The following is a 67376-nucleotide window of genomic DNA, read 5'->3' as shown; positions in this document are numbered from 1 at the left end:
GTTGGTGAGGATGTGAAGAAAAGGGAACATTTACACACTTTTGGTGGGAACGTAAATTAGTACATCCATTATGGAAAACAGTAGAGAAGTTCCTCAAAAAAACTGAAACTAGAACTACCATATAATCCAGCAACCCCCAGTATGGGTATTTATCCAAAGAAAATGAAATCAGTATATCAAAGAGGTATTTGCACTCCCATGTTTACTGCAGCACTATTCACAATAGCCAAGGTACAGAATCAACCCATGTGTTCAACAACAAATGAATGGATAAAGAAATTGTGGTGCATACACAGTGGAATACTATTGAGCCATAAAAAAGAATGAAATCCTATCATTTGCAACAACATGTACGAGCCCGGAGGACATTATGTCAAGTGAAATAAGTCAGACACAGAAAGACAAATACCAAATGATCTTACTCATATGCAGAATCTTTTAAAAAGGTGATACAGAAGTAGAACAGTAGTTACCAGAAACCAGGGAGGGAATGGGAGAAGGAAGAATGGGGAGAAGTTGGTGAATGGGTACAAAGTGATAATTAAAAAAGATTAATAAATTCTGGTGTTCTATTGCACAGTAGGGTAACTAGAGCTAACAGTAAGGTATTGTATACTACAAAATAGCTGAAGCAGAGGTTTTTAATGTTCTCAACACAAATAAATGATAAACGTATAAGATAATAGGTATCCTAACTATCCAGATTTGATCATTGTACAGCACATGCATAAACCAAAACATCAAATTGTGTTCCATAAATATGTAGAATTACAATGTGTCAATTAAATTTTTATTTTAAAGGATAAATAAAATGAGGGTCAATCTGAAGAGCGACATACACCTACGTGCTGCATCTAGAACAGAGTTATCTATATTCCTCCCTCCATTCTCCAACATGTGCCACTGATTGTCTGCCGGCAGGGGCGGGGTGGCGTCTCCCTCATCCTTCTGCTTTCTTTGGTCCTAACATGATCACTCTGTAGTAGTAAGTTAAACCTATGACAGTAGTTTTCACTGATTGGTGTCACTTTATTGTGTCCCTATGTCCCAGGCACTCTGCTATTTTATATTACCTAACTCAACCTTTACTAGAATCTTATAAGGTAGGTTGCATCAGCCCTTTTTTAAAATGAGGAACTGAAGCCAGGCGAGGTGTAATGATTTACCCAGGAGGAAGCAAGAGTGGGAGTCAGGTTCCCCTTCACGTCCCCTTCCTCTGTCCCAGTCCTTGGCTCAGTCAGGTGGCTTCTTGGAGCTCCAGAGTTTCCTGGCTTTCCAGGCTGTGGCCAACTCACCTCTGTCCTCAGAGACCAGTCCAGTGCCTGGCAAAGAGGCTCAGGGAATGGTGATTAATTCCATGGGACTCTCTGCCAGGGAACTGAGGCCCAGAGAGCAGAGAGCAGAAGCATCAGCTGCCCAGGACTTTTGAGGTCCCTCACTGTGCTCATCGAGCAGGGCGCTGACCACCTTGTGGGTACAGAAGAAACGGTTCCCACTTCTCAGTGCAGAGTGGGTTAAGGAAGGAGGAAGGGGTGTGTGCAGAGTGCGTGTGAGTGTGCATCCACGTGATGCCTTCTGCAATGCAGCCATGTGTGCTTTGGGATGTCTGATCCTGCACCAGCCCTGCCCTGCCTTTGTGAATCCCATGGATCCCCTAGTTCATTCCCCAGAATCCTGCCTTGGAGGTCTGAGGTAGATGTAGAGGTGCTGAGGCTGGCTTGTGCCAAATTGGAAGAACCAATTGTCATGCTCTAAGGAATTCTGCAAGCCAGTTGTGAAGCACCACCATTGTTTTTAAAAATTAAATTATATAAACCTATAATTAAATAAGTTATATTAAAAACAAAGAAAAAAAAAGACTCAAAACTCATCTCTTCAAGCTGGGCACAGTGATGGGCACCGATAGTCCCAGATACTCGGGAGGCTGAGGCAGGACGATTTCTTGAGCCCAGGAGTTTGACACCAGCCTGGGCAACACAGGGAGACCCTGTCTCTAAACAGCAAAACTCATCACTTCCCTATTGTTTTGCTACCTTTTACTATCATCTATGTTCTTGGGATTATTTACATCTATTGCATCTGTATAATGTAAACACTGTTATGATGTGCTGTTGTGCATCGCTTTCCAACTCCATATTCAGTGACATCACCTCGCTTGACATCAGCCATGGGGGGAGTGTTTATATCATGGCAATAGGCAAACACTACAAATCAGGGCTTGATTTATTGTTTTGTAGATTGCCTGTAAAGTGACAGAGAAAATGTTAATAATGCAGATTTAAAAACATGTTTGTAACTATTACAGAGTGCATAGCAGAAATAATTGAGAAAATATTCTTCCAGAATTCAAAAACGTTTACCCCACTCAGCAAAGTAGCTCCTGACAATCAACAAACAAGTCCTGACTTACATCTAGTCTCTGTTTTTTCCCATTTGTCTTGCTCATTATTATAAATAAAAATATCAACCAATAATCATGTTGAAACTATGTTCACTCATCAATTGCAATCATAGCTTGGCTACAGATGAATTCAGCAGAAATTAAGGAAAGCATTCTATGAGAATTAATTGGCTGAATGGAATTTGCAATAAAGATATTGTATATTTTTTGTCAATTATGTAAAATGTATTATATCAGTATAATTTATAATAAGCTTATATATACATATGCATACTTTTTCAAGAGCCAGTTATGATACATTTCCCAGCATACCACTAGGCACAAGTGACCCTGGCTCTGGCATTTCCTAAAATAATGAAGATGTCAGAGTTTCTAGGACCAAGGTCAACATTAACTATGCTTTAGAGGAAAGACAACAAGGTTAAATAAAAGAACTCAAGAGAAAGCCAGCACTCCACCCTATGCTCTTCTCTCTATGCTCTGCATTGCACAAATCCTTTTTCCCTACTTTGTAAAATGAGGACATTGGACCAGACAAAATTTTTTAACTACAAGTCACAATTGTATGTGTTACATATGTAACACACGACTCATAGTTACAACTATGACCCAGTTGAGATGTGTGTGTGTGCACACATGCATGTTTAACAAATTTCTGTGCATGCATGTTTAATGAATTTTCACAAAACAATACCCTTACCATGCTCAGTGCCCTTTGGTAGTCCCAATTTGGTTCAAGTCATTTGTACTCTGTCCCATTCATTTTGTACAATGCTGGTCATAAACACTAAATTGATTTTACAACCCACTAATGGGTTTCAACCAAGTGTTTGGAAAAAGAAAACACAAACAAACTTGACTATTAGATGATGCTAGGGGGCCATCTGTCCATGAAGGCCTCTGACGCATTCTGCAAAAATGTGTCTTCACACTGCAGGATCCTAAACACTCGCGACCCGCTCAGATGTGTAAACAGCAAGTGAGGTCAGGTGGAAACTTTAGCTCAGACCTTATCGCCTCTCTGGGCCCTCCTGCTCGCTCCTCCCTGACCCAAAGTCATTCCCTCCTCCCTCCCACTTCTCCTCTCCCAGCCCCACTGAACTTGGCTGAGCGTCCTCTCTAGCACTCATCACATCTTCTTCATGCTATAGGGACACTTTTCACATCTCATCTCTCACTTTACAGTTGTGAGGTTTTCAAAAGCTAGAAACACGTTTTATTCAACTGTGAATTCCAACCGTCCCTTACCCAACCCTTACCCTGAACTTCTGGACTTCAGGCAAGGTACATAATAAATCCAAGTAAATGCTTGCTGAATGAATGAGTGAGTGAAGGAAGGAAGGAAGGAGAGAATGCAGGAAGGGCAGGTGCCAGGGAGACACACACTCTGCACTGTGTGTACTTGGCCTGCATACAGCTGAGCTGTCTCCTGGCCCCTCATCCACTCGAAGCAGTGGCATCACAGGCTAGCATCCACCCATGGGAAGTGTGAATGCCTCCGCACTTTCTGTCACTCTCCCTCCCCACAGGGCAGCCCTGAAGCTCCATTTGGGCACTTTCAGGGGTAGGAACTCTGTACCTCCCAGGTCGACCCGGCCATCTTGCTGAGCGAGCCAGGCTCAGTGGAAAAGCGTGGGCTTTGGAGCCAGGAGGACCATGAGAGTGAGTCCCAGCTCCACCACGCGCCAGCTGTGTGACTGTGGGCAAGCCGTGCCCCTCTCTGGGTTTTACTCTTCTCATCCTGAAAATGGATCCAGTGTCCCCCTTCCAGGGCTCTGTGTGGATGAGATACAATGAGAGTTGAGTGCCCGGCCTCGTGCCCAAAGAGTAGTGCTTCTTTTCTCAATCTTTTCCCCGCTTTTGGACAGCTCTGACAAAAGAAAGGTGTTTTTCCTTTCACAGAACTGACAGGGGACTGTCAGTGGTTGCATTTCTACCCCCTCGGAGCCTGGACCCTGTCTACTCCTCTGTCCCCAGAGCATCTGGTAAGCAGTGGCAACCTCGCCCATTCCCCACAGGCTCTGCCTTCCACCCCCCAGCCCCAGTCCAGTGCCACGAATGGCTGTGCTCAGCCGGGCTGGCATCCCTGGCCTTCTGCTAGGGCTGAAAGTGCCAAGGACTCCACTACCTTTGGGCCCCTGACCGTGCAGTGAATTGCAGTCCCCACCTGGTTAACCAGTAGCCAGAGCGGCTGCCCACGCCTGGCCCCATGACCAATCTTACCTTTCCCTACTGCAGGAAGACTGACCCAAAGCCCAGAACCTTTGCCCAGCATGGGCCAGGTGCCCTCCTGAGCCACCGGCCTCCTTTGAAGCCCTCATGTGAAGAGGCCCAGTAAGGAAAATCCACTTTGAGTCCATCCCAGCTCTGCTGCTAAGCACTGTGGCTCCTTAGGCTCAGGGGCCCCATAGGTCTTTGTTTGCTCACTTCTGAATTGAGGGGATGGGATGGACTGCTTGGGACACGGCCCAGTTTCACAGCCACCAGTCCACTGTTTGGAGCTAACTTTTCATAGGCCTGTGTCCCCCACTGGATGGGGAGCTCTTCGAGGGCAGAGGCCCTTCTCATTTAGCTCCCTGTGCCCAGCTCCTGCCCATATCTCTGGCAACAGTAGGCACTCACTCATGCTTCCTAAACGGGTGGATGGAAAGCTAACATCCCTCAAGGGTCTACTATGTGCCAAGCTTTGTTTTAAACATTTAGTATGTTTACCACCTCGTTTCATCCTCACAACAGCCCTATGGGAAAGGTACATTATCACCCCATTTCACATATGAGGAAACTGAGGCACTGAACGATCTAGAATGTTGTCCAAACTTACGCAGCTAGCAAGCTGGGGAGCCAGGCATTGAATGCTAACAATCTGGATGATCGTAAAAGAACTCTCTGACTGTCAAGTTTTGATTTCAATATAATTTTCAGCTCCTATGGTCAGGGCAGTCTGGGCTCTCTCAGAATCAAGATGAGAGAATGGCAGGGGCTTGTGTAGGTTTGAGAACAAACTTCTGTATCAGATCACTTGTACACCACTTTAAGAATTCCCTGGAGAAAGCAGAATTCTTTTCAAAAATGAAATCCAGGCAGGCCATGGTGGCTCAAGTCTATAATCGCAGCACTTTGGGAGGCTGACGGGGGAGGATCGCTTGAGCCTAGGAGTTCGAGACCAACCAAGGAAACACAAGGAGACCCCCATCTCTACAAAAAATAAAAGGCTTAGCTGGGCTTAGAGGTGCATGTCTATGGTCCCAGCTATTCAGGAGGCCGAGGTGGGGGGATCACCTGGGCCAGGGAGACCAAGGCTGCAGAGAGCTGTGATTGCACCACTGCACTCCAGCCTGGGTGACAGAGTGAGACTCTGTCTCAAACAAAAACACAAAAATGAAATCCATGATGAAATAATAGGCTGCCTAGGAGAGGAGGAGGGGATGGGGGAGTATCAATGAAACAAGACTGGCCACGTGTTGACAATTGTTGAAGCTGGCGGTTCATGATACTGTTCTCTTTTTCTTTTGCATGGGTTTGCGTATTTCCATAATAAAAAGCTTACATTTTTAAAATAAAATAAGAGGAAGTCCATGACTACCATAAACCCACATAAGTTTGCTGACTGTCTTTCTGGTTGTTTCCCAGTTTCTCCTTTTCCCCTGCAGGCTTGCCTCTGACAGCCCCTCAGAGCATCACATGTGGCCCCCCTGCCTTTCTCTCTTTGTGTGTTGGCTTGTCTCTATGTCTGCCACTTTCTGTGACCTTCTGAGAACCAGGGAAAAGTTCTGCAATCAAGCCCACACATAAACAGCCCGTTTTTATTTCATTTTCTCCCAGAGCCTCTCTCTTTCTTCTCTGTATGTCCAAATCTCTGTTCTCTTTGTCTTTGCCTTGACTTCTCCATTCATTTTGACCTTGCTGTACGGCTGGCTAGGAATGGTCAGCTCCGGCTGGCACCCTGCTTTAGAAAATGTGCATGGAGGGTGTTTTCATGCATGTCTGAAAAGTTCAGAGAGTGCTACCACGAAAAAAACTGGTTGTTGCAGAAGACAAAAACTTTTCTTTTCTACCTCCTTTCTTTCTTGTCTAATAAAGCCATACTCTTTTTCATTTCTTTTCACTTAATAGAAATAACAATAATAATAGCCATTGTTTATTGAATGTGTGCTGTGTGCTGGGCATTTGGATGAGGTTCTTATAGTTATTGTCTCACTTAACCCTTCACGACCTGTGTAACATGTATTCCCACTTCACGGATGAGAAAACTGAGGCTTTAGAGAGGTTAAGTAAAAGCCCAAAGTCACTTAGCTAGAGGCTGGCAGAGCTGGAGTTTGAACTCTTCTTATATTTTCCAAAGAGGAAACATATTCAGGCACTACAATGACATTAAGACGTTGATAAAGGTTTCATGTCTGGGATCCTTAGTGGGGACAGTGACACCCCTCCCCCACCCCTCACTGGTAGACAAACCTGAACTACATGCTCAGGCTGGGCCTCGCCCTGTGAGAAGGACCCTGACCAGCTGAACCATACCCAGGAAGAGGACCGTGATGGAGAGGGGGCCCTGAGAGGGATGGGTAGAAGCTCTCAGGGGCATGGTGCTGACTTCAAAGGAAAGTCAAGGGTCCAAGGGGCACAACTGGCACCAAAAGGTAAGCCACATTCTCTGGGTCCATCCTGGACTTTCCCTCTAATTCCAGACCACAGGGCCAATTGTCAGCCTCCTGGTTATCTGTCTCTGGATGTCCCATGGGCACCCCAGTCCAACATGCCCCATCTGAACACCCCAACTTCCTGCTCCTCCCCTGGCATCCTCATCTCAGGAGTGGCACCACCCCCGACCCATTCATCCAAGTCAGGGACCCAAAGTCATCCTCCACTCCTTCCTCTCCAATCCCTGCCAAATCCAGACACATCTCTCCACCCTGACAGCCACCACCTTCGTCTAGGCCACTGTCCCCTTTGTCTGGACTATCTCAGTAGCCTCCGGCTCCGGCTCCTACCTCCTAACCATTTTCCATCCTATGACCAGAGGGATCTTCCTAAACATCCTCCTCTTAGCCTTTCCCTTCTCCCAGCCCAAGGGGCCAGCTGGAGAGAGAGAGGAAAGGAATAATGCTCTCAGACCTTCCAGTTCCAGTCTTTGCCCACCTCTGGCTGCCTCCTGTGCTCCCTGTCCACTGGTCCTGCAAGCCGTCCCTCTGGTCTGTTTCCGGCCTCAGGTCTTTTCCATCCACTGTGCTCAGGCTCCCTCCCTCTTCCCGTGGGTGGGATTCTGGGAATCTCCTTTCCCAAGTGACTCTGATTATTCCTGTTGGTGTTTTCTTTTTTTTTTTAATTTTATTATTATTATTCTACTTTAAGTTTTAGGGTACATGTGCACAACGTGCAGGTTTGTTACATATGTATACATGTGCCATGTTGGTGTGCTGCACCCATTAACTCATCATTTAGCATTAGGTATCTCCTAATGCTATCCCTCCCCACTCCCCCCACCCCACAACAGTCCCCAGAGTGTGATGTTCCCCTTCCTGTGTCCATGTGTTCTCATTGTTCAATTCCCACCTATGAGTGAGAACATGCGGTGTTTGGTTTTTTGTCCTTGCGATAGTTTGCTGAGAATGATGGTTTCCAGTTTCATCCATGTCCCTACAAAGGACATGAACTCATCATTTTTTATGGCTGCACATATTCCATGGTGTATATGTGCCACATTTTCTTAATCCAGTTTATCATTGTTGGACATTTAGGTTGGTTCCAAGTCTTTGCTATTGTGAATAGTGCCACTATAAACATACGTGTGCATGTGTCTTTATAGCAGCATGATTTATAATCCTTTGGGTATATACCCAGTAATGGGATGGCTGGGTCAAATGGTATTTCTAGTTCTAGATCCCTGAGGAATCGCCACACTGACTTTCACAATGGTTGAACTAGTTTACAGTCCCACCCCTGTTGGTGTTTTCTTGGCTCATTTCCCTCTTTGATCCTCCACAGTTCTAAACAGATATTGTGACACCAGAAGGTGACGGTTGGATTTTTTGTTATATTTTGGAGTAGGCTTTCAGTTCTTGGATCTAACACATTTGAAGTTTAGAATAAGAATTCTTAATTCCTGCCATCGGGGAAAGACTTTACAGATCTCGAATCCTTTCACATTCTTGTTCTCATACGATCTTCGCAAAGCTGTGGTTTAGGTAAGGCAGGAGGTATCACACCTGATTCAGAGATGAGGAAACTCCAGGATTTGAACCCAGGCCCCCTAACAACACATCTGGGCTCTGCCCACTCCACTCTGTCTCTGAACTGAAGATGAAAGGAAATCTATTCACTGACCAAGTAGCCTATCTATGTTATTTCCTCCATGCCAGCCTGTCTACAAATTAGCTGAAACATGCCTTTCTCCTGGTTTTCATTAATCACCAGCATCAAAGAAGACAGTTGCTAGGAATATGCCGCTATCCAGCGTGACTTGTCTCAGATCTGCCTCTTAAAGCTTACCTGGTGTTTTTGGGAAGCATCTTGGAGCAGGGGTACCACGTGCAGCCCTGGTGGGCAACACGTTGGCAAAGGAGGCTTCTCTCAATTGTTCTTCAGGTTCCTCCGGGCTCTTGGATGTCACTGCTTCTGATGAGCTGATGTTCTGCCCAGTTCTCGTCACAGCACCAAAAAACTCAGAGAAAAGGCAAATTTCCAGCAAATATTTACCTAAGAAATGAAAGCAAGCAGGCAGCCCACTTCCTCATTCCAGAACACTGCTGACTATTCAGCTCTTCCTCCCCTTCTCCTGCTGCAAATGTAGGACTTACACTCCTATTTCCTCTCTCCTGGGCTCTTGCTGGCCCTTTCAAGCTCCTGCTGTGGGCACCATCCCCCTGAGCTGTCGGAGCTTTGCCCAGCAGCCATGGCCCCTTTGGTTAGCTGTAAAAATTATTACAGGCAATAAACCAGGACTCTGCCTTAAGGCAATACACTAGGACCATGGGCTTCCAGATTCTCTTGGAAACAAGGCAGCCCATTTGCGGGGAGAAGAGGCTGGAGACAAGTTCAGAACTGAATTCCAACCACATGGCAGGACACACTAGCTGTCCACCAGGTGTTCCTGCTCCCTTTCTATAAAGTAAGGATTTTTTCATCCCAGGCCATACTTCCCAGCCACCCCAGCATCTAGAGACAGACATGGACTAGGTCTCACCCATGGAGTGTGAGCCAAAGTGATGTGTGTCACTTCTAGGCCAAGATGGCCAGGGAACAAGCGTGTCTTTCCCACCTTCTTCTTCCCCATCTGTTGGTTGGACTCTAAGGCTCTGAAGGATATAGAATCACAGGATGGAAGGCATCTGGGTCCATGAATCACCATGCAGAAAAAACTGTCCTCTACACAGGCTGTCCTCTCACAGACTAGTGCGTGAGCAAGAAGCAAGTTTCTATTGTAATAAGCGGGTGAAGAGTGGGGCTTATTTGTTCTAGCAGCTGGTGTTACCATAGCAAACACAGCACAGAATGTAGAGGACTTGCAAGCACCATGTGGTCCATCCTTTATTTTAAGGATAAAGCTTCATTTTGATGTAATTACCTCTTTAAACGTCCTATCTCCAAATACAGTTACATTCTAAGGTACTGGGAGTTAGGGCTTCAACATGGGAATTCGGGAGGGAGATACAGTTCAGTCCACAACACCCCTGATCGAATCGGCCATGGTGGAGTGGGAGAGACTCATCAAGGCAGTGAACAGGCACCATAACTGACAAACCCAGGCCATTTGTGTTTGCCAACCCTGACCTCTTCGCTCCTGCCTGGAGTGGCTCCTCCCACCTCTACTGATGGGCATCACTCTTGTTCATTAAATCCTGCCTCAAGCAGAATCTGCATGAAGTATCTTCTGATCGCCGTGATGCAATATTCTGTCTGGGCTTGGCCTACATCCTTTTATGTCATACGTCTATTTGTTCATTTAACACATACTTATGGAGAAATAGTCAGGTGCAGTGGTTCCAAGTGTGGACTTGAGGGCCAACTCCATCATTTACCAGCTGTGTAACTTCAGGCAAGTTTCACTGTTAACCTCCCTGAGCCTCAGTTTTATCTAAGATAAGCTATGACCACCTTATGGACAGTGGGGCTGAAATCAGCTAGTAGACATAAAATACTTAGCAGGGTACCTGACAGACAGTAAGCAGTCAGTGAACATCGGCTATCATTGGGAGCCGACTATGTGCCAGGTACTGAGCACACAGTCACAAAGTCACAGCCCCCTTCTAGGCCAGAGTGGCTTGGAAGCCACAGCTAGATCTGATTCAGCATGATATCTGGGATACAGGAGAGGCCCCATACATACTTATTCTCAAAATGAAAATGATGAAAGAAAAAAGAAGATGAGAAATACAAAGATTGAGTACAACATACCTCTTTTGCTGGATGTCTAAAAGCAAAGAAACACTGTAAATGCATTTCCTCTGAAACCAGGCTGTCTCCTTCACTGATAGAAGCAGTTCTTGGTACATCTTTGTCACATGGTTCATAGAAAAGAATTGCAAAGCTCTTCTCCTTCTAGGCACACGGAGATGCTATCTCTTCCAGGAGTGCCCATCCACAACGTGCTTCCTGGCTCCGTTTCCCAGACTTCAAATGGATATTTTAAATTCTTGGATGATTGTGGCAAGTTTCCTCATAATTTTACAATTCCTCTCTTCATACCATTAAGGAAGAGTCATTATTGAGTTGTCACCAACCACTCTGGGGACATTGAGAAGGCAGCCATCTTAAAGTGGGGGAAAAAAAAAGCTAAGACATTGGTTTTAAAATGCTTAAATTCTGGACATTGGTTTTAAAATGCTTAAATTCTGGAAAATTTGGTTCATAGTAGTAAAGATTCACTTCTGAGGGGCTGCCATGCTCCAGACTTGGACCCTTTTGAAATCAGCATGATAGATTTCATTTCCCTTCTCTTGGGCTTTCTCATTTTTGTGTTGAACTCAAACATAGAACTTGACATGTATCTCCGGAACATTTCAACATTTGATTTCTCTTCACCATGCTAAGCTATGCAAGCCTTTTTGAATATTGCTTTTCCTATCCAATGTATATTAATTTATTTGGGGGCATTTGAATACTCTGAGTTCATCTAGGTTACCGATAAAAACATTGACCAGAACAGAGCCCTATAGCACTCCACTACAGACTTTTTTCCAGGAGTTAATGCAATGGTGCTGCAGTTGGCAGAGAGTGAGGAAAGAGATTACTGACTGCACCAGACCCAGGTTAGGAAGAGTTACTGTACTGGGGCCCTGTATGTAGCAGGGTTCACAGCCTGGGTGATGTCGCAGAAGGAAATTCAACAGTGTATCACAAAGGTTGTGCTTGTTTCCTGAGTGTTGTAAGCTTATCACAGGCCAGCTTCTAGTTATTCTCTAGAGATATGGTTTAATTACTAAATTTAGAAACAAAAATCTCAGATATCTAGGAGACCCAGTGCAATTTCTTCATTAAGTTGTGAAAGGAAAATCTATCTCGGACCCTCACTAAGCTAAAGGGAAAAGTCAAGCTCGGAACTAAGTCAGGCAAATCTACTTCCCATTTTATTTCTAAATAAGATAGCTACAAAGCTTCAATTTAAAAAAAAAGCTACATACCTTTCTCATAATTTACCCACAAGGAAATTCTCTGTGGGCCTCAGGGTCTTTACCCTAAAACAGTTCTGTTGAATTTCACCTTGGCTATGTAAATTGATGGCTTATCTTCACACGTCCAGTACAAAGGACAGACAGAACTCAAAGTTATCCCTTTGTTCACCCCAGACAAATGCATATCTGATTGCTTCCTCTGCCCTATTGTTTATGTAAAAGTGCAGATTCACTGAGCCAGACTAAGGGATAAGTGACTATTCCTCTACCCTTCTCTCACATGTAAACTGTGTATTCGGGGAAAGGCTAATCAGACACTCAAAAGAATGCAACCATTTGTCTCTTATCTACCTATGACCGAGAAGCCCCCACTTTGGCTTGTCCCACCACACCAGACAGAACCAATGTACTTCTTACACTATTGACTGATGTCTCATCTCTCCCTAAAATGTATAAAACCAAGCTGTGCCCCGACCACGTTGGGCACATGTCGTCAGCACCTCCTCAGGCTGTACCACGGGTGTGTCCTTAACCCTGGCAAAATAAACTTTCTAAATTGATTGAAACCTGTCTCCGATATTTTTGGGTTCAAAAAGTAATATCAATGTCTTTCTGGGGAAGATAGAGTTTTGACTTGGGACTATTCTTCTCTCTTTGACAAGGAATGAAACCAACCTATATTCTGATCCTGCTCCTTCCCTGTTCTCTAACAGGTTTGCTTCCCCTCTGCTAGTAGAAGAAAGACAATCTTTTTAGCTGGGCATTCAGCGACCTTTGCAATCTATCCCCAACTAATCTTTCCAGACTATTCTAGAGAAGACTCAACTCTGGATAAGCCCACAGGAGAGCTGGGACTAACCTCTGAGGCCTATCCACCTCCCCTGTCTTCACTCATTCATTCACATCACAAATATTTATAAAGTACCTATGTACCAAGGACTATGCTAGTCCCTGAGGATAAATGCTCTTGGGACACATCTTGTTTCTTCTTCCCAGGGAGGACAAGATCCTGGCTTCAGCACAGTATTCACCCTAGGGAGAGTTTTAGTGTTTTGCAATTTCACACAGACAGAATTCAGATCACAAAGGAAGACATTACTGCATCAGAAAGCTGGCTGTGACCAATTACCATGATGGGGCCTGGGAACAGGCAGGAGCAGAAGACCAGATTCTGCAAAGGCCATTTCTAGAGCACCAGGAGTGGGACCCATTTAAACTGAAGGCCAACCACGTATAAGAAAGAGCTCTGGGCTGACACACCCAGAAACTTGGGTGCTTGCCCCAGCTCTGCCCTGAAGAGCTGTGTGACCTTGAGTGAGTCCTTTCCTATTCTGCGCTGCAGGATGGAAAGTGAATATGGCCCCCAAAGACCCCTTTTTACCTGACTCAGTGCAGGTGTCATCTCTGAAGCTTTCCATGACCTCCTTCACCAACCTATTGCTTCAGGCATACCTCTGAACATTCACTGACTTCTGTATGCATTTCTGTTCTCTCCACCTGACAGACGGCTCCTTATTCCAGCACTGTGGCTTGTAATTATTAGGAAATACATATTGAATTCAGAAATAAGGAACATCATCATTTCTAGATCTGTAATTCCAGCATTACCCACAAGGTGGCAATTTCCTACACGTGGTCCCTGCACAAACCTTACATTTGGATAGAAGCCCCCGGAAGGGCCAGGTGCAGTGGCTCATGCCTGTAATCCCAACACTTTGGGAGGCCAAGGCAGGAGGACTGCTTGAGTCCAGAAGTTCAAGGCTCCAGTGAGCTATGATTGCACCACTGCCCTCCAGCCTGTGAGACAGAGGAAAGGAGAACCAGAAGGACTTTCCAAAAGGCTCATCCTCTGGCCCCTGGTGGGTACGTGCTGTCCCCTTCCCCTCCACTTGTGAAGTGTCCGTCTGTCAGAAAGCAATACAGGCCTGCTTTACTGTGGCCAAGCCTAGGTTGCACTATTTCCAAGCTTCTCAGCTGGCCAGGAAAGACTGGTGGTCTGGCTCTTACTGACCTCTCAGGCTTCCCCTCCTATGTCTCCACACCCCACACAGCACTGCAGCTGTGCTGAGCTTGCTCCTGCTCTTGACTGTGCTGTCCTCTCTCTGGTCCTCATGCCTTCCCATACACTGTTTCCTCCATGTGGATTCCCCTTCTCTATCATCCTTCCAGGCCAACACCTACTGGCTCTCTGAGATTTAATTTAGGAAGTGCTCTGTCCAGGAGCTTTCCTTGACTCTCTTTTCCCCGAATACTCTTCAATAGTAACATTCATTGCACTGAAATTGCTTCCCTATCCACCCTACCTGGGCCACCTTCTTGAGCACACAGAGCATGGCTTCCTCAGCTACTCCCCAGGGTCCAGCACAGGCCAGGTGTACAGCGAGCCTTCTGAGAACTTGCTGGATGAAGAACAAATGAGTCAAGGCATCAGTGAATCTACAGATTAGGGATGTGATGTGGCAAGATGAACTGAGACCTGTACCCCTCCCCAGTATGGGAGAAATTTGAGAATAAGTGGGGGAAAAAGCTACAGCAGGTCCTTAAATAAAATCGTCACATTCAACATGATTTTTTTACAACATTGACGAGAGAAAAGGAAACCACCTCCAGCCAGGACCACTGTCTGTGTGGAGTTTGCACATTATCCTGATGTCTGTGTGGGTTTTCTCCAGGAGATGCCTGAAGATGTGCACCAGTGAGGGGAACTGGCGTGTCTGCATGGTCCCAGTGTGAGTGACTGTGGGTGTGTGTGAGCGCGCCCTGCGATGGCCAGGGTCAGTTCCTGCCTTGTGCTCTGAGCTGCTCAGATAGGGTTCAGCTCTCGCAACCCTGAGTAATAATTATCCTGTTCTTATTAATTTTTCTTAAATGTACCTATAGTTCACATTCATTTTAATGTTTATGATTAGAAGTATTTGGGGTTTTTATTTAGAAGTTTGGTAATGTTTTTATAACCAGAAAGATGCCATAGGAACTTAACCTCTTGTCTGTATCAATGAGCCTACGTAAAATTGGTTTTGTTATACGTTGTCTCACTTAAAGTCAGTTTCCAAGAACCTATCCACGGTGTTAAATAACAACTTGCTGTGTAACTTTTTGCTGATCTGGATCAGAAAGCAATCAAGTGCTCTTAGCACAATAACAGTACATTATTATTTTGAAAGGAAAAAGGCCAAAGGCATGAAAAAGGGGGCAAGTGCTTTCCTCCTATGAGACTAGGCTGTGCTGCCTTCTAAGAAAGTGAATTCTCCCATTGGCAAGGTGAATTCTCTTTCAATTATTTGTGAGGAAACTGGCAGCAGATATTTTACCCTCCAGGTCAGAAAGGAAGTTCCAGGGGCTTCCACTTTGTGTCACAGAGCTGATGCTGGGATTTTGCTGGTTACCAAGTGCATCTATTCTATTTAGGAAGTGGGGAAGTAACCACAGGATGTGTGCTCTGTGATCTGAACTTGGGCCCTGAGTGCTGTATTCCCCGACTTTGACTGTGGGCTATGGTGGTTCACTCTCGTAAACGGTCAGAGGTCCCTCTGGGGAGGGCTTACAGGATGGTTTATAGGATACATTTGTAAAGAGTCCTTCTTTAAGGGGACCCAGCCGTCCTTTCAAGGAAGAGGCTCTGGGTTAATATTAGGTCTGAAAATGGACAAGAAATTCTGGCTGTCCACTGTGGTAACTGAAATCAGCTTCTAGACACCAGATACAGAGTTTTTCCTGTTACATAGAGCACACAGCATTTTAATAAGATGCCCATCTCTTTCAGTCCTAGGGACACTGTGACAACTAGCCAATGACAAGATTCCTGTGAGTCAAAACACAGTGGTGTCCACCATTTTATTGCCCATTACAGTGTATGTGCCCTGCTCTGCCCTTGGCAGTTGGATGCTACCACTTGGCCTCTGCTATTCTGGGATCCCATGATTCCCAGTGGATTAAGGAGCCCATCACAGTGGTGTCATCTCTTATCTTCATATGTGGCCAATAGAGGAGAGCCACCACCAAGTCTTCAAGGATAGTAGTGGTCCCCTCGCTAATGAATTTCCCAATGTCATAGTGAAGGGAATGTCCTCTGGGCCCCCTTGGAGAATGTAGTGGTTGGTTGGTTGGGTGGGTGGGTATGTGAGTTGTCTATAACAAATCTATTCCAACATCTCCCTAAGCCTTTTTATCCCATCCCCTACAACACACCAAGGATGTTCTGGCATCTCAATATCTTTAAATACAGGTCACCATTGAGTCTCAGTTCCACTCAAACAGCTAAGTAAACTATAGAGCCCCTTCCCCCTGCACAAATCAACACACTGAATCCAGAATCTCTGATCAGTGCACCTGTATCAATAAATTTGACTTGATGCTAAGTTCTATTCTGCCTTCCTTGGTCTAACACCCTAAGAATCTATTCATGCACATATTCTCCAGGTTTCTACAATGTAATGTATCAAAATCTTGCCATTTTTTTGGTGTAGAAGCTAAATCTTCCCAGGGTAAACCTTGTATGTGCCCTACTCAAGTACACAGAGTTCTGATGTCAGTTGAGAGTCTAGTAGCCACAAGCCCTAGGTTTTGAGGAGAAAAGGTATCCCTTGCAAGGCAACTGCCTTGGGTGATCTTAACACACGGTCCTTAAGCAAGGGAAAGAGAGTCTTCTCAGACATGACAGGCAAGCTGCTTCCATTGGCAAAGGAAGCTCAGAATGACTCAAGGGTTCAGGATTCTCAGCTTCATCTGAGTCCACCCAGATTTCTCCATTCCATGTCTCAGGTTCTCATTCCCTAACTTTCACATAAGAGACTGGAAAGCCTGTGAATTCAACTTATAATTATGCGACACACACAATCACATTTTTTGTGTCATTTTCAGCAATACTGACCCTGTAGCTGCAAGAAATGTATTCTTATTTATCATTTAAATAAATAATTTGTATGATTATTGAAGCATATTTATAGTTAAGCTTTCTAGTTCTCTGATTGTGACCCATCTTTGACAGTTGTTTCCTGGGACCACTCCTGGTTCTATTAGCTAGATCACTCAAGCCTAGTCAGATGACAAATAGAATTCATTTCTCTTTTTTTCTTTTTCAGGCATGCAACAGCTCTGTTCCCCAGGCTGGAGTGCAGCGGCCTGATCACAGCTCACTGCAGTCTTGAACTTCAAGTCTCAAGTGATCCCCCCACCTCAGCCTCCCGAGTAGCTGGAGGCGTGTATCACTATGTCCAGCAAACTTTACATGTTTTTGCTAGTAGAAAAGAGGTCTCACTATGTTGCCCAGGCTGTTGAACTCCTGGCACAATCCTTCCCACAAACCTTGGGAGGTACAGGGATTACAGCATGAGCCACTGTGCCAAGCCTACAAATGGAATGTAATATAAAGAATTATTGGGCCAGGCATGGTGGCTCACGCCTCTAATCCCAGCACTTTGGGAGGCCGAGGCGCATGGATCACCTGAGGTCAGGAGTTTGAGACTAGCCTGACCAACATGGTAAAACCCTGTCTCTACTAAAAATACAAAAATTAGCCGGGCATGATGGCACGCACCTGTAGTCTCAGCTACTCGAGAGGCTGAGGCAGGAGAATCACTTGAACTCAGGAGGTGGAGGTTGCAGTGAGCCAAGATAGTGCCACTGCACTCAATCCTAGGTGACAGAGCGAGACTCCATCTCAAAAAATAATAATTAAAAAAAAAAGAATTATTGGCTGGGCACAGTGGCTCATGCCTGTAATCTGAGCACTTTGGGAGGCTAAGGTGGGCGGATCACTTGAGTTCAGGAGTTCAAGACCGGGCTTGACAACATGGCAAAACCCTGTCTCTACAAAAAAATACAAAAATTAGCCAGGCATAGTGGCAAATACCTGTAGTCCCCAGCTACTCAGGAGGCTGAGGCAGGAGGATAGTTTGAGCACAGGAGGCAGAAGTTGCAGTAAACCAAGATCATGCTACTGCATTCCAGCCTGGGCGACAGAGCCAGACCCTGTCTCAAAAAAAAAAAAAAAAAAAAAAAAGAAGAAGAGGAATTATTAACTAGGCAACTTGGAGGTAGCAACTGTGAAGCAGCTACCACCAGTAGGGCTAGGAGAACAATGGAAATGGTTGGAATGACTAAAACTTAGATGCATATAAGAGGGGTCCTTGGAGCTCAAACTCAGACCTCTGCAGGGTGTGCCACTAGGCTGATGCTAGTGTCACTGAGCCTGAAGAAAGAACCCCAGGGGGGCTGGGGCAGTTCATTCTGGGTGGGCCTGAACTCTAAAATCTTATCAGCACTGTGTGAGCCCCAAATCTCTGCTCAGCTCTCACCTCCCAGCAGCCTCCCTCAAGTCTTGCCCTGTACTTGTGCAGTACAGGGTCAGCCAAAGGTCTAAGACTTGTGGGATTCCCTCTCTGTGGTTCCTCATTTTCTGTCCTAGATCCCCAAATCTCTGCCTTAGTCCTGAATTCTGATGTCTACCTCTTCTGTCCAGTGAGACCACTTGACCTCCACCTCCCTGCAGAGTGGCCTGGAAAGTGTCCCCAGGGAGAAAGCTTGGGTAGATGTGGGGCTCACATTGTGTACCCCCTGACGCTCTCAAGGATCACAGCCCTGTATTAGAACACTGTCCAGTGCCTGTCCATAGCTGTTTTCTTTAAATTTGTCCAAGTTATATAGTGGTTTACAGCAGAACAGCAAATCCTCTATCATTCTTTTTTGTCTGCTCAGTATCTGAATTCCCATCTTTGCAGAGTTCTACATCTTGCTACATCCCCTTGCATGCAATACTGAAGTGAAATCTGCCTCCCTAAAAATCCCATCTGTCATTTATGGAACTTCCCTCTAGAAACTCACCTTGCCTTCTGCTCTGTAATGGCCCACCAGAGGTCTGGAGAAAGGGCTTTCACCTTCCCTTAGCTTGGAGAAGACTATCTATGATTGCCCTGACTGTTAAAGCTCGAGGTTCAAATCCATGGCCTATTTATGGAGTGGCCTTTGCTCAACTGAGCTTCTGTTCTCTTCCTCTGTGCTGGAAGCTCCCCAAGGACAGAGAACATCTGCCATTTATCTCTACGTTCAAGGGAGGAATTAACGGATGGGACATTCATACCCACTTCAGCAGCTGCTGGGTGGGTACACATCTGCTCTGAATGGGGGATTGGCTAGTCTCCCCTGTGTTGTGTTTGTGTTCAGGCTGGAAGCTGAAGAGGAAGAAAATCACACCTATTCTTGTTGCCTAATTACTTACCCGGGTGCATGGGATCTCTCCACCTGCCAGACAACAGAGGCACCTGAACCCCCCTTCCTGACTGGGAGAATTTGTCCCTACTTTCTCCTATCATCTTAAGGGGCCCACAGGTGTGGCCCACAGTATTAACTGGTACTCTGGGAACCAGAGAGATGAAAGAGCACAAATGCCTCTGCTGGGCTATGGGCTTGCAGGCAATTTTAAAAGGAAATAGACATGACTGATCACCTTCAAAGCTTGGGAATGTTTTCTCCACCCAGATACAGGGGCTTTGATGCCACAGGCTCAGTGTTGGAAAATGAGTCTTCTGATTTAATTCTCAAAGAGTCATTATGCATACATAATACCCTCCCTACCATTTAAAAGGAATGTAGATCATATGTAAATGTGCCTCTGTGAGATTGTGTATCCTAACCTGCATTAAGCACACATTAATTTCATTATGACACCGTTCACTTACTCCTCCTTTAATGTCTGCATAAAAAGCAGGCAAATCATTTCTCTACACATTTATTTCTCAATCATGACCATGTTTTGTCCAGTCCAGGTCTCAGGGTCGGGCACTGTACTACAGGAATGGTGGCTCAGTTTGAGGTAATCAAACATCAACTCCCCTAACCCCTAATTCTGACCCCCTCCATACTCCTTGCCAAGACTCATTCTTAAACTCCTTCTTTGACAAGGACCTCACTATCTCTGGAGTAGCCTGATTTCTCTTTGGACAACTATGAACCATTAGAAAGTTTGAACTTACCAGCAAAGTTGTCCCTGAAAAGCAGCATGGAGTTCGCTTATCTCTTTTGTTTGCAAATCCTGCTTTGTTCATTTAACATTATAAGTGTTTCCTTCTCATAGTGAGACCCCATCTCTGAAACAAAAAAATTATTTAAATTAGCCAGGCGTGGTGGTGCTCACCTGTAGTCCTAGCTACTCAGGAGGCTGAGCGGGGGAGGATGGCTTGAGGCTCAGGAGTTCGAGGCTGCAGTGAGCTATGATCATGGCATTGCACTCCAGCCTGGGCAGCAGAATGAGGTACCATCTCTTTTTAAAAAAAAAAAAAAAAGGGTTTCCTTCACATCATTAAAACAATCTTAAATTTTTGCATGTTTACACATTCACATATTTACAAATATGCCATTACATTAGATGTGTACTTTTTAACTGCTATTTTACTAAACAATGTATTATAAACATGTTTTCATTTCTATTAACCCATATCTTCTTTCTAATTTTTAATGCCTGCATAATCCTCCATTGTTAGATGTACCATAATTTATTTAATGATTGCCTCTCAGTGGGCATTTATAGTAACCAACTCCAGGATGAAATCTTCACACATAGTAATCATTTTTTTAGGAGAGATTCCTAGAAGAGCACAGAGGGGTCAAGGGGTGAGAGCACTTTAAAAGGCCACTCCTGGTAAAGACAGCAGCCTCCAAGTTGAAGGTCACTATTGATACGTTCCGAGAGCTGCGCTGACTGCATTACCAACATTGTTATATTTATTCCTTACCACCACCCCTTCACGGTGCCTGACCACCCCTGCTCTGTGTGGCTGATTGTAAGGTAAGGCCCGGCGTGGACCAGGTAGGTGGCCCTCCTCTGGCCACCACATAAAGTGGCCTCAGAAGAGGCTCCTTTCTGGGGATAAGAAGACTGCAAACTGGAAAGGAACTGGGCTTGAAAAGCAAAAAGAACCCCACCCAAGAATGGTGTAGCTGGTCTTCCCAGGCTGCAAGAGGCTTTCTCCATCTCCAGGAGTTCAGCAAAGAAAAAACAATAGAGCACAAGACAAATGAGGGGTGGCCAGTAAAGGCAGGAAAAGTCTCCTATAAAACCTGCTCAGCGAGTCCCTCCCTCCATCCAATGCCTTTACCCGGCAACACATCAAATCCCAGCAGCCAAGACTCTCTTAGGTTTCTCGTCTGGGTGCCCTGCCAGAACTTAGGCAGGATGGTGTGCACAGAGCCTGGCCCAGAGAAGGCGCAACGGCGGCACGAATAACTGACTACAAGAAACTGCATCTTTCCAACATGCATTCCCCACTAAGCCACAGGTACACTGACGCTTGTGCACCAAGACTTCATCAAAGCATTATTCGTATTAACCAAAGCATGGAAAACAAGTGGTTAAATAACTGCAACTAAACCCTGTGGAAAGGCCACTCTGTATGAACTCCAAAATATATCACCATATCTCATCACAACAAAGTCACTGTGGACGGAGATGCACCATGACTTTATGCAGCATTAAGAAACACACTCACAGAGCCAATGAACTATGCTCCCATTGATTGTATAAGAAACCCAGTTTCACAGATGACAAGAGGTGGGGAAACTGTGAAACACTGTAAGTGCAAAAACCAAGTGCAGACTAATGTGTATGGCACGCTACTCTGTGTGTGTGAGAGAGAAACAGAGTGTGTGTGTTTTAAAGGAAGGGGCTTTTTTAGGCACATGTACTTTTATAGGCATAGAGAAAATTTCAGAAAAGATATACAAAAACCCGATAGCAAGAGTGGCCTCTGGAAGTCGAGTTGGAGGATGGGGATACAAGGTGGTAGGGTAACCCTCTTTTCATCCTTAGATGTATATGTAAAATCTACATTTTAAACCATATATTCTCTTTATAAAATAAAACTTTGAAAACTACTGAATGCAAAATAAAATTAAATAAAATAGCGCATCCTTCTGGGAGGATTTACGGGCATACTATCTGGAGCCAGCCTTGGATCCGGAGGCCTTACGGTTATCCAATCCTGACTCTGCCATAGCGACCTCGGGCAAGTTCTCGCCCCGACTGGGTCTCGGATCCCTCAAGAGTCCAATCGGAGGTCGGAGAGCTGCTCTTGGGGCGTCCCTCCAGCTCGGAGCCCCAGGCCGCGGGCACCGCGCGGGTCCCGGGCTGGAGCAGCGGTCTGCTGGCGCCCCGCGGTGCAGGCCCGGCCAATCAGCGGCCGCGGGGCGGGAGCGGTGACTGCTCGGCAGGCGCGGAGCGGAGCGCGAAGCAGAGGCGCCGCCGCTGTCCCGGAGCAAGCCATGCCGCGCTTGTCTCTGCTCTTGCCGCTGCTGCTTCTGCTGCTGCTGCCGCTGCTGCCACCGCTGTCCCCGAGCCTCGGGATCCGCGACGTGGGCGGCCGGCGCCCGGAGTGTGGTCCGTGCCGGCTAGAGGGCTGCCCGGCGCCTGCGCCCTGCCCGGCGCCCGGGATCTCGGCGCTCGACGAGTGCGGCTGCTGCGCTCGCTGCCTGGGAGCCGAGGGCGCGAGCTGCGGGGGCCGCGCCGGCGCGCGCTGTGGCCCGGGCCTGGTGTGCGCGAGCCGGGCCGCGGGGGCGGCGCCCGAGGGCACCGGGCTCTGCGTGTGCGCGCAGCGCGGTACCGTCTGCGGCTCCGACGGTCGCTCGTACCCCAGCGTCTGCGCGCTGCGCCTGCGCGCCCGGCACACGCCCCGCGCGCACCCCGGTCACCTGCACAAGGCGCGCGACGGCCCTTGCGAGTTCGGTGAGTCGGGGTCGGGGATTGGGTGGGTAGAGAAGGAGGGATTCCAACCCTCTGGAGTGTGGAGCGAAGGGGTGTGTCCACCCCTGCCCAGTGGTGGACGGCGCTGCCTGGCACTCAGTTTCCCCTTAGGGAGCAGTATTTCTTATCTCTCCTCGTGCTCAGAGAGACTGGGGCGAGAATCCTTGGAGACGCCACTCACTGTGCTAGTCGAATTTTTGGTGAGCCTGCTACGCCTTTTGATACTTAAGTACCTGCTGATGCAGTCACTTATTTGTAGGCGTGGTATGTTTGCCCCGCAGGAGACTGGGAGTTAAGGAGGGGGATCCCAGTTCCCAGGTATCCAGCGCTAGGTGGATTGTTTGAAGGGGGAGGAAGGGAAGTTGAGGATGCGGAAGGAGGATGAGTTCCAGACCGGGGAATCAGGAGTCACCAGGCCATAGCACCAGAGCACCAGGGCCCCAGGTGTGGGATGGGGCTGAGCTGGGGTGCTGAGGGAGCTCCATCCAGGAAAAGTAAGACATTTGGAGACGTAAGATCTGAAAAGATTGTGGTGCTATTAGGGGCAGACCCAGGTTTCGTGGGTCTAAGACATATATAATTCGGAGAGTCCTGCCTTAAGTAAAGGAATAGAACTGCTAGGGACTTAGAAACTTATTATGAAATGCTAGGGACTTAGAAACTTAAGCTTCATTAACATCACAGTAAAATAATCTCTGAGTGCTATAGTTGCCCACCCTCTTTATGTACCTTTTGAAAACCAAACAAAAAGAAACCAAAACGTTAGCACTGCTTTACCGGCTTCCTAAGCATGAGTGTATCCCACCCACTAGGTTTTGAAGTGCCCCTGTGTACTCTGCCTGGAGTGGGCAGTGCAGAGTTTAGGGTGAGTGAGAAGGTGGCCAGTGAGTCCCAAGGAGCCTGGGTTTCGGCCTGGGGTTCAGGCTTCTGGGAAATAATTCTGGCCTGAGCCCAGAGACCGAGTCCAGACTTTAGTGCCTAAGTCAGTGTAATGAGTTAGCTTCAAGAAAGAAGCTTGGGGTGGGGTGAGACCTTTCCAAGCCTTAAGAAGTATCTAGTAGTCTTTCCTCTCAAGTAGTTCAGGTAGATGTACCCAAGTCCAGGAGACGCAATGGGTTGTTGGAGATGGGGCAGGAAGCCTCCTGTCCTGGGAAATGTAAAACCAGTGTGTGGCCAGTTGAGCACAGGAGAGTCACCATTGACTCTTCCTAACTGAAGCTCCCCATGGAGGACAGAGCTGGCTGGGGGTGCATCTGTACTGCCTCTGGCTCCCTGAGTGGCCCTGGACGGGCCCCTTCCCCTCTCTGGCCATATCAGCCCCAGTGGAGTCATTGTTGAGGTCCCTTTCGCTCCGGAACACTTAGTTTCCGCCCTGTGGCACTTAAACAGTCCTGTCTCTTTCCTTTTGCTAGTTCCTGTCACTCGTTTTTATAACTGCTTTCCTCAGCAGTTAATTCACAGGCAATTCTCTTTGTCTCCAGACAGGTAACACTTTAACTCCACATGCAGGAGACATAAGAAATGCTGACCAAGTCCTCAGACTATAAATGGTGCTGATGATCTCAGATAATTTCTCCCCAGAGTGGCATTCTCTTCCTAAGAGAAAGGCACCTTAAAGACATTCAGACCAAATCTGCTGTTATACAGAGAAAGAGACTGAGACCCAGCAAGGTCAGAGCCCTTGTCCAGGGTGACCAGTAAAGGATGACCAGCTCCCTGGTCCCAACATCCTGTCCAGTGCTCTTTCGGCACAGGACTTGATAGTATTAAGTCAGGCAGATGGTGGTTACCATGGTTACCAGAGTGAGGCCAGATGGCAGATGGAAACTCCATACCCCTAATTCACTGAAAATTACCAAATGACAAGTAAATGTGACAGCCCCTTCACTCTGATCTATGGGATCTGAGGCCCACCTCAGGCACAGACTCAGGGAATAAAGATGTTCATGGGGCCACACGGAAGCAACTCAGAACTGCTTTTCATGATCTCATTACTGACAGGCGTCAGGCCTCCCCGGGGTTCAGCCCTCCTTCCGCACCAGCCTTTGTGTCATCCACCACAGAACCGGGCACTGTTTGCCTGTCACTCTCTGTTCTGAAGTGCTAGTGTGGCCTCTGCCCTTGTGTCCGGATAAAGCATGAAGGTTTGGACAGGGGATGTTTCCTAGCCCAGGCAGCAGCTCATTCTATGCTGTCCTAAAGCCATCTTTTATTCAGAAGACACAGCGGGAGCGTTTTTTAACAATGCCCCTGGGGATCCCGGTTGAAGGAAAACAGACTGTGAGTCAGAGCAGGCCTGTTCTGCTTCAATATTCGTGATAAAATCACCCCTCCTGACTCCCTGGGTACCCAAGCACCTAGATTTCATGGAATGAGGCCTCGGGAAGTATTTATTATGTTGTTCACAGTGTGTGAAGGGCCCTTATACATGCCTCTGAGGAGCCTGGGGAAGCAGTTTTCAGGCTTAAATTCTGCCCTTTCCTCCTGTGCCGTGAAACGCCCCAAACTGCCACATAATGAGAGTGATCCTTTGATCCGCACACATGTATGGAAGACTCACATATGAATAATTCTTACTGTTGGAAATTGCTTTTGCATTTTTTTTTTTTTTGTTTTTGAGACAGGGTCTCACTCTATCTCCCAGGTGGAGTACAATGGCTTGATCACAGCCCACTGTGATCCTGGGCTCAAGGAATCCTCCTGCCTCAGCCTCCCAAGTAGCTGGGACTATAGCACATGACATCATGCCCAGCTAATTTTTAGAATTTTTTGTAGAGACAGGATCTTACTGTGTTTCCCAGGCTGTTCTTGAACTCCTGGCCTCAAGCACTCCTCCCACCTCAGCCTCCCAAAGTGCTGAAATTACAGACATGAGATACCATCCCTGGGCTGCACCCATCTTTTTACGTGATTTTTACAAGTGCCCTGGGGAGGTCTCCTTCCCATTTGATAGAAGGGAAAGCTGAGGCACATGGAAAGAAGTTCCCTGGAGCCACCTGGCTGGTCCCAGCTGTGAAAGGGCTCCAGTGTAGGTTTGCCTGGCTGTTTTGTTTTGAGACAGAGTCTCGCTCTGTCACCCAGGCTGGAGTGCAGTGGTGTGATCTTGGCTCACTGCAAGCTCCACCTCCTGGGTTCACACCATTCTCCTGCCTCAGCCTCCTGAGTAGCTGGGACTACAGGCGCCCACCACCATACCCGGCTGATTTTGTTTTTTGTATTTTTAGTAGAGATGGGGTTTCACTGTGTTAGTCAGGATAGTCTCGATCTCCTACCTCGTGATCTGCCCGCCTTGGCCTCCCAAAGTGCTGGGATTACAGGTGTGCGCCACCATGCCTGGCCTGCCTCGCTATTTTCAGATGGGCGCTGCACAGCTAGCTGCTAGCAACCTGATGAGTAAGGTGCTGTGCACACGCCAGCCTTGAATCTTGGGGGTTTCTCAATCTGGGTCCACCTTCCTGTTTTTCCCAAGGTTTGTCACTTGTGCCTCTATTTAGCACTATAGCTCCTGAGAGAAGCCTTGAAGGATGGGGAGAGAATCCCAACGCTAGCAAGGGGGAGGCACAGCATGAACTGAGGCTCAGAGGTGGTAGCCCTTTGGTGGGTGTGCAAGTGGGCCCGTAGGGCCGAGGCCTGGTAGGATGGTTGGGAAAGGAGATGACACCCCAGAGTAGTTTGGGGTAGGCCATTGCAAGCTTTGGGTACCAGGCCGAAGGGGGAAGCTTCATTCTGCACTTTGGGAGGCTGAGGTGGAAGGATTTCTTGAGGCCAGGAGTTCAAGGATAGCCTGGGCAACACAGCAAGATCCCATCTCTACAAAAAATTCTAAAAATTAGCTGGACATGGTGGCATGTGCCTGTAGTCCCAGCTACTTGGGAGGCTGAGGCAGGAGGATTTCTTGAGCCCAGGAGTTCGAGGCTACAGTGAGCTATGATCATGCCACTGTATTCCGCCTAGGAGACAGAGTGAGGCCCTGTCTAAAAAAAGAAGAAGGAGGAGGAGGAGGAAGAGGAGGAGGAGGAAGGGGAGGAGGAGGAGGAAGAAGAAGGATGCAAAAGCAATTTCCAACAGTAAGAATTATTCGTACGTGGGTCTTCAATACATTCTGAATTATTGGTTCAGCTTCTCACTGGCAAGGTGGTGTGGCCTTAGTATTATGATGATTATTATTGCTCTCATTACTTTAAAGGCTGGATAGTTCAGTGTGTGCACCCTATTTGTTAGCATTGGGAGAGGGTTGGGGTCCTACGGACAGCAAGTTAATGTCATGTTTCAAATGATAAATTAGATAGGAACAGGGTCCCGGCCAGCACCCGCCAGGGCATTGAGCCCTGGCAGCTTCAGTGAGCTCCTGAGACCCTGAATCTTAGAAAATTCAGCTTGGTTGAAATTCCAGCTCCACTTAGAAACCTAGGTCGGTGCTAGTGTGTGTTACCAGGTAACCAGGAGAGGCAGTGAATGCCACTTCCTGAGAGGGACAAAGAAGGGGGTTTGTGCTCAAAACCCTTTCATGCTGAGGGAGGAGATCTGAGGCAGAGGCTGCAGGGAGCAGGATTAAGCTGTTTCTTGTTCCACATCATAACGTGACTGTTAGCATAAATTATCAGGGCTGTTCAGTGTGTTGATTATTAAAATCTTTGGTTGTGTCCTTTTTAATACAAGCAGATGGGGTCCTGGGGGATGACTTGATATCCTTTCTTTCCCTAGCACCATTAACTTTAAAGAAATCTCAGAGGGATTTGGGAAGATTTTTTCATTCCAGCCATCAATGATCGATATAATTGACGAGGTAGGGGGACAAATCACCATACACTATAATAATAATATTGATCCCTTTCATTTGTACAGATCCACACAGTTAATAACACAGTCACATCCATTTTCTCCCTTCACCCCAAAGATGCAAGGCTGTGGTCATTATCTTCATTTGCAGATAAAAAGGAAATGATTAGCAACTTGCCCAAGCTCAAGTGGTTGGCAGCTATACCCCTGGGCATTTGAGTCTCCCTCTGGTACTGTTTTTGCTCACCCCACAGTACTGCCTCCTGTGACCATGTGCATCTGGGTGACTGTCTTACCTGCTGGTTAGCCCTTGGATGGCTGGATTTGTGCAATTCTACTAGGGCTATTGCTGGCACAAGCAGAAGGAAACAAGTATCAGCAAGGAAGAGCTATAGGGGGATGAAGCTTCCACATTCACAGACTGGGCTAGCTAGAAGCCATCCTCCCTCCTGCAGGCCACATCATTCTTGTGAAAGCCAGGCAGAAAGGAAAGCCCTGGTTCCTCTGGCAGTGTGGCGGCTCTGGCAACAGTAAGAGTATGTACTTGGCTCCCCAGAGTGAGGGCTGTAGTCATGGTCCCTGGTGCCGCTCACCCGAGGCCAGAGGAGGGTCTCATGCACGCAAGGAGCTTTAGAGGAGACTGCCTAGGGACAGCACACCCTGCTGAGTCCTCAAGTCCCTCTGCAGAGGTCTTTTACAGTTTGTAAGGGGTCTTGCAATTGTTCCTCACAACAGCCTTTGGGGAGTGGGCTGGGAAGGGAATAGATTCCTGTGCCCATTTTAAAGAAGAAGAAACTGAGGCCAAGACTGGGATGTGGCAGAGAAAGGTTTTGAACCTGGACTCTTCCACCCCTGCCTGCCACGCTGTCCTTCCTGCCTGTCGTGGCAGCCATGACATTGAGCACTCCAGTGCCTTGCTGGAATGAGCCCTTGGGGATAGCAGGGACTAGAAATGTCCTGCTGGTGTCAAGGACACATTGCTTATGTTATGGGTTATCTTCACAAGAGCTGTTCCCTGGGGGTGATGTTTGGGGTGTTTCATTGTTGTATAGAAAGGAGCTAACACGGCAGGCCTGCGACCGTATCCTCAGAAAGGCCTGCTGGCAAGGTTGGCCCTGGGCTGGTATCTGGGGACTTAGATTTCAGGGGGGTTCCACTCTTCTCAGAATTGATGAGAGTGGCTCACTGTGCCTGAACTGTACAAACAATGTGGTTTATGCTGAATCCCTGCTTTCCTTCTCAGAGTGTGGAATTTGGGTATTCGGTTAGGCAGAGAGTGCCTCTGTGGCCAGCTCCCAGTAAAAAGCGTGGGCGCCAAGTCACTCTTGAGCTTCTCTGGTAGACAGCATTTCACATGCTCGTGAGTCCATGGGGAGGGATCTTGGAAGCTTGGGCCTGCTTCCCCCACCCTGACTTTTTCCCTTGGCTGATTTTGCCAGATGGGAAAATCCTTTCACTGTAATAAATCACAGCCTGAGTACCACTATATGCTGAGTCCTGTGAGTCCTCCTAGTCCTCCTAGGATATCATTGAACTGGAGCGTTGTCTTGGGGATCCCCCAACACAATCCCTAAGCAACTCTTCTCTTATTCTGGATCGGAGCCCATACAGATAACAAATGTTCCACTTCAGAAACCAGTGTGGGAGTGAATGGAATCATGGTGCCTGGGTTTGAGTCCCTGTTCCTCTGGGCACTTTACCTTTCTGACTATTGGTTTTCTCATCTGTAAAATGGGGATGGAAGCAGCTACCTCACAGGGCTGCCATGAGGATTAAAGGGTGGTGTACATGGAAGGTCCTCTAGGGAAAAGGCAGGATGGTGTTAGCACAGTGGTTCAGAAGAGCTTGGGATCTGGAGCCAGATCACTGGGCTCATAGCCTCCTCACTACACCCTTTAATGCTCGGTAACCCAGGGCAGCGCCACCATCTGGCAGCTAGTGAGATTGCTGGAGAGATAAACAGGTTAATACCTGTAGGCAGAGGAGTGCTTAGCACACAGCGAGCACTGTGCTAGCTGATAGCATAATAACAGTGTTATTATTATTGATCTTAAAGAGCTACTATGGATAAAAATATTTTAAATTTAAAATCAGATATGTTGGGCCGGGTGCGGTGGCTCACGCCTGTAATCCCAGCACTTTGGGAGGCTGAGGCGGGCGGATCACGAGGTCAGGAGATCAAGACCATGGTGAAACCCCATCTCTACTAAAAAATAAAAAAAATTAGCCAGGCACAGTGGTGGGTGCCTGTAGTCCCAGCTATTCGGGAGGCTGAGGCAGGAGAATGGCATGAACCCGGGAGGTGGAGCTTGCAGTGAGCAGAGATCGCGCCACTGCACTCCAGCCTGGGCGACAGAGCGAGACCCCGTCTCAAAAAAATAAATAAATGAATAAAATAAAATAAAATAAAATCAGATATGTTAAAATATGTTAAAATTAAAAACAGGGCTGGGAATACAATGACTCATGCCTGTTTTCCCAGAGCTTTGGAAGGCCAAGATAGGAGGACTGTTAGAGGCCAGGAGTTTAAGAGCAGCCTGAGCAACATAGCAAGACCCATCTCTACAAAAAAAAATTTTTTTTTTAATTATCTGGACGTGGTAGTGCATGCCTGTAGTCCCAGCTACTCAAGAGGCTGAGGCAGGAGGATTGCTTGAGCCCTGGAGTTCGAGACTACAGTGAGCTATGATTGTGCCTTTCATTCCAGTCTGAGTGATAACATGAGACTCTGCCTCAAAAAAAGAAAATTAGAACCGGATTATTATGGCATGAGCAACATGAAATTTTTTGAGGTCACAGAACAACTGTTCTGTATCTTGGCTATAGTGGTAATTACATGACTGTATCCATTTGTCAGAACCTAGAACTGCACACCAGAAAGAACGAATTGTGCTTTGTGTAAATTTAAAAATAAATAAATAAATAAATAAATAAAAATTTAAATGTCCCTTTAAAAGCAGGGCCTCTTTTGTAAAGGAATTTGTATTTTTTGCCACAAAATCAGTTACAAAGTCAGTATTTCCAAGACAGTCTTTCTTAATTGTAGTTGTTGAAAGAGAGAGAGAGACTGAAACATGAGGAGACAGAGATGAATTGTGATTTACTGGTTTACTCATTTAGGCCTGAAAGGGATTGATGAAATCACATTTAAAATGTATGACTTTACATGAACAAAAGTAAACCACGCTGATTGAGAGTCTCCTTGGTATCCAGGTCTTTCTGACTATCACCATAGTGAGCCACTGGAGCACCGGTTTGGGCTCTCCTGGAGGCGGCATCCCAGCGCTTGTGTGGTTGGGGAGGTGCTGGCGGGACAATGTGAATAAATTAGACTGTCTTTGTCATCACAGATGGGGCTCCTGCAGAGCTCAGTGTTGTGGCTCTCTGTGGCTGTCAGGCAACGTTAGACATCTAGGATCTTGGTTCCAGGGGCTTTGGCTACATTCAGGCACATGGGTTGGGCACCACCCTTCAGAGGACCCTCAGATGGTACAGCTGAATGAGTGGGCGGATCAGATAGAGGGGGAGGAAAGCAGCCTGGGATGGGGAGGGCAGTCTGTATTCAACTCACTGGTGGGCTGCTGGGACACCCAGGGGCTATGGGGCTCCAGAGGACAGCCCCAGGATCAACAGGTGGGAGTTACAGGCTTTAGCTCTAGGTGAGGATGCACTTTCATACCAGGGGAACCCTCCAAAGGCAGGATGGCCTGGCTCCGTAGGTGGTGAGTTCTCCATCCCTGAAGGCATGCAAATGGAGGCTGTGTGGGCATGTCATACATGGTCAGGCACAGAATCACAGCGAATCAGGATGCTAAAGAGCCTCTCTAGTTTGAGACTGTGGCTCTAAGGCGATTTTCCAGAGATTTTTTTGGCACTGGCTTGACAGGGTCTGCTTCCCAGTCTGTCTGGAGAGGCCAAACTAGTCTCCTTTCTGCACCCTGATCCTCCTGTGCGTTGGGGTGTGATGCGACCCTGTCTGTCACCTCCTTCCTCCTGCCTTCTGCCTCCTCCCTTTGCTCTCCTTTTGTATTGCAGCCTTATCCAGGTGCAGTCTTGTGGAGAACAACAGGGCTGTCTTTGAGTCACCAGGCAAAGCCCTAGGAGTTCTAGACTCTGCAGTTTGATGGCCTGGAAATGAACATGTTTGTTCCTTGATTTGTCATGTGTTTGTTCATCCAGTCATCCTTTTGCTCCTGGCCCTCACTTGCATATCACATTAACTTACACTTTTCACTGATTCCATGGTTAGATCAGCTTGACCGCCCTAGGAAGCAGGGGTGTGATCCCCACCTTATAAATGACAGCTGGGTGGAAGCATTCCCTGGCCAGGCCTCTGCACTGCACATTGCCCGACACACTGTGGTGCTGGATGCCAGGGTGGCTGAGTTGCTGTCCAGTGCAGGTGAGAGCAGGTAGAAACGCCTGGCCTTGATTATTCCAGCCCAGTGTGAGCAGAGCAGATGCCAGGCACGGGGAGGAAGGCAGAGTGTGGAGTAGGAGTTCGAAGCATCTAACACTGGGTCCTGTCCAGAGAGCCCATACCCTCCCTCTCCTCTCTGTCATGTTCTGGCAGTCTCGAACCACATTTCCCTGATTCCCTGATTTGCCCAGGCTTGGGTCGGCTTCTGGGGGTGGGGAGGCAGAGGGAGTAGGGGAGCCCTGGGGAGTCTTTACTCTGTGCATGCAAATGGGCATCTTGAATGGACCGCAGGGGGTTGAGCTCCAGGGTGTGTGCAGCTGTTCTGCCTGGCATTCTTCTTCCTAACGCCCTCCACGTGGAAGGAGAAAACCCCATCTGTTAGAAGACTCTGCCATTGGTGGCATGACACCAGCCCCTCTAGGAGTCGGCTGCCGTGTTTCCTGGTTGAGCTATAGCAGATGGCAGCCGGAGCCTGGAACGGACCCTGGGAGGGAGCACTGAGGCCCAAGCTCTGCCACAGATGGTGCTGGGGGAATTTGGGAAGTCGCCCTTCCCCTCTGGACCCCTGCTTCCCCATTGGTAAAACAATCATTGGATCAGGAGATTGGTCGGCGGCTTTCCAGGTCTGAGGAAATCTCTCTTTTAGGATTCCTGCCCAAGCGTGATGTGCCGCTCCCCTCATGTCAGGACATCACAGTGGGCTCTCAGTGGCAGGGGAATTTAGAGGTGGGTTGCTTGGAACCCAGCAGGGTAAAGGTTGCATCTCCCTGTCTCCTCCTCCTAGCTCCTGTGGTCGTCGTTCCTCCCCGAAGTGTTCACAACATCACTGGGGCGCAGGTGGGCCTGTCCTGTGAAGTGAGGGCTGTGCCTACCCCAGTCATCACGTGGAGAAAGGTATTTCTGTCCAAGAACTCATGCATCTCGTGTGTGTGTGTGTGTGTGTGTGTGTGAAAGAGATGGAGAAACAGAAAGACGTGAGTGGTAAAAATGTTTTTCTTTTAAGTGTGTTTATATATATATATGCCTTTATAGGTGGGCCAGAGGATGAAGAAAAGATATCATCTGTACCACTCCTCTGCCTTGAAACTTCTACCCCAAAGCTCTCCCCTTAGAAGGGGACATTGCAACCCTTCCTGTGCCACTTACACCCTTGGCCACTTAGGGACCCAGAAAGCTGTGCTTTTACCCAGTCTGCTTCAGCTGCAGTGGCCATGTGTGTGTGTATCCTGCTTCACTTCGGGGCTGTGTTTCAGACAGACCTGGCTGGTGGCAGAAGACTCAGTCCTATTCCAAAACCAAATCTTCTAAAGACCAGTTTTAGAGAGACCGGCAAGGATCACTGTGAATGTTGTCCCCTTAATGTCAACAGCCCTGAGACGGGCGGGCGTTGAAATTCTGAATCTTTCTGTGGGATAGTGGTGATGTTCGGGTCTTTGCTGTCCGGCAGAGCGTGCTGTCTATATGTACAAGTAGGTTTAAAAAGTGACTGATGTCACTTGCACAGGCGTGAGCAGTGCTGGGGTTTCCGTTTTTGAATCAGTGGGAGGAGGAGGAAGGAGGAGGGCAAGGAAGCCTATGGGATGCTCTTTATCCAGAATTGCTTTTTCTAAGCCCCCTCCCGGCATTCCTGTCCCCTGTAGGTCACGAAGTCCCCTGAGGGCACCCAAGCACTGGAGGAGCTGCCTGGGGACCATGTCAATATAGCTGTCCAAGTGCGAGGGGGCCCTTCTGACCACGAGGCCACGGCCTGGATTTTGGTGAGTGTTTAGGATTATTGGATATTATTGACTGACCATTATAAACCATCCTTTATATTTCTACAACACATTACATGTTTCAAAGCTGTTCTTACCCATTTCTCACTGGCCCTTCCAGTAACTGTGAGGCAGGCAGGGCAGGTTTCAGATCTGCTGGGAACATACGTGTTCTGCTGCCAGGGGCAGAGTGATGGCCCCACAGTGATGTCCACGTCCTCACCCCCAGAACCGTACGATGTTACATGGCAAGGTGGTGGGAGGGAGGTTGTGGTTGCTAAACAGCTGAGATAAGGAGATTTAAGATAAGGAGATTAGCCTGGATTATCCGGGTGGGCCAATTTAAAGGTGGGTCTTTAAGTGTGGAAGAGGGAAACAGAAGAGTCAGAGGCAGACTGAAGTGATTCGATGTGAGGAGTACTTGACCCACCATTTCTGGCTTTGATGATGTTGGAAAGGGCCGCAGCCAAGGAGTGCCAGCATCCACTAGGAACTGGAGAAGGCAAGAAAATGAGTCTCCTGAGAGCCTTCAGAAAGAATGCAGCCCTGCTGGCACCTTGATTTTAGCCCACTGATTTTAGCCGCCTTTGGGCTTCTGGCCTCCAAAACTGTAGATAATAAATGTGTTTGTTTTAAGGCACTCAGCTTGTGGCGATTTGTTACAGCAGCCCAAGGAACTAGTACACCTGCCTAAGGTCACCCGCTGGTAAAGGCAGAAGGTAGCACATTCGAATCCTCCTCCAGAGCTCTTTCCTGCCACTCGCAGCACTTTAACCAAGATGAAGAATGCCACATGTTTGAAAGAGTGATGGAATGAGGAGATAGGGGTCCATGTCGGGTCAGTCACTGTACCTTTCTGAGCCTCCATTTCCCACTGTTGTTAAAAGAGGGCTTCAAACTGAAAGACCTCTGAGGGCCTCTGTGGCCCTGGCAGTCTGTGATTTCCCTGTGAGTCTCCTGTAAAAAGAAGACCATAATGCTCACCCTTCCCCCACGACTGGCATGGGTTTAAAATGAGCTGATGTGTGTACCCCAGCGCGTGGTCCTTAGGATGATTTGTAATTGATGGAAGCAGTTGGTTGTAACAAGAGAAAGCAAAAGAGAAGCGAGCTGGTTATGGACCTGGCTGTGAACATCCTTGGGGTGCTTCCTAAGGACAACCTCCTCATTCCACCCACAGCTCTGGGAGGCTTGGTGACTCTTCTCCACCCAGCTGAGAGATTGGGAATGCAATTGGCTGTGCGGTTTTTTCAAATCAAGCACATTCCTCTATTTTCTTAGGAGAAAAGACAGGGAGAAGAGGTTATCTCTGGTGGTATTTTGTAGAGGCTGCCCCTATAAGGAATACTTTGTGGATCATTCTTTGGTCAGTAGATTTTTGTTCTTCTTTTAACTTGAGGTATTTTCCAAATAACCGATACTTTGCACCTTTAATACAAAAGACCAGGTGGCTCACAGTAAAAGGCAGGTATGCGGAGGAATCATTCGGATGAGAGCCACAATAGGGAGCGTGCCTTTCAAGAGGGTCCCTGGGAAGGAAATTTACCTGCGTGCTCCTTGGCAGCCAAGGCAAGGAGAGAAATAGAGCAAGTTTTACCTTATTCTGAAAAGGAGGAAGTATGCAGACTTATCATTAAGAACTAACTAAGGAAGTCATTTTGCTGTACCTTATGTAACTGTATAAACTTGCCTGTTGTATTTCTAGATCAACCCCCTGCGAAAGGAGGATGAGGGTGTGTACCAGTGCCATGCAGCTAACATGGTGGGAGAGGCTGAGTCCCACAGCACAGTGACGGTTCTAGATCTGAGTAAATACAGGAGCTTCCGCTTCCCAGCTCCCGATGACCGCATGTGATGGAGAAATGTACATGTTCTACGTCATTTTCAGTATTTTACACCCATGTTATGAGATATTTGAGGTGGCTTATAAGACCTGTAATAAAAAAGAAGAAAAATACGTAAATGGGGGAAACCAGGGAGAGAGCAAAAGAAGAGTAGGGACATACTTAGATGAGCAGTAGAATCCCTGCTATATTCTGCACACATCTCCCTCTGAGCTTCTTAGCATGCAAAGACAGGAGCTGTGAACATGATGTGTGTCCATGAGATGAAAAGACCAGTTGTGTTTTGGGGCTGGAGGGAATATTTCCTCTGTATTCTTCTAGAAAGAGCACTGAGAGAGGTAGCAGACAGTGTCATTGTGACAGCGTCCATGTGAAAATATTCCCACAAAGAAGATGCCTGAGCTTCCTTTGTATGTTCCTGGAGCCCTTCCTTGTTCAGGATGCCTGAGCTTCCTTCCTGGGGCTCAGGCCTTGCCTTCCTGTCCTCAACACTGTATGCTGCTTTGCAACACATCTCCTTGTGGGTAGGGGCAGAGAGAATCTCTGGCCAGGGCCTCCTAGTCTGTAGTCACACAGGTGACAGCTGGGGTTGCATCTGTTCCTTGCCTACAGGTGAACTGGGATTTCGGGAAAGGGATCACTTTGTAAGCCAGCTTTTGCTCGTAAAAATCCCAAAATATTGCTGGCTCACAGCCACAGACGTTGATCACTTGCTCATGTTCCATGTTATAGCTGTGAGCTGGCCGTGGCCCTGCCCCATGTGTCCCCTCATTCAGGACCCAGCTGGAGGAGCAGCTCCAGTGTGGAACATGTCCGTTCTGTGGCCAAGCTGCACACACCATTGCATTTAAAGTTTCTGCTCAGATGTGATGTGTGCCCCGCCCGCTTACAGACCAATCAACAGGTCTGGGATGGGGAGGACAGGTGGTCCCAGTGGGGATGGTGTGGGAGGATGTGTGCTTCACTCACCAGAGGCAAAAGGGGCAGGTTTTGCATGATCATCTTTTTTTTTTTTTTTTTTTTTTTTTGAGACAGAATCTCACTCTGTCACCCAGGCTGGAGTGCAGTGGCACGATCTTGGCTCACTGCAAGCTCCACCTCCTGGGTTCATGCCACTCTTCTGCCTCAGCCTCCTGAGTAGCTGGGACTACAGGCATCTGCCACCAGGCCTGGCTAACTTTTTTGTATTTTTAGTACAGACGGGGTTTCACCGTGTTAGCCAGGATGGTCTTAATCTCCTGACCTCATGATCCACCCGCCTCGGCCTCCCATAGTGCTGGGATTACAGGCGTGAGCCACCACGCCCGGCCTGCATGATCCTCTTACAGGAATGGGGGAGCAGTGGTGAACAGGCACCATTACCAAGGCTGATCAACAGGTGCTTAATAGAACAGGAAAAATTAGAAACAAGTCTGATAAGGTTTCTCAAAAGCAGGGGGATTTTGCCATGGTTTTAGTTATATTATTCTTTTAGCCACTACTGCTGCACACCTTCTGTGTGCAAGGCCTTACTTCTGGTCTGTAGGGGATCACAGAAAAACAAAAAGTGGACATAATTATAATACAAGGAGTGCAACGTAAGGGAATGGGAGGAGATATTAAGGCACGAAAAGCAGCTTAGAACTGGGGAAAATGAAGGAAGAATCATCGAGGAGGTGGCATGAGGGTTGAAGGATGGGTGTACGTGAGTAGTTAGAGGCCCTAGAAATGGGGAGAAAAATATGAAAATGTAAAACTGTGAAATAGGAATTCAACAAAGAGTTAGGAGATTGGGTCTTAAAATTGTCTTCCTGATGATATGTTTCCAGTTTTAAATATATATATCTATAATTTTCAAATACACGTATATTTTGAGGCAGAAATGATTCTGGGGTGTGAATACATCAAAAGGATACCATGAAAAATTGTGGAATTTTAAGACCATCACTGCTGCCTAGGTCTTGAGTTCCTTCTGTGACACACAGTATTGCCAGCTCTGGCTTGCATACCTCCAGGGATACAGAGCTCACTACCACTGAGAGCCATCTGTGGATTTTCCAATGGTTGAAAGGGTCTTCTTATTAAGCTGGAGTCTGCCGCTCTGAAACATCCACCTTTTGGTCTTAAAAGTACTTCCTGGGGCTCCACAGGGCCCTTCACTCTCCACCGGGCACCATTTCCTGCTGGGGAGGGATTTGAAGTGAAGGATCATTTCCCCCACCTTCCATGTAACACATAGTTGATTGTAACAGAGCAGCCTTACGTTCTCTAATTCTTTTTCTCCTTTTCTTCCTAGGGTCTTAGAAACATTGATCATGGGATGATGGAAAAGTCAAATAACGGATCTTTGTGCTTCATGAAGAGTTGGAAAACCTGTGTGTGTAGATGACCCCTTTTGTGTGTTTTTAAAAATTAGATGCAAACTAGATTTGTAAGCAGATGTAGTTTTTAGCAGGGCAAACAGTGAGAAACGGATTTGCATGTGGCTTCTTTATACTTTTGAAATGAGTTGCTCCGTGAGAAGTCTTTTTGTAATTACTCTCTTCCAGGGATATCACAGAATGGCATGTTTGCAATTTCTAAAGGGCTCGTGTCAGCTGTGACTCTTTACCTCATTTGTCTATGACCTATTAGTGGTGCTCTGTGACTTAGTGTGTGTTGTAGAAGGAGGGATGAGGGTCCCAGCTGTCCTCTGCCTGACTGTAACTTGCTGTGTGACCCGAACAGGTCCCTTCCCCTCTCTGGGCCCTGGTCCCTTCATCTGTGAGTATGGCATTTTAACTGGATGTTATCAATGTCCCTTTTAGCCCTGCCATCCTAGAGTAAGATGACCTTTTGGGAAAATTACAGGAGGTGTGGTCTTAGTGTTCTTTCTAAAATGGTATTCCCTCAGAAACAAATTCCATTCCTTTACCCCAGGGTGTGGACAGCTGGCTGTAGCTCTTCTATTCCTACCTTTTTCCCTTTTAAGGAGATTTAGTTTTAGTTGGGATGCTTTACCAGACTCAGGAGCGCCTTGGCTGGGTCTTTGGAGACCAGAGCATCCATTTGTTAGCCTAGCATTCTCTTTTTTAAAATTTTATTTTGAGACGGTCTTGCTCTATCACCCAGGCTGAAGTGCAGTGGCGTGATCATGGCTCACTGCAACCTCCACTTTCTGGGCTCAAGTGATCCTTCCACCTCAGCCTCCCGAGTAGCTGGGACCACAGGCATGCCCCACCACACCCAGCTATTTTTTTTTTTTTTTTTTTTTTTTTTTTTTTTTGTAGAGACAGGGTCTCCCTATGTTGCCCAGGCTGGTCTCAAACTCCTGTGCTCAAGTGATCCTCCTGCCTTGGCCTCCCAAAGTGCTGGGATTACAGGCATCAGCCACTGTGCCCGGCCTAGCCTAGCATTCTCTAAACAGGTGGTTAGAAGCAGTGGAGACCAGGCTTCTCATGATCAAATTGTAAAAAAAAAAGGTCAGGTGTTATCTCCAGACTGTGGAATTAGATTGTAGTAGAATATATTTTACCTACAAATATTTTGACCTCACCCAAGAGTAAGGCTCTCTTTTTTTTCTTTTTTAATGAAAAAAGAAAGGAGAATATTTGCTATCTTATCTTAAAAAAATAGATCCTTAGGTGATTACAATTTTAAAATAAGAATTGAGATCCCTTACTATGCACAGTCCTTTAAGTTCATAAAGCTTGATCCCAACTCTGGGAGATGGGGCAGGACAGGTGTTAATGTCCCTGCATTTTGCAGATGAAGAAACCAGGCTCTGAGAGGAGAAGCTACTTGCCCAAGGTCTGAAGGCCTCTGAAAGAGGAGTAGAACTCGGGGCACCTGGCCCTCCTTGGTCCCCTCTCTACTCCACAGTGCTGCTACTCAGGGTCATCTCAAAACTATGTAAAGGCAGATGTTGCCAATCCACAGGCTTCAGGGACTCTTATCAAGACTCATCCCAACTTTTAAGGCACACTTTCATACCGCTCACATTGTGCATTACATTTTGGAGTCCTTGTTGGAAGTGAACTTTCCGCCTGTAAGCCTGCCATTTCATATCTAAAATATTGGGATGGCATCACCTTTTGTACTATGCAGCAGAAGACTGGCCTGGGATTCTGGAAACATGAGATCCGTTTGCATATTAATCCCCCGCTCGCTGTGTGACCCCGAGCAAGTCTCCTTCACTTTCTGTACCTCAGTGTCCTTATTTGAGTAAAAAGGGAATAAAACCAGATGAGTGGTTTTCAAACTTTAAAACACTGGAAGCTCTCTTTGAAAACAAAAGATGAGAATTGAAATGGATGGCACTGGAAGCTGTTCTTGTCAACTGGGGTTTGGAGCTGCCAGGGGACCTGCTCACATCCACTCCTCACTCAGCACCTCCCGCCCCTCTTCTCCACGCACTGTGACTTACTTCCATGTGTGAGGGCCTGCAGTTAATTCTCCTGTGTCTTGAATGGTTGGGAGATGATTTGGTCAGACCCTTAGTGAAATGATGTGGGAAGGAACAGGGATGCTGTGGCTCTGAAGAAGGCAGTAGAACATCCCACATCTGCTAATAAGCACATTTTGCAAACTCAGTTGACTCACCTCAGATTTGCCTGGTGAAAATTGAAGGGCTGGATGTAGACCCAGAGAGCAGGGTGGACAGAGCCCGTGCTGGAAGTACTGAGCATCAGGACCGTATGGGGCTGGCTTTAGCATCATCATTCTGTGCAGACAAATAAATAATTAATGTCACACTGTCTGAAATTTTCACCACAACCAAAAAGGCGCATTAACATGATTGTTCCAGCCTCATGGTTTTTTCAAGTGTGAGTGCCCAGAGACCTCTTCAGAGGCTAAGAGAGAGCATGCGTTGCCACAGCTGTTAGCATTTGGAGACATAATTACAATGCCCTCCCCTCCCCGCACCAAACCTGGGTTTTTCTACTGTTTTTGTAGATGTCATGATGTCACGACCTCTGCACCGTGAAAATAAATGTTTTTAAGGACAGTCTTTGTGGTGTCTTTGTTGTAGGAATGCTGTATAGGTGGGTGCAGGTCCCACTGGTATTCCTTTATCATCCCTCATGCATCCTGTCCTTTCTTCTGCGTGCCCACTTCAGCTACTTAGTCTAGACCCTCCTTACCTCTAATGCCTGGGGTACGATCACAGCCCCATCGTTCACCTTGCCCGCAATTTTTAACCAGCCCTAATCATCTTACACTACTGCCCTTGACTATGTGTGTCCTGCCGTGTAAGCATTCTAGTACTTAATTCACTTGCTGAGATATGTGCTCTGTCCCCTCCCACACACACTGAGTAGCATTCTCCAGGTGCCAGACGGGTACAAGATGCTGAAAATCATATGTTTGGAATCATCTGGATTCCTCCCATATGAAAGTAGATAGAATCAGGTCCTGAACTCAGACTCCAGCGGAGGCATGGGTGGCATGAGGTCACTATCCCTGGCAGCATATGGTGTCTGCTTTGTGGTTAGAGCAGAGGGAAATCAAGACTTCCCAGAAGAGGAGGCAGGCATTCGAACTGGCAGGAGTGGGTGTGGGGGATTCCAGGCTAAGGAAACAGCATGCAAAAAGGAGTCAGGGTAGAGAAATGCAGTGTAGTTTGTGAACAGGGAGGAATGGCCAGTTGCTGCTGCTCAGAGCTGTGGTGGTGGGTGGGTAGTAGTTTGGGGCAACACCCCTAAATGCAGACAGAGGAGGTTGAACTTGTTGCCATAAGCAGTGGACAGCCTGAATCTCTGTCTTCTGTTGTCAGCTGGGCTTGAGGAAGACAGTTCCACAGCCCATGTTCAATCCCAAATGTATCTGCTTTCCCCCTTAAATAAGGCTAGTTTTTAGTTAAGGTGGATTTTTTCTTTCTTTCGGGTTTTATGGTGAAATTAATTCCAACATCTTTAAAAACACTGTCCTGCCCTCTCCTCCAGGGATGGATGGTGCAGGAGAAATGAATAAGAACGGCAGATCCAGCGACAGTAAAAGTCTCCGCTAATGAATTTCCTCCTTCCCAGCCTTTACCAGGGCTTCTTGAACATTAAATCAGACAATGATTATTCCATGATATTTTAATTAATTAAGGGAAAGCCAAGTACTCTGGTGTCGCAGTTTAATGAATTCAGAACGTGGAAGTCCAGTGCCCAGGGCTGAGTTGGACACCAACACTTGCCCACGCTCTAGCTCTCTGGGGCTGACCTCTCTCCTGGAACGTGAACTCCTTTACGGCCAGGGATCCTTTTGAGTTCGGCCTCGATTGCATCCAGCAGTGAGAAGTGCGTGGGTCCAAGGAGGCCGACTTCCCTGTTGGCTTTCACTGTGGCTGTCTCTTCCTCATGCCCACATCTCCCCTCCTATATTAGGGAACGGTTGATTCTCGAGGGAAGAGTAAAAATCCTGAGTACTAGGGAGTGGGGGAACAGTCTCCCCTCTTTTCTCCATGCATAAACCCACCCATCACACACATTTGCAGAGCTCCTCCAGTGCACCAGGCATCGCCAGGTAGCAAAGGGTCTACAATTGCTCACAGACCTCGGAGTCTCAGCTCCGGCACAGAAGGCTGCTTGTGGTGCCAGGCAGCATGCCCCTGTCTCTCTGCTGTTGAAGGTGTATGCAGCTCTTGCTTGGGTAGAAAGGGCACTAGCTTTAGAGTTGGAAGACCCAGAACTAAGGTCAAGCCCTGTCAGAGACTGCAAGGCTGGGTCACTTCCATCAACTCTTAGAGTCTCCATTTCCTCTTCAATCCAGGAACGGTGGCATCCCTGCCCTGGCCTGTTGCTCTGAGAGCCCCGTGTGTGAATGGCCATGCACTGTCTGTTCTGCACAGATCTTGGAGGGCTGTGTGCCGGTGGGAGAGGGCTGGGAGAGAAATTAAACATGCTCAGAGTATGTGAGACATAGTCTAGCAGGACAAAAACATTAGACCGGTTTAAACCAATGAGAGCTGCCTCAGTACAAGACTAAATGAAGGGTGCCCAGAGACCTCTTCAGAGGCTAAGAGAGCATGTGCTGCCCAGCTGTTAGTGCAAAAGGTTAGCTCAAAGGGTGAGATTGCTTAAATGAGAAGTTCAGAGGAACTGTCCTGAAGGGGTGTCCCTTAAGTAGGGCTCTGAGAAAAAGGAACAGCGTGAGCATGGCTGAATGGGAGGCAGCAAATGGCCCACGACAGCATTAAACTCAAAAAACGTCCTTGTGAGAAGCAGTCTCCTGTTGGCATATCTCCATGGACGTGCCATGGGCGGCAGAGCTGGCGCGAGCTGCCAGCAAAACCCAGGGTCTTCCACAGGGTTGAACTGTCCTGTCACAGACTATACTTCCCGTCTCCTCTTGCACCTAGGCTGGGTCATGTAGCTAGTGAAATGTGAGTAGAGGTGATATGTTCCATGCAGAGCCCAGGGCTTTCAAAAAGTCGCTGTGCCTTTTCTGCACTTTCTTCCCCATTTACCAGCTGACACGGAGATCTCTGAGGCCCCAGACAGGGGTTTTCACTTGGATCCCTGGACCCCTTGGGATTCTATAGATAGATTCACAGATTCTGTGAACTCCTTGAAAGTGTGCAAACTGTGTGCATGTGCGTGTGTACATCCTTTTCATGGTGGAAAGGTCTATTGCTTTGATTAGCTTTTCAAAGGAATACAAAACATAAAAATGGTTAAGAAGAGGCCAGGTGCAGTGGCTCATGCCTGTAATCCCAGCACTTTGGGAGGCCGAGGTGGGCAGATCACCTGAGGTCAGGAGTTCGAGACCAGCCTGGCCAACATGGTGAAACCCTGTCTCTACTAAAAATACAAAAATTAGTCGGGCATGGTGGTGGGAACCTGTAATCCCAGCTACTCGGGAGGCTGAGGCAGGGAAAATTGCTTGAACCCAGGAAGCAGAGGTTGCAGTGAACCGAGATCGTGCCACTGTACTCCAGTGTGGGTGACAGAGCAAAGGCTCCATCTCAAAAAAAAAAAAAAAAAAAAAAAAAAAGATTAAGAACCATTGTAGATGGTGGAACCACAAGACGAAAGGAACTTGTGTCCCTGAATCTCCACGTGGAAGGAAAATGCCAATTTGCCAGGTACCTGCATTAGATTGTTACATAAGCAAAACTAGTCATTGTATTGAACCCTCAAATTTGGGGGGTTATTCGTTGTGGCGGCTACCATTATGCCAATACACATGGGAAGAACGCTTGGCTGGGAGCAACTTGTCCAAGTTGCTCTGTCCACATTCCTGGCTAAGTGAGGTGGGATGCACCAGAGGCTCTCAAAGGACCTCATACCAGGACTTCTTGTTTTCCCTTGAGTGTCTTCCTAACTCCAGGACTAATGTACAGATCATTGGGGCTTGGGAGGATTAAGTGACACTCTCAACCCAGGCTGTCTGGCTTCTGTGCCCAACTCCACCACCTGCTCTTACCAAGGTCTACAGGGAGTCCTGGTGGCTGCAGCCAGCGACATTGCTCAGTGCTCCTCCTACTTGACCTCTTGGGAGCCTCGGGCTTTGCTGGGGGCTCCCTCCCCTGGAAAGTGCCCCGCCTTCCTTGGCTTCTTGCCTCATCTCTCCTGGGTCTTCCTCCTGCTCCTCCTCATTCTCTGTTCACTCCTTGTTGGCATTCTTAAGGTCAAATGATTTTGCTCCCCTTACAAACTGTTCTCAACATAGCAGCCCCAGTGATCCTTTGAAAACAAGTTACATCATGTTGCTGCTGTGCTCAAAAGCCTCTGGTGGCTCCTTCCTCAGAGTAAAGACCCCCGTCAGTCCATCCACACGGTGACCTCCAAACACTAGCCCTCTGCCTCCACTCAGGCTGTGACTTCTCTGTCCTATTTCCCCACCTGGCTTGCTCCATGCCAGCCACCTGGCCTTCTCCTGTGTTCCTGGAGCCTCCAGGCATGCTCCAGTCTCTTTCAGTTCCTTTGTCATCTCTTTGGTGAGACGACCTCTGAGCACCTTACTGAAAATTACAATGTCTACTCCATCCCACCCACTTCCCTATTCCCTTCCCGGCACTGTGGTTCTCTATAATACCCTTCGCCTCCTGACAGACTAACGATTTCACCTATTTTGCATATGGTCTGCCTCTTCTATCGGAAAGGATGTTCAGGATTTTTTTTTTTTAAGTTTCCTGCTGTATCCTCTGCCCCTAGAATAGTTCCTAGCACATACTCAACATTCCATAAAATGTGTTAAACAAAGGCATAAATAAGTAAGAGTCCCACCATGTCCCTAAACGTGCAACCTCCAGGGTGGCTGGCCCTACCCCCCATGTGGTTACTGCAGCCAGAAACACGAGGTTACCCAACTGTCTCTCCTCTCTTGTGCCAAGCTGTCCATCTGTCATCATGCCCTGAAGCCTGCCTTCTGGCTGTCCAGGCTCTGCCCCACCCCACACCCTGGTGCGCCAGCATCACTTTGGGCGCAAGCAACAATGTCCTGAGAGGTGCTGACTCCAGGTCAACTCCCTCAATCTATCCTCCACATTGATGCAGAGCCAGCTTCAGAAACCGAATGTGATCCTATCACTTTCCTTTAAAAGCCCTCAGGGGCAGCCAGACATGGTGGCTCACACCTGTAATCTCAGCACTTTGGGTGGCTGAGGCAGGAGGATTGCTTGAGGCCAGGAGTTCAAGACCAGCCTGGGCTACACAGCGAGATGTCCCCCATCTCTACAAAATGTTAAAAAATTAACCCAGCATGGTGGCACACACCTGTAGTCCCAGTTACTTGGGAGGCTCAGGTGGGAGGATCGCTTGAGCCCAGGAGTTTGAAGCCGTAGTGAGCTATGATCAAGCAACTGTGCTCCAGCCTGTGTGGCAGAGGGAGACCCTGTTTAAAAAACAAAAGCAAAACCAAAAAGCACCCTCCCATTGCTAGACCAAGTGTGAGCTTTCTGAAGGGATGCACCAGCCCCTTCACAGTCCAGCCCCTGCCTGCCCCCTGCCCCCATGCTTTTCCTCCCTGCCTCTTTCCTCCTCATGGAAAAACTTGCCCTTCCTCCAACCCTCCATATTTCTCAGACTCCAGGAGCATCCTTCCCTTATCCCTCTGGTCCCCTGCTAGTCATTTAGCAGGACCCCATGCCCACTCCCACTGGGCCTGTGCCTGAGCTGAGCTGGGAGCCCTGGGAGGCAGTGGTGTCTGGCAGAGTGAGAGGACCTGCGCTTGAGCCTGGCTCCACTCACTGCTGAACACCTCCCGGGCTCGATGTCTATCAAGTGCAGAAGAATAATACTGAGGGCCCTGATGGCAGTTAGAAAGTGAAACCCTGTCTCTACTAAAACTACAAAAATTAGCCGGACGTGGTGGCGTGTGCTTGTAATCCCAGCTACTCAGGAGGCACCCAGGAGGCAGAGGTTGCAGTGAGCCAAGATTGCGCCACTGCACTCCAGCCTGGTAGACAGAGCGAGACTTCATCTCGAAACTAAAAAAAAGAAAGAAGCATGAAGCGAGGTGGCCCACCGTGTGTGTTTGATACAGATGCTTGCTTTCTGCTCATGATCTCATGGCCTCCGTACTTCTCACTGCACTTTCCACCTGGCTCTGTAATTGTCTCCCCTGCCCAGCTCTGAGCTCCTGCAGGGAAGGGACTGTCTTACTCAATTCTCTTTCCCCCAACAATAGGCCTAGAGCAGGACCATCGCCCCCCACCAACCCCTTTGTTTTTTCTTAAACCAGAGTTACTTGTGTGAATTAATGAATCAGGTGGCCACAAGAGGTCAGCCTCACACCCAGAATGGAGCCAACCCAAATGAAAGTTCCTAAATGGCCCTGGGTCTGAGGAGAACCCGTGGGACTGAGCAGCAGCTCTGATGCATCCAGCACAGTGGCTGGCTGGGTGTGTAGGGCTTGCTGGGCTTTGTCGTGGGTTCTCCAGGCTTGGAGGGTTGGTTCCATGTGCTTGCCAGTATGCCCCGCTCTCTGGTCCCTCGTGCATGCTCAAGGGGAACTGATTCCAGAAGAGTTCCCTATTAAACCTCTCCACTTCCTTTTCCTCACCTGAAAAAAAGTGGGGCGGTAACTCCACTACTCCACTACCTGCTTTATAGGATGGTTGTGAGGCTTCCATAGCATGGCAAGGTGCCTGGCATAGTGTTTATGGAGTAAGATCTTGGTGAGAGTTTGCTGAGTGGATGGAAGCCCCAGGATTGCAACATCTCCCAAGTGTGAGTCTGGTGGGCAGTGTCTGGCCTGAATGAGGACACCCAGTTAAACCTCCCTGCTCACAAGTCTGTGCATTCAGCACGATGGTAAAATGAGTGGAAGGGACTGGGCTTGGTGGCTCAACGCCTGTAATCCCAGCACTTTGGGATGCCAAGGTGGGCAGATCGTTTGAACTCAGGACTTCAAGACCAGCCTGGGTTATGAGGCGAAACCTTGTCTCTCCAAAAAATACACAAATCAGCCAGGCGTCATATATGCCTGTAGTCCCAGCTACTCAGGAGGCTGAGATGTGAGGATTGCTTGAGCCCAAGAGGTGGAGGCTGCAGTGCGCCATGATCGTGCCACTGCACCCACCCTGGACAACAGAAGGAGACCCTATCTCAATGAATGAATAAATAAATAAATAAATAAATAAATAAATTTATTTTTAAAAGAATTTAAAAATGGGTGGAGGAGCCGTGATGGCTGAGCTTATTAACAATCTGACCTACGGGCTCCTCACTCAGAATTTCAGGGCTCAAAACAAGGGACCATGAAGATTGTCTTTTCCAATCCCATTCCATACTGGAACACTATCTACAGAGCTCCTCTTTGGTTAAGGAGTATTGAAACTTAAATAAGGAATGGATTTGTTAAAATATTGTGATGTTGCACATCAATCATTAGAGACACCCACCCACCCACTTCCATGTCCCAGTGAGTTTGTTCAGGAGAAACTTTCACTGCTGTGCAACAGAGGTGCCAACAGCCTCCCAGAGAAATTCGTAGAAGGTGCACTATGGGGGAGTGTCAGGGTCACCTTAGCTGTAGACAAATGGTGTAGAAAGGAGGTCCTAGGAAGGGAGGTTAGGGAACCAAACAGACTCTGAACCCTCAAGCAGCAGTTTCCAGCCAAACCCAAGTTATGATAATAAACAAAATCATCATGTTGCCTAGGTAAGACAATAGGATGTTTAAGAGTTGACTGGGGCCAGGCATGGTGGCTCATGCCTGTAATTCCAGCACTTTGGGAGGCCGTGGCAGGAGGGTTGCTTGAGACCAGGAGTTTGAGACCAGCCTGGGAAATATGGTGAAATCTCATCTCTACAAAAAATACCAAAAAAAAAAAAAATTAGCCAGGCATGGTGGTGAGCGCCTGTAGTCCCAGCTACTTGGGAGGCTCAGGTGGGAGGATTGCTTGAGCCTGGGAAGCAGAGATGACTGGGTTGTGCATTTACAGGAACGGGGGGACTTGAATGTAAGGTGACTTGTAAGCAGCATGGTCTAGAAAAATGGACCGAGAGAGGGAGGCTCAGCATTCTGCTCCTGTATTGTGGCCTGGCTGGCTTGGATTTGCCTTCACTCCCATCAGTTGGGGAATGAATGTAGCAAGACTAACAATAAACATTATGAACTCTGAGGTTTGAAACTCTGTAAATCCCCAGCATGTCAAGGTGGCCCCCATGCTAGGCTTGGCTTGAAGGGTGGTATGGTTTGGAAGGGCTGGGGGGCTATGGAAACGAGTCCAAAGATGGGCCCACTCAGCAGGAACCAGAGTTTTTCTCTATGGGTCTTACAGTTGCACTTTGTCACCCATCCAAGAGAAAACAAAAACAGAAACGTTGGGGAGGGAACTTTTGCACCTGACTGGGGGTTGACTAGACCACCTGGGTCCCTTCCAGCCCCCACACTCTATAAAATGTTCAGCAGCAGGACAATATGGAGACCAAATGGATTTGCTCACAGAATGTATACGTTTATTTTTTAATGGAGTTAATCCATGGCTGGCTGTTGTGGCTCACACCTGTAATCCCAGCACTTTGGGAGGCCGAGGCGGGTGGATCACCTGAGGTCAGGAGCTCAAGATCAGCCTGGCCAAAATGGTGAAACCTCATCTCTACCAAAAATACAAAAATTAGCCAGGTGTGATGGCGTGCACCTATAATCCCAGCTACTTAGGAGGCTGAGACAGGAGAATCGCTTGAATCTGGGAGGCGGAGGTTGCAGTGAGATGAGATCACACCACTGTACTCCAGCCTGGGTGACAGAGTGAGACTCTGTGTCAAAAAAAAAAAAAAAGAAAAAAGAAACTAATTCATATACCATAATTAAACAATCCCATAGTTTTTAGTATTTTTACCAAATCGTGCAACCATTACTATTGTTCAATTCCAGAACATTTTCAAAACCTCCCAAAAACAAATCCCATGCCCACTAACAGTTACTCCTCTATCCCCTGGCAACCACTAATCTATGTTCCGTCTCCATGGATTTGCCTAGTATGTATATTTCATATAAATGGAATCATACAGTCTGTAGCCTTGTATATCTCTCTGGCTTGTTTCACTGAGAAGGATGTTTTCAGGGTTCACTGATGTCGCAGCATGTGTCAGTACTTCATTCCTTTTTATGGCTGAGTAGTCCAAGGAATATTCCATGGAAACATTTTATTAATCCACTCATCAGTTGATGGACATTTGGGATGTTTGGGCTTACTTTACAGGTGTAATCATGTAAGCATATTCTTTGCCTACTCCTTCCCACAAATTAAGGAAAATCAGTAGCAAAATGAAGGGCAAGCAACTAAAACAGCCAGCAACTGACACACAGACAAGGAAAAGCACCTCTGGTTTTTAGGTTAAGCCAGTGAAGAGTGGGGCCGAGATTTGGTGTCCACCTAGTTCAAAACCCCAAACACTTTCCAAGCCTATGTTCTGAGTTGAGTCGATCCACTAAACCATCAAGTGCACCCATGGGAAAGTCCTTGGATCAGCAGGAAGAGCTACAAATTACAGATCATTGGTTTTTAATCTGTCTTCCATAGACTCCTAAGATTTCATGGAAGCAACTCATGGGCCACCAAGGGGGCTGTAGTTGCGGGTTAGATAGGTAGAACTCTGAGCCTGGTCCCCATCCCTGATTTAAATAGAACAGCCTCGATTGAATTGCTTTATTTGTGGGGTTTCTTCTAAGAGTTAATTTGGAACAAATAAAGGGTGTTCTTGGCTTTAAAAGAGTTTGGCAAGCATTGGTCAAAGTGGTTGTGGAATTGCTGGACTGTGACTGGGCCTCCCTGACAGCTGCTCTTACGAGTTCTTCTGAGGAACCTTGATGGTGACCGTCTTCACCTCTGTGTAGGCCTTAAGCCCATCCTCACCCAGCTCCCTCCCATTTCCAGATTCCTTAAACCCTCCAAATGGCGTGTGGCAGGTGACGATGTTGTAGGTGTTTACCCACACGGTCCCGGCCTGGAGTGCCTGGGTGAAGTACATGGCCTTGTCCAGATCCCGGGTGAACACAGCCGCAGCCAGGCCATACCTGGTGTTGTTGGCCCTCTCAATCACCTCCTCCATCTTCTTGAACTTGAACAGGGGCTGCACAGGCCCAAAGATCTCCTCTTTGGCAATTCTCATGTCATCCTGCACGCCACCAAAGACAGTAGGCTTGATGAAGAAACCACGCTCCCCGAAACGCTCTCCGCCACAGAGGAGTTTTGCGCCCTCCTTCTGGCCAAGCTGGATGTAGCCTAGGACTCGTTCAAACTGCTCCTTGTCCACCTGAGGCCCCTGCTGGGTGTCCAGCTCAAAGGGGTTCCCCACTTTCCTCTGCTTTGCTTTCTCCACGGTTCTCTCGAGAAACTCATTGTAGATGGATTCTTCCACGAAGGTCCGGGAGCCAGCACAGCAGCACTGGCCCATGTTGAAGAACAGGGCTTCGTGGCACTGCTCCACGGCATGCTCCATGTCAGCATCGGCCAGCACGATGCTGGGGCTCTTACCACCCAGCTCCAGGGTGACTCTCTTGAGGTTGGAATCACCAGCTGCTTTCTGGATCAGATGGCCCACCTCGGTGGAACCGGTGAAGGCAACTTTGTCAACATCCATGTGCTGTGCAATGGCCGCACCTGCTGTTGGGCCATAGCCCGTAATGATGTTCACCACCCCAGGGGGAAAGCCCGCCTCCTTGATGAGGGAGGCCAAATACAGGGCAGAGAGGGGGGTCTGCTCTGCCACCTTCATAACCACAGTGTTGCCTGTGGCGAGTGCCGGGGCAAGTTTCCAACCCTGCATGACCAAGGGGAAGTTCCATGGGATGATCTGGCCACAGACACCAATGGGCTCATGCCGGGTGAAGCAGAAATGCTGGCCATCCATGGGGATGGTCTTGCCATGCCACTTGTCAGCCCAGCCAGCAAAGTACCGATACACCTTGATGACCTCATCCAAGTCCAAGGCGTAAGACTCTTGGAAAGGCTTCCCATTGTCCAAGGTCTCCAGTGAGGCCAAGTAGACTCGATCCCGCTCCACTAGGTCTGCCAGGCAGTTCAGCAGCCGGCCCCGCTCAGAGGCATCCATCCGGCGCCATGGGGACCCCAGGCGGAAGGCTTCCCGGGCTGCTTTCACAGCCCGATCCACATCAGCCCGGTCACCTTCAGCCACGTGCCCGATGACCTCCCCGGTGGTAGGGTTGACCGTCGGGAAGGTCTTCTTGCTGACTGCATCTTGCCATTCGTTGTTGATGAACAGCTGGTTGTAGGGGATGTCTGGGTTCAGAATGGGGCTTGGGAGCGCTGCTGCCGAGGAGTAGCGGGCGGTCCTGCCCTGGAGGCTAAGCAGCCGGGGTGCCAGGAAGCGCAGCATGCTGACACTCTGGAGAGGAACAAAAGAAACCAGGGTGAACAGGCGGGAGAAGGCAGGTGGCAGTACCCAAGGGCCCACCAGCTCAAACATTCCAAGATTCCAGCATAAAGGACTGTCATCTCTAAAAACACAGACTGTAAGAGCTGTGAGGGCCCTGATGAACTCTCTGGGCCAACTCCATCACGTCCCGCCTATCCTCAGCTCACTCCCTCACCTCTGCTGGGTCTCAAAAGCCACTGTCTCAGCAAGGCCTTCCCTGACCACCCTTTATAAAATTGCAACCCTTCCCACCCCAACACTCTCTATCCCCCCTACCCTGCTTTACTCCTTCTCTATCTCACATCCCAAATACTATCTTTACAGGCTTATATGTTTGTCTGTCTCCCCCCAATAAAATGCAAGCTCCATGAGCACAGGAACTTATTTTTCTGTTCCATTCATTGCTATGTGCCCGAGCCTAGAGGTATGCCTGCTACAGAGCAGCGGCTCAACACATAGTACTGAATGATACACTGAGAAAACACTGAAATTGCCACAAAGGCTGTCTAAGAATTGACTTAAGACTTGAGTAGAAATCAAAGGGACTTGGAGACGGTTTTTCTCTGAGAGGGACTTGCTTCATTTCACCTCTGTGCCTCAGTTCCCCCATATGTGAAATGCGTCATGGGGTTACGTTGAATGATGTCTTGCGTATAAAAACCCGGGCAAGCTCCACTCAGGACATCAGAACTGGCCGTGCCTCAGAAATTGACGTAGCCCAGCATCCCCCAACCACAGGTCTCAGCATCCCTTTTCAGCTTTCCCAGAGGGGCAGCAAGTCAGGAGGTAGCTGAGAAGAAAAGCTACAACTCTGAAAAGTGTAGACTTCGTTAAAACAACTACTGTTATAAAACGTAAACAGCATATAATACATATTAAATGAAAATTAAACAGAGTGTAATGTTCCCAGATTAGTTGAAGCAGTTATTCTTCAGTCAGAATTTGAATCTCTCTGCCTTTGATATCTCGTGAGTCTTGCTATGCCCAGCAGTAAAATGGAATTGCACCTGCCTGTCCCTTCACCCCCAGCCTCTCACCCTCCACCCCTGGGCAGGGAGAGGAACAAAAAACTCAATCAGGAAAGCAAGGCTCCATGTAGGTCCCCGGCCCCATAAAAATCAATGTGATGGGCGTGGTGGCTTAAGCTGGTAACGCTTTGGTAGGCCGAAGTGGAAGGATTGCTTGAGGCCAGGAGTTTGAGACCAGCCTGAGCACATAGCAAGAACCGTGTCTCTACAAAAAAATACAAATAAATTTGCCAAGCATAGTGGTGCATGCCTGTAGTTCTAGCTGCTTGGGAGGCTGAGGTGGGGGGGGAAATCACTTGAGCCCAGGAGGTTGAGGCTGCAGTGAGCCATGATTGTGCCACTGCACTCCAGCCTGGGTAACAGAGCAAGACTGTATCTAAAAATAATAATAATAATAATCAATGCTGATCAAGAAAGTTTCCCTTCCCCTTGCCGGTGTTAGGAATAACGCTCAAAATCCTAAGGAAATTGAACAGTCGAACACAGGATTCTTAGCAAAGCAATTTTACTTCTGCGCAGAGGGATGCCTCCTTGGCCAGTTGCCATGAGAGCACACCTGAACAAAGGGGCATGCCAGCCTTTATTCCTGATGCAAGTCCTGCCCCTGAACCCTTTCCCCATTGGCTGGGGTCGGGTCGTACAATCTAAACTAATCCTGGTTGGCTAAACATTTGATTTATTTTAGATAGAGTGGGCACATAAAAGAAATTGGAGAGAAAGGGGAAGGGGTGTCTGTAATGAGCTAGAAAGTCAGTCTTCTTTCCAAATAAGCAAAGGAATGTGAGCTGGTACTGATAACGCTTGGTACTGTGGCGTGCCTGGGCATCCAACAAAGGCAAAAAGGAAAAAAATGAAAAAAAAAAAGGGGGGGGGATACCAAGAATTAAAGAATAAAAGATTGATCAGATTATTTGAAGAGAAACCTCATCATATCCCACAGGGGTAAGCTGAGTCAGCAGATCTGCCAGGGGTGCCCAGGGTTCCATTTAGCTCAGGACTTTGTCATATGCTGGGACAGAGCCCCCTTGCCACCAACAGCCTGGCCCTGAGGGTGAGGAGACCAAAAGGAGGTAGGGGAAAGGGGAGTCACCAATCCATGGGGTAAGGATTGGAGGGGTGAAGCACTCAGGAGAGGTGGTCATAGGCCAAGGCTGGCAAACCTTTGCAGCCACACCAAGGCCGTTCCTATTCTTGGGGCCTATATGGGGTTCTTGCTGGGGCCTCCACTTGCTGATAGGAAGATCACAGCTCACGGAGCATCATGCTTTACAGTTTGCAGGCCGTCTTCTCACGGGAAATTTCCCAAGCCTCTCTGCAGTCTCTGGGCGGTCAGGGTTGATGATGACCCCCATTCTGGAAGAAGGCTGGGCATCAGAGAGGTTCAGGGACTCACCGAGGACACACAGCAAGAAAGTATAGGAGCCTCACCCCAGATTTCCACAAACCTAGCTTTGCATAGCCTCCTAAATATGAGCAATTTTTTACAATTCACCCACAGCGGGAAGGACCGGACCTTCTCTATCCGCGGGAACTGCAGCGGCGCCCACCTCACGGCTTCTGCGGGGGAAAGGGCGCAACCTTTGGGCTTGCCCAAGCCTCTGGACTATGGTCAGGGGCCCTCTGTTGAAGTGGGCCGAATGAGCAGGAGTGTTGAGGTCGAGCTAACATGGTAAGGTCTGGGGGCGTCTGTGTCCTCGGGGCTCCTGTAGCGTCACCCAGAGGCGGGGGATGGGATTAGGGGACGTGGAGAGAGTCCCACAGTGCAACGGCAGAAAGGCCAGCCCCCAGATGCGGACGCCGCGGCCTAGAGAGGAAAGCCCCCACGCGGCGCCGGGAGCTGCGGCTTCCCGGGGGAGCCGAGGGGAGGCCAGCGTTAGTTACCTGCAGCAGGCTCGGGCTCCGGTTCAGGATCAAGCTCCGGTTCTGGTTCCGGCCCTCCCAGCTCTGTCCAGCTGGCCGCCCATGGCTGGCCGCAGGTCCCGCCTCCGCGCAGCCCGGGGCTCAGCGGCCAATGAGGCTCCGCCTGCGCCTGGGGCGCTGCCTACGTCCTGTCGCCGGCCAAGGCCGCTCCTCCCTCGCCCAGCCCGGTCTTTCCCGGTCCCCTCCCCTCTACCCCCGGCAGCCCGCACCGCTTCAGCGCTCCCTCCCTCGCGTCTCCGCAAGCCCAGTGTCCACGTTGCTCAGATCTAGGGTCCTAAGGCACTGGTTTGGGAGCGGAAACAGAGATACCCAGAGAAGGGCAGGGGCTTCCCCAGGTCACGCAGCAAAGTTTTCGGAGACCGAACCCCAACTACACTTTGCATTTCTCCCCGCTGCAAGACGCTGCTTAATCGACTGCCATCCTTGAGGCTCCCCTTAACCCCTTCTCTGCCTCGCCTCTCCCTCACTTTTTTTGTCCAGGATTCCCTAATTTCTGTCCTCCACTTTCACTGCTCCTTTCTTCAGTTCCTTCAAGAAGATTTTATATTTGGGCATTTTTCAAAGTACATTTTTGTCCTAAGGACAAAAAGAATGTATGCACAGTGTAGAAAGCTTGGAAAACACAGGAAAGGATGAAAAAAGAAGAAAAATATCACCTGTAATCTCTTCACCTACGGTAGCCATTATTACGGTGTTCGTCCTGCTAGTATTGTTTCCTCTGCATCTTTCAAAAATTATTTTAATAAAAATAAAATCATATAGTAACCTCTGTTGTGTTGCTTTAAAAAAAATTTAAAAACTTAGCGCTGTATTTTGAAGTTTTCTCCTATCACTAATTACAGATGACATCATCCTCTCCAATGTGGCATAGAATTCTGTTGTAGGGGTAAACTGTTGGACATTTAATTGTCTCCATTTTGTTGCTATAAAGGTTGCCAAGATGGACCACTGAACACGCATCTCACTCACTCCACCCTCACTGCACCTTCCTTCTGGCTAGGGAGGTCCAAAAGCTAACCGTCATGTTTCCCAGCCTCATTTGCAGTTAGAGTTCTGGATGTGGACTAGGTGCTGCCGATTAGTAGTACTCTGCCAGATGTGGAAGGCGGGCACGCGTTGGAGGGTATTGTCCTGCCCCTGTAGGGTGGCACTAGCAGGATAGCAGAAATGGGAGATGTTCTGCGGCAGCATTCCTTGTCCCTTCTCCAGCTTCCTGGCTGTGGACTGGCCGCTGTGGCTGTAGCCGCTCCTTGACCTGGCTTCCTGCTCTTTGAATGGAGGCTGCAGGAGGGTGTCTGAAGTAGCCTCAGACAGGCACGAGGCTGGTGGGCCATGTCCATATCGTCCTGAGAGTCGGTCCTGGTCTAGCTAAGGCTTGCTTCTGCCTCCGGCACTTGCAGCAGCTCTGTAAGCACCCAATTCCTTGTATTAAATCACTGCCTCTCCACCGATCTAGGGTGTTTACATGCAACTGCTTGGACCTAATTCACTTAGTTGTTTCCTTAAGCTACATCTCTATGGAATCTTTTGCTACCATATCATCCTTAGGATGTTCACAGCCCTTGCTGCAAAAGTTAGCCCTCCATGAAGGCACTATGATTGGCATCGTATCACCTTGATGCCCATGCTTTCCTCGGGTTTCTCCAGCAACGGAGTGAGCCCCTTGCCAAGGCCCTCCTGCCTCCCCCACAGCACGTGGACAGCCTAGCTCCCCTTGGGCACTTGGCATAGCACTCCAGGATTGATTGACTTAATAATTAACTGACCAATCCTTAAGAGGCCTCATTGATAGAGGGAGTGAGTTTATGGCAAAATGAGTATCAGTCCTCATGTCAGAGGGCATTGGAAACTGTGGCAGGTCTGAGAGGCCAGCTGCAGACAGGAAGTGGCCCCCACGGGGCAAGGTTGGAGGCTGTGCCCTTTGAGGAGCAGCTGAAGGAACTGGGATGTTCACCCTTTAGAACTTGAAAGACAAGGCTGTGCCCTCCAAATCTCTGAAGGGCAAAACCAGATAGGATCTGTGGGGTCCTAGAAGGCAGAGCCAGACCAGTGAAGAGCACAGAGGAATAACTCCCAGAAAAAGCAGAACTGGCTAAGGCTGGGAGGGGCTCGCTTGAAAGGCAGTGGGCCTCTCATCACTGGAGGAGTACAGGGAAGGACAGATACCCATGTGGCAAAATCCTAGTTCAGATAAGAACTAGACAAGGGGCTCCCAAACTTAGCTATACATCAGAATTGGGTGGGGAGCTTAGTTTTTGTTTGTTTGTGTTTTTGTTTTTGTTTTTTAACAATCTCCTGGACCTTGCCTTCAGAGAGTCTAAATTATTAGATGTAGGTTGGAGCCCAGAAGTTTTTGTTAAGTTTCTCATATGCTTCCTTTTTTTTGTTTGTTTTGTTTTGTTTTGAGATGGAGTCTTACTCTGTCACCCAGGCTGGAGTACAACAGTGCCATCTTGGCTCACTGCCGCCTCTGCCTCCCCAGTTCAGGTGAGTCTCCTGCCTCAGACTCCTGAGAAGCTGGGACTACAGGAGTGTGCCACCATGCCCAGCTAATTTTTGTATTTTTAGTAGAGACGGGGTTTTACCATGTTGACCAGGCTGGTCTCAAACTCCTGACCTCAAGTGATCCGCCCCGCTCAGCCTCCCAAAGTGCGGGGATTACAGGCATGAGCCACTGCGCTTGGCCAAGTTTCTCATATGCTTCTGATATATAACCATATTTGGGAAGCACTGGCCTAAGTGGTTTCTGAGGAGTCTTCGACTCCATCATGGTTATTTCCAGAAAGTGACTTTGCCTGCAAATGTGTTATGTCTAGGTTCTATCCAGCATGCCCACCCTTGACACTTTCTAAGCTGTGACTGGCATCAGAACCCACCAAAGCGGTCCTGTTGCAAGGTATTTACCCCTCCTCAAAAAAAAAAAAAAAAGAAAAACACCTTCCACAGTGCTTGACATTTATGGTTTGGAGAGAAGAACGAATGTGCAGTAGCTGAAGGTAAAATGCACAAATTATTTTTGCAGAGGGTTGACTATTTTCCAGGAATCTGATGGATTCAGCTTTTTAATTAACAAAAAAAGATCCAGGCCCTTTGTAAGGATATTGGACCTGGAGCCTGTGTGGATTGAAGGGGAGAGGGTGAGATAACACAAGCCACAGTCAGGTCAGTGTTGTCCAGGGATGTGTTTACACTGGGCTGGTGGGTGAAGAGAAGCAATTTCTATCCTTCAGCGTTGTAGAGCCTTATATGTCTAGGAAGTTACTGAAGAAGAATCCAGCTCTGAGAATGATGAACAGATCAGCTAGATTCCAAACAAAAGGACTGCAAGCTGCACTGAGTGTTTCTTCTACACTGAGCATAATCATTTTCTGTATTTGAACGGAAGAGGGAAGACTAGGTCAAGACACTGAGGCATTTGCAGGAAATGGAAACTTAAAAATAAAGATGCATTTAAAAATCAAACCAATATATACTTTTTTCTTTTTTCCTAAGTGATCCTCTAAGTGAAGCTTATTCTCTGTGAACAAGAGCAAGTCTGAATGTTGTTGAACAAAACCAGCCCCTGAGTATTTGCCACAAACTCAGTTCTCCTCCCTCTCTGTCTTCCTTTCCCTTCACCTCATTTTTATAGTTGAAGAAACTGAGACCCAAAAAGGAAAAGGGACTTGCCCAAGGTCCCTTTGGAAGGGATTAGGGGATTAGTATCCAAGTGCAGACTAGAAGCCAAGCTCTTGCACAATCACACAAATAACACTGGCCTGGAAGCAGAGCATGCAGCTGGTGCGTGGGCATCTGCAGAGGTGGATTTCTACCCAAGGCTTTGAAGGCCCCCCTAAGGAGCACTCATTTCATGGCTGTGGGCTGCAGAGAACACTGCTAGTAGCCTCCCTATAATCCTAGCACTTCCAGATTTCTTCACAATGGCTTAGTGCCCTTCACTTCCCAGCCTCCCAACACTTGTGTTAATATTAATCTCTTCCTACTCAAAACACCTAGAGTGGCTTCCATTTTCTTGACCACACCTTAACTGACAGCATCATTGAGACTAAGGAAGACCCAACTGAGAGGAGGAGGAGGTTGGAGGCCGGTGGGGCAGGGAGAGAAGACTGTTGCAGTGCTTACGTGTGGCAATAGCACCTGTAAAGCACAGTTAGAGTTCACCCTAGCAGAGCAAAAGGCTCAGCTTTTACTACACTGCCCTGGCTGTGGCTCCCCTCCTCATGTTAAGGTCAAGGAGAAAAGCCACATGCAAATGAGCTAAACAGTAATTGAAGGCAGAGCCACGTGCAGCCTTGGGAGCTCCTTCTTCTTGGAGAGATGAGGAGGAGTTTGGACAGAGGTCAAGGGAAGAACGTGGGTGGTAAATGGAAGGGAGATACCAACACCACCCTGGGGCCTGAGAGAGAGCCTGGGCTTCACACCTGCCTGTCTCTTCTCCCACTGACAAGGTGACAAGGGGCACAAAATAAATTAATGCTGCCTTAACTGTCCTAGTGAGGAAGAAGCTCCAGACCAGACACCACAAACTGGTAGCCGAAGTCTCAAGCCAGCATACATGTTCAATTTGGCCCCAGCAGAGTTGTGGGTTTTTTTCCCATTTTATGCTTTCTAATGCCTAAACATTGAGATATTTGACATTAAAATGTACATTTCTATTTTTTCTTGAAACATTGGAAGACTTAGTACTATCAGGCCTGCACATGGATATGGAACAGTGGCTCAACTAGAGATGCATGTAGTAGCTGCCCCCTTTAGGCAGGGCTTTCATTTTCCAGTTTGCTACAGGCCTCACCACTCCTTATTGCTTCACCTTATGTACACTGATTGTGGTAGGCAGAATAATGGCCCCTAAAGACGCCGATGTCCTAACACCTGGTACCTATGAAGACATTACCTTGCATGGCAAAAGGGGATATTGTAGTTAATGATCTGGAGGTGGGAGATTATTCTAGATTGTATAGCTAGGGCCTAATGTAATCACAAGGGTCCTTATCAAAGGAAAACAGGAGTCAGAGAAAGAGATGTGGGGATGGAAGCAGAGGTCAGGTGATGCTGTCACAAGACAACAAATGCAAGCAGTTGGAAAAGGCAAGGGACCGGCTTCTCCCCCAGTGTCTCTAGAAGAAACCCATCCCTGCCAACACCTTGATTTTAGTCCAAGGAAACACTTTGAATTTCTGACCTCCACCACACTCAGCTAATTTTAAAATTTTTCTTAGAGGTAGGGTCTCACCGTATTACCCAGGCTGGTCTCCAACTCCGGGCCTCAATGAATCCTTCCAACTCAGCCTCCCAAAGTGTTGGTATTACAGGTATCAGTCACTATGCCCAGCCTGATACACTTAATAAAGATTAGCACCAAGCTCTGTGGAAACAGAAGAGGCAGCCCTGAGTTCCTCTCCAGACTTCTTGGGAGAAGATGACCTTTCAGCCGAGCCTGTACCAGTTAGAGTTAGATTGGATGCATATAATGAAACAGTGGTTCTCAACGATGCCTGTGCATCAGCACCACCTGGAGAGCCTTTGGAAACACCTGAGCAACACTCCACACTACTAGGAGTCCCTGGGTGTTGTTCTGTGTTATCTGGTTTTGTTGTTGTGTTGTTTTGTGTTTAAGCTCTTCCATTTATTCCATTGTGTAGCCAGTTTTGAGAACTACTGACATCAGAGAAAACCCAAAATAAAAGTGGCTTAAACAAGAGAAGTGTACTTTTCTCTCACTTAAAAGAAGTCTAGAGACAGCTGTCCAGGTCTGGGGTAGGAGCTCTGCTCCATCTTCATTCCAGGAGCAGAGGATTCTATTAAAGGGTCTTGAGGGAGAAGGAAGGGCGGTTGACACGATCCAGTTTGCAATTTGAAATGATCATTCTGGTTATAGTGTTTTATAGTGTGTGTCTCCTCCAGTTTCCTAGGAGGAAATAAGATTCCAAGTTATGTTACCAAGAACAGCAGGTGTTGATAATTACTTAAGCTGGCAGCTGCTGGCACAAAGGGGTTCATTGTAATGTCTATTTTTGTATATATTTAAAATTTCTGGTAATAAAAAGTTAAAAAAAAAAGTTTATGTTACCAAGTCAATAGCAAGTGTCCTCTGGGCTCAAACGTTGTGTAATGAATCTGTTCTTTTGTGACCTCATGATTGGGCCCGAGGGGTCCATGTCTTTCTCAAAACCCACGGTTAATTATTGAACAGCAATCACCAAACCTAGTAGAGTTGGTGCAAAGGGCACTGGCAGGCTATCAGAGCCTGGGTGCTGGTTCCAGCCTTTCTGTGTGACCTTGAGCCACCATCTCCCTCTGGGCATCAGTCATCACCACTGTAAAAAGAGGGGTATAGGAGGAGGAGGACACAAGGGCCTCTAGGAGACTGAAGCCCCAGAAAGTTGTAGTAAAGCTGTTACATAGTGTTCATTTGTTCATTGGCGGCAGAATCCTTGGGCCACAAATGTTGGAGCCTAAATGCATGCTATTTGTTAAACCCAGTCAATTGACTTTCCCATCCTGTTATGGCCGGTTATGGGCCACTATAAGGCAATGGCTGAAGTACAAAGTATTGGCAGGGACCCAGTGTATCTTCATACACTTGCTGATGGAGCAAGCCTGAAATGCTGCCCTACCATCAGTGACAGCAGGGCAGATCTGCCAAGGAGGGAGCAAAGGCTTTTTGGATCCACAGGGCTGATGCCTAGGTGACCAGAGTATGGGAGCCTCAGTGAGCGCTGATTACCCTTGCTTTCCACTTTGCCTCTCTGTCTCTAGCTAGTTCTTTCTGGTTCAAAGACAGTTTCCCCAGCACAGTCCCTTGTCAGGCCCAGCAGTGTCCACATCAGCAAGCATCTGCCACTCATCATTCCTTCGTTCACTCAGCTCCCATTACTGCTGACCCGCCTATGCCAGGCCCTGCAGTGTGGAGATAAATAAGACATCATACCTGTCCTCCAGCAACTCACAGACTGGGGAGGCAGACAGACATGGAGACTGGCAGGTTTCCCTCACACAGTGTGAGAAAGAGAACCCAGAGAGTGGTGCCAAGAGAGCAGAGAAACAGGAAATGGGACAAAACAACTAAACAAAGCCTGGGAAGGTCAGGGGAGGCTTCCTGGAGGAGGTGATGCTTGACCTGATTCTTGAAAGTTGAATCAAGGGGAGAAACAGCGTTTCTGGAAGACAGAGCTGCATGTGCCAAAGGTCAGAAATGAGAGGGAGCCCTGTGGCTTTGGGTGCAGTAAGAACCTCCTCCTGGCTGGTGCCTGGGCTGTGACGGGATAAGTGGGGGCCATTGAGAGCCAAGTCTGGAGCCATAGGAGGAGCAGATCATGAAAGGCCTGAAGGGCCTTGCTAAGGAGTTTGGATGTATCCTGAGGAGGCACAGAAGTGACACAGGATGCTTCCCAGTCACTTTGCCAGCTGGGACCCCTGGTCAGCAATGTCCCCCTTGCCTGGGCCTCTCTGGGTCCCAGGCCTGCCGCTGGAGACACCCTACCCACTTGTCCCACCTGTGTTATAGCTTGTAGCTGTGTTCAGCAGTTCTTGAGCTCTTGTCTCACATAAGAAGAATGAGGATACGCTGACAGTAGAAGGGTGAGGATGCGCAGAGAAAAATTTTATTGAACAACAGAACGGCTGTCAGCAGAGAGGGGATGTGGGAATCGGTCCCCCAGCCCTGCAGCTGGGTGGTTTCTCTCCTCAGTGTGGCTGGGTCTGGGGCTTTTTATGGATTCAGAATGGGGAATGCGTGCTAATTGGTTTGTGAGCATGCAAAAACAGTTAAAGCGAAGACACCATCGAAAGGAGGGCACGACAGTGTAGAAAACCAATTAGAAAAGGGTAGGCTTGTGTAAAATAGGTGAAGGGTGTGATCAGTCAGAGGAAAGTGTGCCAAATGGGAAGACAGGTTCTCAGTCTGGTCCGAGGATCTAACTTGTAGCTTGGCTTTCAGGCTTTGAACTGTCTTTGGCTTGGAGGTGAGATTTCACTGGGGACCACTCCTATCTGCCTAGGCATTTGGCTGCCTCCTGTCACTATCAGAGGGATTTAAGGTATAAGGGTGACTTGGTTAGATGAGAACCACTTGATTTCCTCAGATCCTATGGCAGTGAGTGAGGAGTGAGTTCAGCTCTGAGTAACAGAGGCTCGTATAAAAATGGCTTACATAAGATGGGAGTTGATTTCTCTAAAAAAGTAAAAGAAGCCCAGAGGTAAGCAGGTGAGAGAGGTGGCTCAATGATGCTCAAGGAGGTGGACCCCTTCCAATTCCCACTGGTCACCCCTAGCAGGGGAAACTGTCTTCATGATCCCAAATGGCAGCCACCACATCTACATTCTAGGGATCAGAAGGCAGGTGGGAGTGAAGAAGACAAAAGTGCAAAGTGTGCATGCCTCTGGCTTTAGAGGAAGGCTCCCCAAAGCTAACCCTCAAACAATTCCACTTATATCCCATTGGCCAGAACTTACCTGCATGGTACAACTATCTGCAAAGCACGCTGGGAAATAGAGTCTTTAGGGTGGTCAAAATATTGGGGCTTTCATTTCTGTGGCTTGGTGGGAAGACAGACACTGGGGGCTAACTAGGAGGTTCTGTCACAGACCCCTCCAACTCTGCTATGAGGAAAAGATTACTGGCTCTGGTTGACAGATAAGGACACTGAGGTTCAGAAAGAGAAAATTACTCACTGGTAAGTGGTGCATCTGCAATTGCAAAGCTCGGCTTGGAATTCCACACTCATAAAAGCACTAGGCAAGCTAGTGGAGGTGACTGACTTTGCACTGTCTCCCCTCTCCAAATCTGATTCTAAAGGTCCCACCATAGGTGTGCCTCAGTGACTCATCAAGGAAGAGCAGCCCTTTCTTTTTTATTTTTGAGACAGAGTGTTGCTCTGTCACCCAGGCTGGAGTGAAGCGGCACCATCTCGGTTCACCGCGGCCTCCGCCTCCTGGGTTCAAGTGTTCTCATGACTCAGCCTCCCAAGTAGCTGGGATTACACATGCATGCCACCATGCCCGGCTAATTTTTGTATTTTTAGCAGAGACGGGGTTTCGCCATGTTGGCCAGGCTGGTTTCAAACTGCTGACCTCAAATGATCTGCCTGCCTCAGCCTCCCAAAGTGCGTGAGCCACTGCGCCCTGCCTGAGCAGCTTTTTCCTGAGAGGATTCCAGGATGGTTGTTCCCACCCCTGGCCTTATAGAATCAGGAACAGATCAGGGGAAAGGGGGTCCTTAGAATTTCTGGTCCAACATCACCATTGTACAGACGAGGAGCCTAAGGTCCAGAGAAGGGAAAGACTTCTGTAGATCCCACAGGGAGTGAGTAGGAAGGTCTGGATAGGGTCCATAGTGAGAGCCACATATAGTCCAGTCTTAGTTATGTCTCACCTGGTGCTACATGTGGTGTTTGGACAACCTTTTCAGCTAGACTGAAGCCTCATTAAGGCCTCTGCTACAGGTTGGTAAAAGAAATTGCCCTAGGGTTGGAATAACAAAGATGCTTCCCGTTGTCTATCTGTTCACATGGATTATGGGCCATGGAATACTCCCTCCCTAAACAGAGAGACAACGTGTGTGAGGACGAGGATAGACTCACAAAGGAGAGAGGGCATAAGGTGCTGTGGGCAAAGCCCCCAGCTGGGGACCTGGACCCCAGGCTGTCTGACTCACCATGTGCCCTCTGGGCCCAATTATCCGCATGGTGAAGGGACTGCACTAGATTACAGACTAAGCCAGGTGCAAGGGAGCTGCTTACTGGGCCCCTACACTCTGGTGGCCCCTGAGGAAGCTCCAAGGGGCCCCGTGGCTCCAGGCTTTCCTAGATCTGCCCCTGGGCTGATGCCTGGACATGTTCATGAGGAAGGGGAAGGAAAGTGATCAGGAGCAGGAGCCAGAGAGTGTGGCCCCCACCCCGTCACGAAGGGTCCTTCACAGGAGGACAGTCAGGCCGGGTCTGTCCTCCCAGGCCCAACTTCTTGGGCCAGAAATACCTGTTAGAAATTAAGGTAGAATCAGACAGATCAGGGCTCAGCGGCTCAGAAATGGCTCCACTCCCAGCTGCACTCCTGTTCAGTGAATCCAGGCAGGCTGGATTCTGCTGTTAAAGGACGGGAGAAGCTCCTCAAGAAGCCTCTCTCTAGGCTAAGAAGGGCTGGAGCCTGTGCAGGGGCCCCAGCCCAGGCCCAGGGGTGAGATTTGAAATACTGAGGAACGGAGCATCGGCACAAAGCCTGGCTGTAATTCTTTTGTACCCGCCCTAACCCTAACCCTTGTGATCTGGTTGGCCATGGTGAGTCACGCGGAAGTTCAGGGGGTACCAGGCCAAGGGCTGTGAGGACAGAGTGGAGGTGGCACCTAGGGGCTCAGATGCGGGCTACTTACAAACTGGTAGGTGAGCATTTCACATTAAAGTACCCATGTGGCTGTGCTAGGGCTTTTCCACGGAAAACGAGTCCTATATTATCATTTATGACTGAGCCAGAGGGGTTCATCCCTGTGATGGGAAGAATGTGAATTAGCAGCATTGTGACTCTGTACAGAAGAAGAGCCTGAATCCCAAGGAGGGTCAGGGCCCGTCCCAGGCCAGGCAGGGAGACTGGCAGGGCAGGGCAGGGCGGGGTGGAGTAGAACCCCAGGCTGTGCATCTGTCGCATTTGAGGTGCAATTACTGCCTCCTGGGGACAGGTCAATGCCTCTAATAGACGTGTTTATTTAGGGAATGAAAGGCTCTTTCAATCTTACAGAGGAGGAGTCATGAGGGAGCTGAACAACGCTCCAGCTGACCAAGGCTGGCATCTCAGATCGCATTCCACCTGTCCCACGATGGGAAGAAGAAACTGGTGCACTGAATGGGGCTGTTTATTCACCAAACGATGCAAACCTGCTGAATCATTATCTTCTTCTTATCACTGTTCTCTCCTTCACAGAGCATGGGGTTCCCTAGTGCGCAGGCTTCAGGCCTTGCAAAACCTGGATCCTCCCTGTTTTCCCGATTGCTGCTCTTTGGAGACCCCTGAGTTCCATTCCCAAAGCTCTCCTGAGCAACAAAGCCATTTCTTCCTCTGGCCAAAGACCACCTCTGGAGAGCACAGGAGAGGAAAAGCAATTATTTTCAAAAACTCAAGGCCTCCTCTTCAAGAAGCCCTGGAGTCCATAGTAAACAAAGTTCCCCATCTTATCTGTGAGAAACCTGAAGGAGGATTTTAAAATTCTGGTCTGCCTGTCAGAGCAGAATACGTGTAAATAGGTAATTTCCTGCAACCTTAAGGCATGCTGGGAGCCAGACACTTACCAAGGTGACATTGGCCCAGGCGCCTGTTCTGTGCTTTGAATGTGGCACTAGAATCCCTAAACCAAGCCCGAGGGATGCAGAGTTCTGATTAGATCCTGTCTTGTGTCTCCCTAAGGTGTGAAATGCTTGGTTTTAGTGCACCTGAAAAGGTCACTGAGTAAGTGATCTACTGAATCTTTCTATTCGTAAGAGGGGACACAGCAGGAGGCACTGAAAGATGATCCAGGTACAGGTGGGGATACTGAGGCCCAAGAGGGAAAAGGACCACTGCACGTCCACAGGGAGTCAGTCGTGAGTCACAGTAATGAATAGTTATTGGTGGTTTATTATGTCCTAATCACTTTACAGGGATTACCTTATTTGAGGCTCATCACACCCACGTGGGGTAACCTAACACTGATTTCTATCTTAGAGGAGGAAACAGAGATTTAGAGAGGTAGGGGGTGGTGCTTGGTGCTGGCTACATATTAGAATCATCTGGGGCCTTATATTAATAAGTACTGATTCTGGTCTGATTCTTGAAGGTCCATTAAAAACAAGATTAAAATAAAAAGTACTGGTGCCTAAGCGCCTCTCCTGAGGCCAAGTTGAATTCTCAGGGTGGGCCCTAGCCATGGGTACAATTTGAGGTGCTCCAGATGATTCTAATATGTAGCCAGCGTTGAGACGATGGGGTTGCAGAATTTGCTCAAGGTTACATGGCCAGTGAGTGGTGGATTCTACCCCAGGAGGTCTGACTCCACTAGGCCTCACCTGAGCATGCTGGAAATCAGTGTAACTCATTGCCCTGCAAAAAGTACCTGCTCCCCTTAACATCATCTTCTGTGAGCCTGAAACCTCTAGTACATCATGCAGCTCTGGGACCACAGGTGTGCTTTCTTTCCTGCTCTAAACTCTCCTGATGGTACCAAATGGATATGATGCAGGGTATTCCTTTGCTATTGTTGCTGTAACATTGCTACAAATTTCCAGTTCAAAACACACACGTCCAAGGGAAGGTGCAGTGGCTCACACCTGCAATCCCAGCACTTTGGGAGGTGGAGGCAGGTGGATCACTTGGGGCCAGAAGTTTGAGACCAGCCAGGCCAACATGGTGAAACCTCATCTCTACTAAAAATACAAAAATTGGCCAGGCGTGGTGGTGCACGCCTGTAGTCCCAGCTACTCAGGAGGCTGAGTCAGGAGAATTGCCTGAACTTGGGAGGCAGAGGTTGCAGTGAGCCAAGATCGAGCCACTGCACTCCAGCCTAGGCAACAGAGTGATACTCTTGACTCAAAAACAAAAACCAAAAAAATCCACACACACACACACACATTCAATCTCTTGCAATTCTAGAAGTCAGAAGTGTGAAATCAGTTTCACTGGGCCAAATTCAAGGCATCAGCGGGGCCCTGCTCCTTCCTGAGTCTCCAGGGGAGAAGACATTTCTCCTTGCCTTTCTCAGCTTCTAAAGCTGTTTTTCTTGCATTCCTTATTTCATAGCTCCTTCCCCTCTCGTCTTGCTAGTGTTACATTGTCACCTCCTTCTTCTGTGTCAAATTTCCCCCTCCCTTTTCTCCCCACCCTTCCTTCTCTCTCTCTCTCCCATCCCTTCTCCTACTTTGTAAGGACACAGCAAGAAGGGGAGAAGGCAGTCATCTGAAAACGAGGAAGACAATCCTCACCAGAAACTGACACTGTTGGACCTGAATGTCTCCATTCAGGTTCCACATAACCATCTGTGATCTAACTGAAGGCCATTGGGCCAAAAACATGTTGGTTTATATCAGTTTGGCCTAAATGATTTTTTTTTAAAAAGAATGCTGTAGCCAGCCTCCAAATGGTCCCCAGTGAACCC

General features: G+C 48.1%; 2 protein-coding genes across 3 annotated transcripts; one reads left to right on the top strand and one right to left on the bottom strand.

The window, feature by feature from the left end:
- The first annotated feature begins 22196 nt into the window (after positions 1–22196).
- LOC129047775 (insulin-like growth factor-binding protein-like 1) lies at positions 22197–39008 on the top strand. 2 transcript variants are annotated; one of them, XM_054519659.1, is made up of 5 exons: positions 22203–22723; positions 32725–32834; positions 33581–33697; positions 35400–35558; positions 37814–37914. In XM_054519659.1, the coding sequence occupies exons 1-4, from the start codon at positions 22264–22266 to the stop codon at positions 35547–35549; spliced, it is 837 nt and encodes a 278-aa protein (XP_054375634.1). In that variant the 5' UTR covers positions 22203–22263; the 3' UTR covers positions 35550–35558; positions 37814–37914. The 2 variants fall into 2 exon arrangements, with proteins under 2 accessions (XP_054375635.1, XP_054375634.1); XM_054519660.2 differs by lacking the exon at positions 35400–35558 and having other exon boundaries at positions 22197–22723; positions 37814–39008.
- A 9367-nt stretch (positions 39009–48375) lies between these two features.
- Positions 48376–54330, bottom strand: LOC100174654 (aldehyde dehydrogenase 1 family member B1). The gene is given in 2 exon segments (NM_001134104.1): positions 48376–51284; positions 54224–54330. A coding segment is annotated over 1 exon segment (1554 nt). The 5' UTR covers positions 51276–51284; positions 54224–54330; the 3' UTR covers positions 48376–49721.
- Between the last annotated feature and the right edge of the window lie 13046 nt (positions 54331–67376).

The sequence above is a fragment of the Pongo abelii genome, chromosome 13, assembly GCF_028885655.2.
Source record: "Pongo abelii isolate AG06213 chromosome 13, NHGRI_mPonAbe1-v2.0_pri, whole genome shotgun sequence".
In the NCBI taxonomy this organism is placed as follows: domain Eukaryota; kingdom Metazoa; phylum Chordata; class Mammalia; order Primates; family Hominidae; genus Pongo; species Pongo abelii.
Note: the sequence above shows the minus strand (reverse complement) of the source record. Positions and strands in the feature narration are given on the sequence as shown.

Excerpts from the sequence above, each read along its gene's own strand:
- LOC129047775 (XM_054519659.1), top strand. The coding sequence starts at position 22,264 with ATGCCGCGCTTGTCTCTGCTCTTGCCGCTGCTGCTTCTGCTGCTGCTG. Across the intron at positions 22,724-32,724 it reads CGACGGCCCTTGCGAGTTCG|CTCCTGTGGTCGTCGTTCCT; the intron begins GTGAGTCGGGGT and ends TCCTCCTCCTAG. Across the intron at positions 32,835-33,580 it reads CAGTCATCACGTGGAGAAAG|GTCACGAAGTCCCCTGAGGG; the intron begins GTATTTCTGTCC and ends TGTCCCCTGTAG.